General features: G+C 34.4%; 6 protein-coding genes across 9 annotated transcripts in view; 3 read left to right on the top strand and 3 right to left on the bottom strand.

The window, feature by feature from the left end:
• Positions 1–5972, top strand: part of LOC132188179 (Transmembrane amino acid transporter family protein) — an 11256-nt gene extending 5284 nt beyond the window's left edge. Inside the window, exons 6-13 of one of the 2 annotated variants that reach the window (XM_059602583.2) lie at positions 1027–1207; positions 1750–1969; positions 2351–2486; positions 4111–4134; positions 4921–5062; positions 5332–5375; positions 5475–5537; positions 5668–5972. In XM_059602583.2, coding sequence (XP_059458566.1) covers positions 1027–1207; positions 1750–1969; positions 2351–2486; positions 4111–4134; positions 4921–5062; positions 5332–5375; positions 5475–5537; positions 5668–5766 — 909 coding nt within the window. In that variant the 3' untranslated portion in view covers positions 5767–5972. Of the gene's footprint in view, positions 1–1026; positions 1208–1749; positions 1970–2350; positions 2487–4110; positions 4190–4648; positions 5063–5331; positions 5376–5474; positions 5538–5667 lie in introns of those variants that run through there. The other variant, XM_059602584.2, reaches the window with a different exon arrangement.
• A 2910-nt stretch (positions 5973–8882) lies between these two features.
• On the bottom strand, positions 8883–11015 carry LOC132186472 (uncharacterized). Its single transcript, XM_059600451.2, has one exon. The coding sequence runs from the start codon at positions 11013–11015 to the stop codon at positions 8883–8885; it is 2133 nt and encodes a 710-aa protein (XP_059456434.2).
• A 3595-nt stretch (positions 11016–14610) lies between these two features.
• On the top strand, positions 14611–17419 carry WCRKC2 (WCRKC thioredoxin 2). The gene is made up of 5 exons (XM_059602589.2): positions 14611–15126; positions 15811–15885; positions 16480–16546; positions 17156–17173; positions 17258–17419. The coding sequence occupies exons 1-5, from the start codon at positions 14777–14779 to the stop codon at positions 17360–17362; spliced, it is 615 nt and encodes a 204-aa protein (XP_059458572.1). The 5' UTR covers positions 14611–14776; the 3' UTR covers positions 17363–17419.
• A 2113-nt stretch (positions 17420–19532) lies between these two features.
• PUM4 (pumilio 4) lies at positions 19533–47454 on the top strand. 3 transcript variants are annotated; one of them, XM_059600811.1, is made up of 12 exons: positions 19537–19722; positions 20014–20062; positions 20417–21092; positions 21319–22180; positions 22288–22798; positions 22895–23036; positions 23126–23233; positions 23650–23862; positions 23948–24058; positions 24920–25114; positions 25494–25668; positions 25777–26260. In XM_059600811.1, the coding sequence occupies exons 3-12, from the start codon at positions 20427–20429 to the stop codon at positions 25812–25814; spliced, it is 3021 nt and encodes a 1006-aa protein (XP_059456794.1). In that variant the 5' UTR covers positions 19537–19722; positions 20014–20062; positions 20417–20426; the 3' UTR covers positions 25815–26260. The 3 variants fall into 3 exon arrangements, with proteins under 3 accessions (XP_088373999.1, XP_059456798.1, XP_059456794.1); XM_088517873.1 differs by lacking the exons at positions 25494–25668; positions 25777–26260 and adding an exon at positions 47055–47454 and having other exon boundaries at positions 19533–19722; XM_059600815.2 differs by lacking the exon at positions 25777–26260 and having other exon boundaries at positions 19534–19722; positions 25239–25584.
• Positions 29354–34740, bottom strand: LOC132187561 (putative receptor-like protein kinase At3g47110). Its single transcript, XM_059601909.2, has 3 exons — positions 31956–34740; positions 31288–31715; positions 29354–29551 (listed from the first exon to the last, which is right to left on the bottom strand). The coding sequence occupies exons 1-2, from the start codon at positions 34651–34653 to the stop codon at positions 31297–31299; spliced, it is 3117 nt and encodes a 1038-aa protein (XP_059457892.2). The 5' UTR covers positions 34654–34740; the 3' UTR covers positions 29354–29551; positions 31288–31296.
• An 8181-nt stretch (positions 47455–55635) lies between the features above and the next one.
• LOC132188053 (LRR receptor-like serine/threonine-protein kinase EFR) lies at positions 55636–59082 on the bottom strand. Its single transcript, XM_088517130.1, has 2 exons — positions 56376–59082; positions 55636–56092 (listed from the first exon to the last, which is right to left on the bottom strand). The coding sequence occupies exons 1-2, from the start codon at positions 59080–59082 to the stop codon at positions 55674–55676; spliced, it is 3126 nt and encodes a 1041-aa protein (XP_088373256.1). The 3' UTR covers positions 55636–55673.
• Positions 59083–72089: the final 13007 nt, after the last annotated feature.

Here is a 72089-nt window from a genome sequence, read left to right as displayed (position 1 = left end):
TTCTTTCTTGTGATACCTTATCACCACAGCTCCCATTTGTCTACATGCAGCACATTATTGATGGCTGCTAATATTCTAGGTCTCATTTGATTTTACATCCGAGTCTCTTCACAGACTATCTTATAGTTCTCTTCGCTCTGCTGAGTCCTATAAGTTAGCTAAACAACAGCTAATGGAACTTAACTTTTGGTGGATATCAGTATCACTGCTGTTGCTACAGCATTTGTATAAGAAATTAGCTTAATTTGATTATTTTTGTGCTAAGTTCATGTGAAATTTATTTTTGGATACAAGAGAAAGGAGTAGATATCAATCCTAATTCTGCCCTCATGCTAACATCTTGGAATTTTAGTGCAAAGTAGAGGAGAAAGAAGATTCCAAACCATATTAGTTTGAGCTTAAAATACATCAAGAGCCACCATCAAAGGGGTTTTGCACAAAAATATTTTTCTGAAAATCCTGTTTGACCATAATTAACCCCTTCCATGTGCAAAACAGCTGATTGCTTTATGAAATTACAATCCTTTTCAATTGAAATAGCTATAAATGATCAGAAAGACGGTAATTGGAGTAATCCTTTATGGAGTCAAGGCCTAAAATGACGTAACCAAATGATTGCTTAACCAATAACAGATTTTCCATGATAGGATTATTGACTTTGAATTTTTGGTCTTATGCTCTTTATGCTACATTGAGTACTGAGTTAATAATCTTTTAGGCTCTTCTTTTCAATGTTTACACTTTGGCCAAATAATATCACATCTAATGCTCGTATCCCTGTTACAACCATTATAACCTCATCCTATGCTGTGAGTCTCATGTGATATGGAGGATGTTTCCACTTCCAGTACCAGAACTGCTTAAACTAACATAAAACATTGATGCTTTCTCAAATCAGGATTAGGTGGGAAAAACATTTAAGAATACATAACTTTTTCCTGAATCATGCGGTTAATATCCTTCTTATTCTCTACTCCTGTACATCTATTTCATTTTGGCAACACATTGAAAATTTCTCCCATGCAGGCTTGTTGCATTGAATATATAATTTTGGAGAGTGACAACTTGTCTTCACTATTTCCAAATGCGCACCTAAGTTTGGGTTCATTCGACTTAAATTCACACATTCTGTTTGCATTGATGACAACCCTTGCTGTTCTTCCTACTGTTTGGCTTCGAGACCTCAGTGTTCTTAGTTATATATCTGGTAGGTAATTCATGCTTTTTGCAAGTCAGGTATAACTACTTTGTGTATCTTTTTCATCATTTTGTAAATCAAGTTGCAATTTGTTTAGTTATTCTTGGCTTATGTGGCTATTGGCAGCATAGTACTAAACTCGCTGATCCATGCACAGTGCACTGTAGGTCTGTAATTGGGTGTTCAGGGAACAAAGAAAGAGGGGAACCATGCTTTGCATTACAATTAACGGAATGTTACAATAATCATGACTGAAGTTATCTGCACTGGGCAGGCTGCAATTTTACACTAGTTAGTTGAATTTTTTCCTCTATTTTACCAAAGGGCATGTTATGAAAATCTAAAATTGAAGTGCAGATGACAAAACTTGTATAGTTAGTGGCTGCTGACAAACAGCTCAATGGTTAATTTGCATCAACACTGTTTCTTTTTTAATTTTATTCTCTTTTCCTATATAAGTCGTTGGTATGCGTTTTAATGCAAAAAGGTATCCTAAATTCCAAATTTATGGTTCTCTTGAAATTCTTGTATAATGCTTTCTCTTCTTCCAGCTGGTGGAGTCGTTGCATCAGTCCTGGTAGTCCTAAGCTTGTTTTGGGCTGGTCTGGTCAATGAAGTTGGCTTCCAAAGCAAAGAGACAACACTGAACCTTGGAACTCTTCCGGTTGCCATTGGTCTCTATGGTTACTGCTACTCAGGACATGCAGTTTTCCCGAATATCTATACTTCAATGGCAAGACGAAACCAATACCCTGCAGTCCTCTTAACATGGTAAAAACTCAAGATTCTTTACTATTCTACCCCTAAGACTCAAAGTTTTCTAATTTCATCAGCCACTGGACCAAGGAATTCATGTGCCTTACTAGCACTTTCTACATCTTGCTTTTATTTTAAAATTTTAAAAATATTTTGATCAAGTCTTGTGGGACCTACAATGTTATGAGAATATTTTAATTGAGTGAACTGTCATATTAATTATCACTAAATAAGAAAAACATTTCACTTGGATAATCCTAGGTGAAGCACAGAGGTGCATCCTGCTGCTACATTTTGTCTTGCTACTTATTATGTACCCTATCTTTCTCTTATAGAAAACCCCGTTATTTTAGCCATCCTTAGTTTTATCCACACCTGATTCTGTTGTCTATGCAGCTTTGGTATTTGTACTTTGATGTTTGCTGGGGTTGCTGTTATGGGTTACAAAATGTTTGGAGAATCAACACTGTCGCAGTTCACTCTTAACATGCCCCAGGATTTGGTTGCGACGAAGGTCGCTGTGTGGACTACGGTATGCGTATTAAATTTTCATTATCAAATATCTTAATGAGTTTGCTTTGTTTCTTTTTATCATGCATACATCAGGTTTCATCACCTAGTATTTTTTGAGTGGTAACAGGGGTGTCTTTATTATTGTTTTTAGGGTTAAATACACTTAAGCCCCCAGAACTATCAGTCATTTTCGAAAAAGCACTACAAACTGATATGTGTGACACTTGAATACATTAAACTACCTTTTTGTGGCAAAAAGTACCCTCCATTAGCATTGAATGTTAGAATGGATGAAAAAAAAATCAAAATTTGGCCAAAATATGCCGCAAATACCCTCACTTTGACCATTGAAAAACCAAATTTACCCTTTATAATTATTAATCAATAAAAAAGACTAGTATTTATAAATTTTTTTAAAAAAAAAAGAAAAAAGAAATGAGTGGTTCGGCAATCCCCTACTTCTTGATTTTTTGTGGGCAATCCACCCTCATCACGAACCACCCCCAGAGGTGTTAGGGGCCACCCCCAGAGTGGTTGTGGGTAGCCTGCGAGCCACCACCATGGAATGGGGTGGCCGATCCTCCCCACACACTGTTGGGTGGTTTGGCCAACCATTGGGTTGTGCTTTTTTTTTCTTTTTTTTCTTTTTTTTTTTTTTTTTTTTTTAATTTCGTCTTTTTACTATTTAGGTTTTATGAAAATATGTGTATTATAGGAAGGCTGACAGAACTACTTTTAACAGTTAATGCTAATGGAGGGCTTATTGGCCACAAAATGATAGTTTGATGTATTCTAGTATCACACTTGTCCATTTGTGAGACTTTTTTAAAAATAGTTTGTAATTCAGAGGACTTAAGCGTATTTAATACTTGTTTTTATTAGGATAAACTACATGTACAATGTACCCCTCTCTACCATATTTTTTGTAATGTCCCCCAGTTTACCATTGGGGTTGCAATGTTCCCTTTCCACGACCAAAAATGCCTTTCATAACATAAAAAAAAAATAATAATAATAATAATAATAAAAAAAAAAATTAAAAAAAAAACAAAAAAAAAAAACAGAAAAAGTAAGTCATTTTGTATCTTATGGAGGGTATTTATGTCATTTTGGGTCGCATAAGGGGGATATTGCAAGCCAAATGATAGATTGGGAAAGACATTGCAAAAATTAAAACATTGGAGGGGATATTGCCAAAAAGATGTTAGTTAGGGAGGGGTAAATGTAGTTAACCCTTTTTATTAAGTACACATCGTTTAGTACAACAGAACGTCACTTTAGCAGCATTGTTCCACAGAGCCATTTAAGTTTTTATAAAAGGTTTCTGGTGCTACTGTAGACCTAGGAGAATCATTTTTAAACTTGCAGTAGCTAATTCTAGTTCTTTCAACTGGCAAGTCACGTTGTTCTTCTTGGTTAGTGAACGTTTTAGCTCAGTATGGTATAGGCCTAAATCTTTGATTGTATAAGGTTTCATGCTACCATAATTACACATTCACCAGGTTGTTTTTGGGCTTAATTGTTTGTCCTTGCCCACTTCAAACTTTTAGTGTACAGAGTAATTTCTGCATGTTATGATTCTTGTCTTCAACCATTTAACTTGCAAACTAGTGGCTAAAATTATTTTTGTTGTTCCTTTGCAGGTAGTTAACCCTTTAACCAAATATCCTTTTTCTGATATATGTTGCTAATGCTCAAACTGTCCAGCATGTGTATTTGTTGGTAAGTAGTCTAGCATATCCTTAAAACTCTTCTTAGAAAACAGGGGTAGCCCTTTTCTCTGTCAACAATCTGTTTGGAACAAGAGTTTCAAGAAACTTGTACTTTGATATTCTTTCACTATGGTAAAAAATTAGGAGGGACGGGAAAATATTGGCTAAAGATGAAAAATCCTGCTGATTTCAAATTGAACGTCCAAATCTTTAATTCACTGATACTATATGCATCGCAAGATGTATTGAGGTCACCATTTTTGCCCTAAGCATAATGGACTAGTGTGTTTCTTTATTAGCATTATGCCTCTCTTTTTCAGCTGAAAAGTTCATAAAACTGTGAGTAGACATATGTCCTAAGCCTCATTTTCCTTTCCAGAAACAAACTACAGAAATGACATTAATTTCGGCTCTTTTTAAGATTTGTTAGATATCCATCAAAATTGAGTGACCTATTATATTTTCGTAGCATTTGAAGTTTCAATTCATCATTCCAAGGAGGGCTGTGAAAGAACTTTGACGAAATCACTAAGACATATAACACAAAACAGAAAAGCACCAATCCATTTGATTGGAAATCCAGAGTTCCAAAGTGGTACTCTTTTATCTTCTTTACTTGCTTCTCTTTACGAATAACAACTTCAAGTAAGGCAACATGGACCTTAATTATCTGAAATACTTTAGCGTCTATACTACTCAAGATAAAGAAAGAATGGTTTCTCCTTAATTAGAACCACATATGCGTTAACTATGACGCCCGTTGCGATGAGCTTGGAGGAGTTTATACCAGCAAACCACAGCAAGTCCCATATATATTGTGTCTTCATTAGAACAGCACTGGTGGTGTCTACCTTGCTTGTGGGTCTCGCCATCCCCTTCTTCGGTAAGTCTCTCTCTAAAACTTCTTTATCTATTTGTTTACATTCAAAGAGAATTGTCTTCCATCCTTTATTTGTCTGTTGGCAACTACACAGAAATGAAGAAACAGGTAAAGAAGCAATAAGTTATTGGCCTACTAAATTCTCAGACATCTTTTTTCAAGTGTAGATTCATTTCTGTTGTATTATATGAAACTTGCATGTTCTACTGCTAAACATTCTGCATAATTTCCCAGTGCTACATTATCATTATATTTTCTTTATCTTATTTCAGGTCTGGTAATGTCATTGATTGGATCTTTGCTCACAATGCTTGTAGTAAGTTTTCTTCTACCAATTAAATTTGTCTGCCCTTTCTAGCTGTAGTGACATTGCAGTAAATTGTGTTAATTATATTAAAACTTGTTTCTGTGGCAGACTTTGATACTTCCTTGTGCTTGTTTCCTGAGCATCTTGAGGGGGAAAATAACCCGTTTTCAGGTACATATATATTCTCACTATACTATACGAATTTCAAAGCGTTTCTAGGCATTACTGACATCTTGCGTATTATATTTTTCGTCTTCTTACTCCTTTTTTGTTTTTTCTTCTCTTTTTTTGTTCTTTTCAGGCAGTACTTTGCAGTATAATTATTACTGTAGGTGTCATATCATCTGCCTTTGGAACATATTCAGCCCTCTCGAAAATTGTTGAGAACTTGAGCCATTGAAGATTTTGAGACAGTTTGATTATGTACTCTAGATTTATATGATCTTATCCATCCTCCATTTCCAATTTTGGGTTTTGTGTCACTCTTTAGCTTCCCTTTGGTGTTCCTATATTTCTCAGTGATATTTTTTGTATTGGTACTGAAAAATTGAGTATAATTCACCCTATGCCTCTTTGTTTTTTCACAAAAAGAATTCTTGTCATCAAGGTCCCTATTTTTTTTTTTCTTTTCTTTTCTTTTTCTGAGCAAATAATACCACAAAATGAAAACAAGAACAACTAAACAGGAAGAAAAGAGAAAAAGAGCTAATTGGGGGATAGGGTTATGTTACAGTGCTGTTATGTTGCACTGTAATGAAATGAGCAAGAAAAGAAAGAAAAGAAGAAAAGACAGAGAAAGAAAGAATGATTCTTATTGAAAAAGCCACTTCGAGGGTAGCCCAACCTCCTAGCACATTCGAGAGTGCAATTCTCCCAGTTCAAGAATGAACTTTACAACTCCAAAAGCTGACTTTACAAAATGAAGAGAAAACTACTTATAATTCTCTTACAAGCTAACAACCTCCTAACTGTATTACAACTTCCTCCTAACCACTAACAGACTTAACTACTACTCCTCTCTGGAAGCTACTGCACGTGGAATATCTTCACACATCTGCCAGCTGTGCACATCATCATCCAGCTCAACACATCATCTTCTTGTATCTGCCACTCAGCATCATCTTCACAGCTAGTGACAATACTCTCCCGTTTCAAAACACCTTGCCCACAAGGTGTGGATAAGCCCTTTTCAAAGCTTGAAATTCCTCCCAAGTGGCATCCTCAGGAGATTGCCCTGCCCACCTGATGAGAACTTCAGTGATTGCATGATTGTCTTTAGCTCTAGACCTTCGGCCCAACACAGCCACTGGTTCAGGCTGAATAATTCCATCTTCATTCACAGGAGGTAGTGTAGGAATAGCAATATTGCGGCTCCCTAACTTAGGCTTGAGCTGTGAAACATGAAATACGGGATGTATCTTAGCATTGGAAGGCAAACTCAGTTCATAAGCTACTTCCCCCACTTTCTTAATCACTGAGAAGGGCCCATAAAATCTAGGAGATAATTTCAAAGCCCTTCGAGTACTCAAGGAGCCCTGTCTATAAGGCTGCAACCTGAGATACACCTGCTGTCCAATGTCTAAAGTTCTCTCTGATCTCCTTAAATCAGCATATTTCTTCATTCTCTGTTGAGCATGCTGAAGATTATGCTGCAATAGGGCTAGAATTTCCTCTCTAGACTTCAAAATCTGATCCACAGCTGCCACTTGAGTAGTTCCTGGCACATAGGTTAGCAACCTAGGAGGTAGTCGCCCATACACAGCCTCGAAGGGTGTCATCTTGATGGAGGCTTGCCAACAAGTGTTATACCAATATTCTGCCCAAGGTAACCAAGTTATCCACTGCTTAGGCCTATCTTGAACAAAGCACCTCAGATAATTTTCCAGACTCTTATTCACAATCTCAGTCTGTCCATCTGTTTGTGGATGATAACTTGTACTCATTTTGAGTGTGGTTCCTTGCATTCTAAACAGCTCCTTCCAAAACACACTTGTAAAAGTGGGATCCCTATCAGAGACAATAGAAGTGGGCATACCATGGAGCTTAACAATGTGATTCACAAACAATTGAGCAACTTTAGATGCAGTATAAGGATGAGCTAAAGAAGTGAAATGAGCATACTTAGACAACCTGTCCACCACTACCAAAACTACAGAATGTCCATTGGAGAGGGGCAAACCTTCCACAAAATCCATGGAAATATCAGACCAAATCTGAAGTGGAATTGGAAGTGGCTGTAACAACCCAGCAGGAGAGGTGTTCTCATGCTTATTCTTCTGACAAACCTCACACTCCCTAATGAATTGTTTAAGGTCTTTTTTCATTCCCTTCCAAAAGAAATCTCTTTTGGCTCGCTGCATTGTTCTCTCAAAACCAGAGTGGCCTGCAATAGGATCACTATGAACAAAAGATAAGACTTGAGCTTTAATGACTGGATCCTCCCCAATACAGAGTCTGTTTTTATAAAACATCAAACCCTCTCTATAAGCATACTTATCAGCATTCAACTTATTAGTCAACCAGTTAGTAACAAGCTTCTGCATAAGTGAATCATCTTTATAATGATTTTTCAGCCGTGCCACCCAATCTGAAGTAGGTATTGATAAAAGAGCAATGGAGACCCCTTCTGTCCATCCTTCTCTCCTAGAGAGGGCATCTGCCACTCTATTTTCAGTGCCCTTTTTAAATTCTACTGTAAAATCATACCCAAGCAACTTGGTTATCCACTTCTGTTGGAAAGGAGTTCCAACCTTCTGTTCGAGCAAGAATTTCAGACTTTGTTGATCTGTTCTGACTACAAAGCTTTGTCCCAACAAGTAAGGCCTCCACTTCTGAATTGCAGTCACCAAAGCCAGCAGCTCCTTCTCATAAGTGGACATAAGAAGAGCTCTCCCCTTTAATGCTCTGCTCAAATAAGCAATGGGCTTATTGTGCTGCATCAAAACTGCTCCTATCCCTACTCCACTTGCATCACATTCTATAACAAAGGGTTGAGCAAAGTTGGGCAATGCTAAAACAGGAGCATGAGTTACTGCAGTCTTTAAGCTTTGAAAAGCCTCCTTGGCAACCTCATTCCAAGTAAATGCATTCTTTTTCAACATGGCTGTTAATGGAGCCGCAATAGATCCATATCCCTTGATAAACCTTCTATAGTAACCTGTCAAACCCAAAAAGCCTCTCAAAGCTTTGATGTTAGTTGGAAATGGCCACTCAACCATAGCTTGAATTTTCCCTGGATCAGCTGTTACCCCATCTGCTGAGACAATATGGCCTAAATAATCCACCCTTGCACATCCAAATCTACACTTTGACATCTTGGCAAATAACTTGTGTCTCCTCAAAATGTCTAAGGCCATGTGTAAGTGTTGTCTGTGTGTGTTTTCATCCTTGCTAAAGATGAGAATGTCATCAAAAAATACCAAGATAAACTTCCGGAGATAAGGTTGGAAAATATGATTCATTAGGCTTTGGAAGGTAGAAGGAGCATTAGTTAAACCAAAGGGCATAACCAAAAACTCATAATGACCCTCGTGTCCTAAAAGCAGTCTTAGGAATATCCTTTTCCACTACTCTGATCTGGTGATAACCAGAAATCAAATCCAATTTGGAAAAAATTGTAGATCCAAACAGCTCATCCAACAATTCATCTACAACAGGAATTGGAAAACTATCTTTAATAGTTACCTTGTTGAGAGCTCGATAATCCATGCACATCCTCCATGTTCCATCAGCTTTCCTCACCAAAATTACTGGAGCAGAGAAGGGACTGGTGCTATGTCGAATTACACCAGATTGCAGCAAGCCTTTAACAATCTTCTCAATCTCCTCCTTTTGAAAAAATGGATACCTGTAAGGCCTAACTGAAACAGGTTTCTCCCCTTCTTTCAAGTTAATAGCATGGTCATGTGATCTAGATGGTGGAAGCTCAGTAGGAACTTGAAAAACATCCTTAAATTCTGCAAGAATATCACTGAACAAACCCTCTTCCACCTTCTGAACTTGCTGCTCTTCCTGTTTTTCAGCATTGATAAGCTGTAGCATAATTCCTTTGCTATTTTTCTTCAACCACTTATTGGACTTCCCATCCTCAAAAGTTAAGGGAGGGCCTTGCTGCAAACCCTTCAAACAACACTTCACTTCACCCAACTGAAACTCCATAGTTAAATGGCCAAAGTCCCATAAAATTGGACCTAACAATCTCAACCACTGTATGCCTAAAACCACATCACACCCTGCTAATGGTAGAATATACAAATCTACCCTAAAGTTTGTCCCTTGAATTTTAAGACACAAGTCTGAACTTTTCCCTGGACTTCTTACTGTTTGACCATTAGCCACTTTCACCATAATAGCATCCCTATTGGAGCTCACAATTCCTAGCCTCTCAGCTAACTGGGAATCCACAAAATTGTGAGTACTCCCTGAATCAATAAGAATAATCACCTGCTGCCCTTTCAAAACTCCCATAATTCTCATTGTATTGGGATTTGGAGTTCCTGTAATAGCATTGAGAGATATCTCAGGGTCTGCATCCAGAAAAAATTTCCCTGGATCCTCCTCCTCTTGGCCAGAAGTAGTCATCTCCATAACCCTTTTCAGCCCTTCCACTTCTTCAATTAAGAATAGTTTAGGCACAGCACACACATGACCTCTACTCCATTTATCATCACATGAGTAACATAAGCCCTTTTTCCTCCTCTCATCCATTTGGGTAGGAGAAATTTTCTGAACTGGAACTATAGCCTTAGGAGTATCATTAATAAACCCTTTGGTCTGATTGGTACCTCCAAAACCCCCCTGATTTTGCCTTGGTGCATTATAAAACTGCACCCTATTCCCAACTGAATTTCCACCCTTATTGGCTGCATAACTACTCTCATTTCCTACTCCTTGATTTCTCCAAACAGGTTTCCCTGACCTACTGTTAGTTGCAAGACATTCCTCTTGAATTCGTGCCAAAGCATAAGCATCATTCAAGGTCTTGGGATTAAACATTCTCACAGGTAATCGAATGTCATCTCTCAAACCCCCTAAGAACATACTCAGTTTGTGAGAATCAATCAACAATAAGACTCTATTTGCCAATATTTCAAACTGAGTTTTATATTCCTCTAAAGAGCCAACTTGTTTCAGTTTAGATAGGGTCTCCATAGGATCATCATATGCCCCCTTACCGAATCTAACTTGAATAGCAATCAAAAAATCATTCCAACTAGACAGATTATTAGTATTTCTTAAGGCTTGAAACCATGATAAGGCCTTACCTTCCATGTGGAATGCAGTAATTCTCAATTTCTGCCTTTCTTGAATGTCGTAAAATTCAAAGAATTGCTCGGCTCTATAACACCATGAATCTGGGTCGTCACCATTGAAAGTTGGGAATTCCAACCTAATAGCCTTAGTGTGAATCTCATCAAGACTCTTTCCCCACCGTTGAGCAACCCTACAACCTGAATCTGTAGCATCCTCCTCCCCATTCTGGTGAATAGGCTGCTTCTCTTTGGCCAAAATTGATGTCATCATTCCCATCAACTTATTCAATGTCGTTTTCATCTCAGGGATATCCTTCATATCCTTTCTTAGCTCCAAAACCTCAGTTTGGACTTCTTTTAACTGCCGGCCCTGCTCCCAGAGTGTATCCTCTGCCATTGTAAAACTAATTCTCACGTAACGAAAGAAAAGAAAGGAAAAGAAAATATACGAACCAACTGGATCAAGGGCTCTGATACCACTTGTTACAGTGCTGTTATGTTGCACTGTAATGAAATGAGCAAGAAAAGAAAGAAAAGAAGAAAAGACAGAGAAAGAAAGAATGATTCTTATTGAAAAAGCCACTTCGAGGGTAGCCCAACCTCCTAGCACATTCGAGAGTGCAATTCTCCCAGTTCAAGAATGAACTTTACAACTCCAAAAGCTGACTTTACAAAATGAAGAGAAAACTACTTATAATTCTCTTACAAGCTAACAACCTCCTAACTGTATTACAACTTCCTCCTAACCACTAACAGACTTAACTACTACTCCTCTCTGGAAGCTACTGCACGTGGAATATCTTCACACATCTGCCAGCTGTGCACATCATCATCCAGCTCAACACATCATCTTCTTGTATCTGCCACTCAGCATCATCTTCACAGCTAGTGACAGGTTACAAGGAAGAAGATTCAAATGGAGAATGTTTTCACTTTAACTAGTAGAAGCATCCATGTAGCAAGATGATACAACTAAGAACATTCACATCGGTTTCTTTAAATTTTAATCTAAATTTTATCTAACATGCTACTTTTCTAGTCAAAAAGAAAGATTGTGGTTTTTAGTGAGAGTTAACAACTGTCTAGTTTTGCTTGAAGCATTCACAATAGTTTATGTAAATATATATGCAAAATGGATAGCTAAAACTCACTTTATCTAATTTAGCTAACCACTTTTCAATATTTTTCAATATTTTCATACTTCCATACAATAGATTATCTAAATTTCTTCTATTTTAAGTTATTTTTAAATTATTTTATTCATTTAATTAAAAACCCATGAAAGAGATATATATTAAAAAACTCATGCAAAAGGTAGGAAGAATTTTGGAAAAAGAGAGCAGGAGAGATATATTAAAAAAGTCATATCCATGTGTGAATTCACACGTGTCCAAAAAAATGTATTTTACATAAAATTTAAATAATATAATGTTGAGGTATTTTACAAATTTCATTATCTATTTTAATTAAAAGGGGTTTAGATATATACGGATCTGCCGACTTAAGGCTTTGCTTGTTAGTTGAGATAGCTAGAATACCATGGCTTGATTAGAGATTAAAAGTAGCTATTTTATAGCTAATCAAAGGATCAAAAGAAAGCAGCTACTTTTGATCTCTAATCAAGCAAAAATAGACAACTTGATTGGAGATTCCCCTTTAACCCTTTCCCCGTTTGATATATATATTTTTATTTTTTGAAAAAAGGTTAAGCAACAATGGAAATCAAGAGAGAATTCAAGTTATTTTTTAGGCAAAATCCACTTAATCCTTTCAAACTATCACTCCAATGACAATCTATTCCCAAACTATCAATTGCGACAATTTACTTCAAAAACTACCAAAACAATGACAATGCACCTCCAAATTTAACAAAATTACCCTTACTAAAATAAAAACAAAAATACTAAAATTTAATTTAATTTTTTCAAAATTTTAAGGGTATTTTTGTCTTACTAAAAATTCTATAGGGATAATTTTGTAATTTTGTTAGCATTTGGGGGTACATTGTCATTGTTTTGGTAGTTTGGGGAATAAATTGTCGTGATTAATAGTTTGTGGGGTAGATTATCATTGGAGTTGTAGTTTGAGAAGGTTAAATGAATTTTACCCTTATTTTTTCAATAGAGATAATTCTCACCGTTTATTTTTTTACAAAGAATCTCTATGCCAAACTCTTAATTATTAATTTAAAATAAATAATTAAAATTTTATGATTTTAAAAATATTATTAAAAAAATATATTTATTCTATACTATAAATATAGTAAAGATGCATGTATCAAAATTTCAATAATTTAATACGTTAAAATGTATGGCATGGTCGTTGATCTCAAAAGGTAGAAAAAGAAAAAGAAAAGGAAAAATTACAGTTTACCCCCCCAAAGTTGTCAGCGATTTGCAATTCCGCCTCCAAAGTTTCAATTTTTGCAATCCACCCCCCTAAAGTTTCAATTTTTTTCAATTCAGGCATTCCGTCAGTCAAAGCCGCTTTGACTGACGGAACAGTGATCACGTGCAAGTCACGTGATCACTGTTGGTTGTTTTTTTCCCAAAATGCCCCCATCCCTACCTCCTCTTCTCCGCCTACCTCGTCTTCTCCATGCCAAACCGATCGATCTGCTATTGGTCAACAAGAAATGAGAATGAGTGAGAAGGGTCTTGCAGGAAGAGGCAAAGCAAGTCTTGGGAAGAAGGCGTTTTTGTTTCTATGTTCCCCTGTTCATTTGAACGAATGATTCTTGGATTCTCCGGCAAAGGTCATTCTCCGGCAATGACAGAGAAAATTGATCCCTCTCCGGCAACGACAGAGAAGATTAATTTATCGGAATTGATGGTTGATTTATGTTAATAGATGTTAGAATCATATGTTTGATCATTCACATTGTACTGGGTTGTGATAAATTTGAGAATTTTTTTGAATTACGGTTGTTTATGCATGAAATGTAAGGACTTCGGTTCTTGGATAGTTGGATTTAATTGTTTCAATTGTTTCAATTTGGTAGTTCCATTGTCGTTTCCAAGGTGTTTCGGGATTGAATCTGGCCAAAATCCCAACAGTTTTGTGAGATTTGGGCCATTTGGCCAAGGAAAGATCTGAACATGACGAGGTCTTATTGCATTACTGTTTTTTTTTTTTGAAAATAAAAATTCAAACATATCTATCTCAATCTTGTGGCAATTTCCTCTTCAAATCACATCAAGATGAACTTTGAAGGAGTAGGGAAGGCTACTCTGGGAATTCGGATTATGGTGGGGTCATAAGAGATGGCAATGGTGCTGTCATGTGGAATTGAACAGGTCTCCTCTAGGAATCAAAGATGCAACCTTTGCAAAAGCAGAAACTCTCCTGCACGGCCATAGTTTTGTCCAAACTATTGATTCTTTTTCAAGTCATCATATCATCCTTTTGGAGGCAACGGCGAGAGAGAGGGGCAACAACAGTGTGGAGGCAACCCATGACATAAATTATTAAGAAACCAGATGGGTATGCTTCAAATCTTAAGAAAAACAATACCTGATGGAAAAGCAGGCAGATTCCGAAAATATTGGACGAATTTGTGAAGGAAATGCATGTGAGGAAATGGAAGAGATTTGGAGGACTGAACGAATGGACGTTTTTGTTTTTTCTGCAGTCCTCCAGCGCACCAGAACATGGAGGGAGAAGCATGGGAGATTTGTAATGGAAGAGATTCGGAGGTGGTTGACAGCAAAACGTGGAAAATAATATTCGGGGGGCATTTTCGGTACTAAAACGCCTTAAGTGATCACGTGCATCTCACGTGATCACTGTTCCGTCAGTCAAAGCGGTTTTGACTGACGGAATGGCTGAATTGAAAAAAATTGAAACTTTAAGGGGGTGGATTGCAAAAATTGAAACTTTGGAGGCGGAATTGCAAATCGCTGACAACTTTGGAGGGGTAAACTGTAATTTTCCCAAAAGAAAAACACAAAAGCTAGCAAACAAAAAGAGAAAAATATCGCCGTATAAGCATTTTGAAGGCAAAACAGATTCAACGCCAATGAAACGCAATTCCATTCCGGTGGCCGCAAACGCCGCGAGACTAATCAGCATTTGGGACCCGCCACTCTTTCTTAACGCTGTTTCTATTTTACTTTCCAAACAGCTTTCTCTCTCTAAGACTCTCTCTCTGTGTCCGACATGTCCGAGGTTCTTGTGCGGCTCCGACCCAGTCCCAAACCCCTGATAGCGGGGACCTCGCGTGACCCGTCACGTGACTTCCGGAGACCAACTGATGGAAATCTCGTGGTTTCAGGCTCAGGCGCCAGAGCATTTTCTCTGTCCAGGAAAGCGCTGGTTTTTCCCGGGAAAATTTGTGTGGTCGGAGGGAAGTCTTCATCGAAGCTAAGCGCTTCGACCCAAGAGGGGTCGTTGCAGGGGATCGATGACTCGCCCGTGTCCGTGGAGCTCCATCCCGTTTGCAGCGAGACCCAGTTCGATCGGGTGCTCGCGGAGGCTCAGCAGCTCGAGGAACTGGTCATCTTCGTTTGGTATGGGGTTTTGGTTTTGTGTTTGAAATTTTGGGGGATTTTTTTATTCCATTCTGGTGGGTTTCCTGTATTGGGTTGATTGGTTGGGGAGAAAAAAAATGTGGGAAAAGGAAAAGGAAAAGGAATGTGTCAACTTTTACTCTTGTGGTGTTTTTTCGTTTAAAATGCTTAGTTTGATTGCTAAGATAATGTTGGGAAGGTGAAAGAAACATGAAGTTTGGATCCGTTTCAGGTTTGTTAGTCATTTTTTGGGTATAAAAGATTTGAATTTTTGTTTTATTTTATTTTGAACAGTTTCTAAGTAACCAAACTGGCTATTTGGATTCGAATTAGAAGTCTATTTTGTTGCAATTAGCAGGTTGCCATTTCTCTTCTTAAGAATGTTCTGTACTTCTGAGCTGTTATGGGGAAATATTAGAGTTATTTGTTATAATGGCTTCTGAAAATGAAGGGATTAATTTTGTGGAATATAAGCCTAATGCCACTGCAACTTCTTTTTTGTTATTCTCGGTTTTGGTTGTAAAAAAAATTGATATTGCATAACAACTCCACTTTACTTATAAATTAAATAACTGATTTTTAGCATCACAGTTCGTTTTTGTTCATATGGGATGCGTTTCCTTTTTACATCGGAATCATTTCATTGAAATGGGGTTTTTAAAGTGAGGGTATATGAACTTGTAGGATGGCAGGCTGGTGCAGAAAATGTATATATTTGAAACCCAAACTGGAAAAGTTGGCTGCAGATTACTATCCAAGGTTAGGTTGACTTTATCTTCTGACAATCTAACACAATTAAGTTGACATCGACAGTGGGAGAACGGAAACATTAAAACAAAACAATAGGAGTTGTTATTCCCTCGTATAAATATTTTGTTTGAGTTGGCGCAGTGTATTCATAGTAGCTTCACTGCTAACATCATTAACTATTTTGCATCAATTCCAAGTTGCATCATTACAGTTTCATTTTGCCGAACTAATAGAATCCATTCATGAAAGCTTTAGAATCCACAACTTACTTAGCCTTTCTAATGAGACTCCAAACTCTAAAAGATGCTTTCCTTGAGGATATTCTCAGCCATTGAAGTTTTTTCTGTCCTTTGTTTGCTGGAACAATCAAAATTTTTATTCCACTTTGGGTGGTTTGGTTGCATCGATTGTAATGGATAAATTTCTATTATCATGATATCAAACATGTGCTGCAAAAGTGACATTGAGAAGAGGAACAGCTGACTAAATAACCTAATTCGCAATAACTTTTCTATTGCATGATTAGGGCATGGGGCACTTTTCTATAGAGTGGCTTAGATACTCCATTAGTAAGAACTAACTTTGAGATATGATTTATTGTAGATTACGGTTCTACCGCATTGATGTTAATACAGTTCCACACAAGCTTGTCACTCGTGCTGGAGTCACTGTAAGTTTCTCTTGACACTCCTAATTTTTGGGTTTCATTAGTTTGGCATGGTGCATAACTATATAAGATTCAAAGGATTGTCTGACAGGGAATATCTATCTGAGTGATACATGGTTCTTTCATGATGGGTGATCTACATTATTCATATATTTGTGTTGTCACCTAGTTTATAGCAGTAGATGTAGTTTTATGAGTTTATAGTGTACAGAGACAGAAAAAGAAAAGTAGTATTTTCTTTTATTTTTGTTTTTGAATTTTTTTAGGGTAGGGAGTGTTGAGGATTGTGGAAAATATGTCAAGGACCGGTGGCTTTTGAACTCTGTCAGTTCTTCCCTCGCACTATCCAACTTTAAAGCAAACATGGCAAAACTTTGTTATTATCTTACTGAAGAATTGGCAACTTGGATGCCATATGAATATGCTTGGCCCTTCCGCTTTCTTCTTTTCTTTTTCCTTTGTGTACATGTCTAAATGGAGGATGGAGGCACTTTTTGATTTTATCAATCCCATTGTTCTGTATTGTTTCTGCCATACATGCATGCAGACTGTTGACCTAATCATATTTCCTTTTCCATGCATGTGTTTTGGGCTTTGAAAAAATATGTGTAGAAGATGCCTACTATACAGGTAAAAGTTCTATTGCAATCGAATTTCTTTGAGGAACTTGGTATGTTCTTTCTTTCGTAGTAATGAAGAATGATTATGTTACAGCTGTGGAAGGATAGCAAGAAACAAGCTGAGGTCATTGGTAGCCACAAAGCGTATTTAGTAATCAATGAAGTCCGTCAAATGATTGAGAATGAGGATGCCATGTAAGTCATGGTAGTACAGCAGGCACATCTTTTTCTTCCCCCAACCCCGCCACCCCCCCGCCACCCCCCCCTTCCCTTCTTTCCCATTTGTAATCTTTATATTTTATATAAGTGTTATTCTTTTTCTGTCAAAATTTCTTTGGGGAAAAAATATATTGAAAATAAAATTGAGTCTTGTGTTTGCCATTGCATTGCTCTATGTAAAGTGTATTCAACAAGAGGTGTTTTTGATGTTACACAATCTGTAAATGTCACAATTTAATTATTAGGAACATAAGCTATTGAACTGAAACCATTACTCTTTTGAATCTTGAGGGGGTCAAGAATAGCCCTATTCTGGGTCAATGGCTCTTGGTATCTACTCAATATAAGAACACCAAGATGCTCATTTCTTGTCCTTGGCCTTTTTAACATAGAAGCAAGGCCTCAATGAATTGAAGGTGGAGGCAATTCAAACTGCTGGGTCTGCTGGTGGCTATGAGAAAGTGTGAAAGGGAAGAGCAAATTGGTTCCATCTAATTGATGATAAGAAAAAATGTGAAGCTACACAGTTTGCCTGCATTATGGCCAGGGCACATGCAATGTGTGTATGCAACTGTCAGAACTGAAACAATAGACTGCTCAGCACAAAAATCAACAAACTCTCCCAATGCTTCCAAACTGGCAAAACCTTTTCGGCCGTGGCTGGGGTTTTAGGTTTACTAGTGATTTCAATAGCGCGTCCCATATAGGTTCTCTCACAATGTGCTGTTCAAATTGGTCGGTTGAGTCTAGTTGAAAAAAACTCTCTCACAACTTGGCCTTCTATTTTCCGAGAATGCTGATCTTCGATGACAAGTTCAAGAGTTGACAGTGAACCATTAGTGCTTAATTTAGGTGGGTCTTATAGGATAAACTTTGCCACCAATAAAAAAAATGGCTCATAATTAGTTGCCAGTGAACCATTAGAGACTATTATTATTGCTGAAGTTGTTACTGTTGTCACCGCTGATGCTATGCGTCCAAAAGTACACGTGAGATTTACATGTATTTTTAATAGAGTACGTGATTTTAATATAAATTTTTAAGTACATGTGAGAATTACATACATTTTGTACGCATATTAGTTTAATATATTGAATTGGAAAAAAAAAAAAAAAAATTCCTCCAACTAAATTTAAAGAAAACTTTTGTCCTCAACAAAAATTTTATAGAGTAAGATCTGTTATAAGGGTGCATTTAAGATTGCGATTTCGTAAGAATAATCTATTTTTTTTTAAAAGATATCGCAAAACGTAAGGTGTTTGGCATTGTGATTTAAAAAACACTTAATCTAAAATAAGAAAAAAAATCTGCGATTTTTATAAGCAGGTTATGGCACGATGTCACATAACAAATATTTGATAAAAAAAATATTTTTTAACATGTTTTACAAAACGCTTTTACGATTTTAAAAAGTAACAATTTTAAAAATATAATTTTTTAAATTGCACTTATTGAAATCAAAATGCCAAACAGACCTAAAATAGAAAAAAAAAAAAAGAAAAAAAAAATACTCCTACAATTTATTGCTTCTCGAGTGATATTTTGCCTCTGGGGTTTAACATTTTCAGACTTTTCTTGTCACCCCCCAAAAAAAAAAAAAAAACTTTTCGAAAAGTCTCTAATTATTTTTCTTATTTTAAAAGAAACTAACAAGGGAGAATTTTTCTTTGCAAGCTGTTATTACTGTTGGTGTGCCCTATCATTTATGCTCAGCAAGTTTGTATTAATCATAACAACATTTGAGCTATATTTCCTTTATTGGCTAATGATAGGATTAAAAAAAATTAGGTCAAAAAAGTTTAATATCCACTCATTTTTTACCCATTTTAAATTAGATAAAAACAATTCACTTTTACGTCTTTTTTTCACGTCAATATTAACCTTGTATATATACAGTTAAATATAATCATTTTAAATCTTAACCATAGAATAAATATTATTCATTTTATTTAAAACGGAGAGGATCGTATAAGTTTACTCACATATATAATTATAAAATATAATTTCCAATATTGAGCAAATTTTATTTTTTTAAGACACCGACCTTGGTACAAAAATAGAAAGATAATTACAAAAAATCAGTTGAAACATACCAAAAACACAATCCCAAACAGAAAACCACTTAACAAAATTTGCCGTGCCGCCCATGCACGTACAAAGCCCGCGCCCATCACCGTCGATTCCCAATCAGACGCCCCACAATCATCTCTCGCTCTAACTTTTTCTCTCTATGAAAAAACCGACCGTTTTGGAGAATCTCAGGCCCACGCGACTACATTGATATATCTCGAATGTTGTCTCTCTGTGCAATTGTTGTAAATTCTCCGCGGATTTTCGATTGTAAGCTCAGCTTCCATTGGCCCTTAATGATTACTTTCCTTTTTAAAACAAATAACAAAAAAAAAGACAAAGCAAATGGGAGCCACGCGTTGATTTTGGGTTTTTCAATTCCACTCCGAAGAGCAGGAGTGCGTCACCGTTTGATTCTTTCTGGGTTTTTCGCATGATTAGGATTCTATTTGTGGAAGTTGTATACCAAGATAATCTAAATTGTTTGGACTTGCATGCCTATATTTGCTATGAATTGTGGGTTTTAATTTTTATTTTTTTTTGGTGGGGATTTGCTTTCAGGAAGATCGATTGTGGGCTTGTTCGTATTGATGTGAAGGTTCGGGTTAAGGTGTGGAATTATTTATTTATTTTTCTGTTTTTGGGTAATTGAATTTTGATGATTAATTATGACCTCTTTGGTGGCCGAGAAACTGGAAATGAAAATAATTTTGTTCTTAATTTCATATAATGTTGTTTCAACCCACAAAAGTAAACACCCAAATTTTGCGTAAATAAAAATTTAGCTGATTTTCGTTGGAATTTCAATTTTTGGAGACTATAGATAGCAACCCAAATTTTTGTCAGAAATTAAATAGGTTTGGGGTTTGGGTGAGAATTTTAGATTTTGAAAGCTTAACTTTCCGTAATTTTTGCACTTTGCTGAATTTTGTTAGTTCTAATTTTTTTTTCCTGGGTAAATTAGAGTTTAAGGGATGGCAACTCGGAGTAACATAGATATGCTATCAAGCCTAGATGATGGGCTGCAAGGAATTGATGGGAATTTAGAAGATAGTTTCCAGAGTGAGCTTGAATTGATTCTGCATGAACAGCGCAATCAGCACTTTATCAAGCGAGAAAGAGATCTGAATATATATAGGAGTGGCAGTGCTCCACCGACAGTTGAGGGATCAGTGAATGCTGTTGGTAGTCTTTATAGGAACCCTGATTTTATAGAGATTGATGGCATTAGTAATAACAATGGGGGTTTGTCAGAGGATGAGATTCGTTTGCATCCTGCTTATCTTTCGTATTATTATTCTCATGAGAATGTTAATCCAAGACTACCCCCACCGTTGATGTCAAAAGAGGATTGGAGGGTTGCACAAAGGTTTCAGATTGGTGGATCCTCGTTGGGGGGGATTGGGGACCAGAGGAAGAAGTTGGTCAATGATGGTGATAGTTCATCATTGTTTTCAATGCAGCCAGGGCTTTCCGTTCAACAGGCAGAGAATGATTTGATGGAATTGAGGAATGCCAGTGGAAGGAATCTCTATCGGCCGACTTCATCTCAATGGCTTGGTAGAGGCTCGGATGGTTTGATTGGATTGTCGAGCACTAGGCTTGGTGCAAGGAGGAAGAGTTTTGCTGACATTGTTCAGGTAATTGACAATTATCCTAGCTGTTTTTTGTTTCTTTAGATTTTCGATCCCATGGCTTTAATTATGCACACTTTTTGATATATCTACAAAACACTGGCTTTGCCTCATCAAAGTAATTTGATTGAATAGAGCATGTGTTACTATGGTGAAACGCTGGCTGTCATGTTTCTTGTTCTTCTATGTCAACATTTTGTTTTGATGATAACTGAAATTAGTATGTCTGCAGGAAGGACTTGATCAACCTAATTCCTTATCTAGCAACCTGTCACATCAAGGAAGTCGTAATGCTTTTGGTGATACTGTGGATGCTAAATCCGTGCCTGATCTCCATGCCTCAGGGTTATGGAATGGAGCGGAGTCCATAGAGGGCTTGCATTCTGGAGCTGCTCCACTGAGCCTAGTTGGAGTTCAGAATAGTACAACAGTTTCTCATACTTTTGCATCTGCTGTGGGTTCATCTCTATCAAGGAGCACAACCCCTGAACCACAACTAGTTGGGAGGACAGCTGGTTCTGGTCTTCCCCCAGTAGGGAGCAGCAGAGTTTCATCTATCGAGAAGAAGAATGTTGTTGGCTCGGCTGTTCAAAATGGTCACTCTTTTGGTGTGACTGAACTTGCTGATATTGCAGTTAATTTATCTGGCTTAAACCTGACAACAGCTAAACATGCAGATGAAGATAGTCATTTGCAGTCTCTGCTTCAGCTTGATATTGGTAATCAACCTGATTTTGTGTTCAACGTGCCCAATGGTCATAAGCAGAGTCTGCAGCAGAATTTCACTGACCAGTCCAGTGCTGGAAAGCATTCTATGACTACCAACTACAGCGATTTGGCAAGGAAAAATGGGGTTGTAACAATCCTTAATGCTTCTAAGATAACTTCCAATGGGCAAGTTAACCTTCCCAAAAGAACTTCTTCTTCTGCCAGTCTTTACTCAGAAATTAATTCTTCAGGATTTGGAAATTCCGAAGGATCAAACTTTCATCAAAGTACAAGTATTCCAATTATGGACTTTTCTAGCCACGTCACCGGTGCTTATCCTGTAAATGAAAAGTTCAATCCTGCGATGACTAACCATCTTGATGCAGGTCCATTTCTCTTGTTTCTTCTTGAAGTTTTTCATGCAACATTTTCTAGCACCCTAAAGTTTAATTAGCTTAGTTAGCATTGACAGCTTAATTCTCTTATATTTCAGCTCTATCTATGGACCCTGGTTTTATTCAATACTTCCGAAGTTCTGATTATGCAACACATGCTGTGGCTAGTCCAAGTCCTTCTCAGGGTAGGAATTATTTTGGCACTTCACATGGAGACTTGGAGGGAGTTCAGAAAGCATACCTTGAGGCATTGCTTGCTCAAAAGAATCAACAATATGAGCTGCCTCATCTAGGTAAATCTGGTGGTTTTAATCATGGGTATTATGGAAATCCATCATATGGTTTTGGCATGCCATATCCAGGAAACGCAATGGCAGATTCCATACTTCCTTCTATTGGATCTGGAACTCCAGTGTTTCATAATGATCGAATCTCAAACTTTACTTCTATGATGAGAAGCTCAATGGGAGGATCCATTGGGTCATGGCACTCGGATATTAGCAGTAGTATGGAAGGAAGATTTGCGTCAACCTTATTAGATGAGTTCAAGAACAACAAAACCAGGTCTTTTGAACTTCCAGACATTGTTGGTAATGTGGTTGAATTCAGGTATGCATGTAATATACAATTTTTAGGTGTTTATTCTACTTGATCATATAGCCTCATCTGAAGCACTGAGTTGATTTTCTCCTGTCCGCAATACAGTACGGATCAGTATGGAAGTCGCTTTATTCAGCAGAAATTAGAAACTGCCACAGTGGAAGAAAAGACCAAAATTTTTTCTGAGATCATTGCTCATGCTCGTATCTTGATGACGGATGTCTTTGGGAATTATGTCATACAGAAAGTATATGCTTTGTCTATCCAAAATACTCAATAATGTCTTATTCTACTCTTCAAAGTTCTGAATCAAATAGTGGTGCTTGAATTTTGCAGTTTTTTGAGCATGGTACAGAAAGTCAAAGAAAGGAGTTAGCCAGTCAACTGACTGGCCATGTTTTGCCCCTAAGTCTCCAAATGTATGGTTGCAGAGTGATTCAGAAGGTACTTTTTTTGTGTACCTTACATCTTCATTTTCTTCCATATTTATACACGTACAACACATCCTTCCATGGTTTCTTGCTTCATTTCTTTATCTGCTTGAAGTTTTCATAATTTTGTTGCAACGTGTAAGTTACCTATTTGATGCATTTGATCAACTGTTGGTGCTAGTGCTTTTGCTCTTTTTGATGCATATTTTGCTTCCATTTACATTCTTATGACATAAGGACATGAATGAATGTTACAAGTGCTTTTAAACCTTGTGCTTATGCGTGCAGTTATTCAATTTATGAGATAAAAAAATAAAAAAGTATATATTAATCATCATGGCTTTAAGAATTGTTTGGCATGGTCCAAAATGAAGCCTGATGTATTAATGATTATGAGAATGCCTTTAACACTATATACCTTTATGACAGGCCTTGGAGGTGGTTGAGGTGGATCAGCAAACCCAAATGGTGGCAGAGCTTGATTGTTCAGTCATGAAATGTGTTCGTGATCAAAATGGTAATCATGTTATTCAGAAATGCATAGAGTGTGTCCCTCAAGATCGAATTCAGTTTATTATCTCATCCTTCTATGGGCAAGTGGTGGCACTTTCCACCCACCCTTATGGCTGCCGTGTTATTCAGGTTAGAAAATTTTATATAAATTTTTGTTTAATTTTTGTGACAATGATATATGACACTTGTTGATTTATTTCTTTTGTTGCTGCAGAGGGTCCTGGAACATTGTGATGATGCCAATACTCAACAAATTATTATGGATGAAATCATGCATTCTGTTTGTATTCTGGCACAAGATCAATATGGGAATTATGTTATTCAGGTATTCACTTTTCATTTTAGACCTGATTCCATCATTTTTTTTATTTGAGTGAGGTCCCTGTTATCTATCAAGAAAAAAACTTGATGTGCTTTCGCTATTCCTGGCTAGTACTTTGCCAACTCCGTTCCTTTTCCTAAACCAAAGGTTTATTGTTTATGGGTTTCAACCATTATGTTGTAATACAATTGGTAATGTTCTCGACTTTTGTCTTTCAAAATGGAAATATTAATGCATCAGTTGCAGATAGTGTCAGAAAAAGCAATTGTGTTCCCACTGCCACAAATTTTATCTAGCTTCAGTTGGCATAGGGCATATAGTTTCACTTTTTTCAACTATGCAATTTTGGAATTTAATTTACTCAAGGGGCATCTGGGTTTGAGTAAGCTTATTTCATGCCCCATCACTTTTCTCTTCAAGGAATGCGATCATTATATTAAGCATTATCTTCAAGGAATGTGATCATTATATTAAGCATTATCTTCAAGGAGTATTTTGTTTCCCTTGGAATTCTAATGTTTTATTAAACATGAATACATTAATTTAATCTACTGAACTGTTACCATGGATATTTTTATGTGCTGATAATTTCTTGGAGTTACCTTTTGTTTTTGGATTATTCTGGCATATTTATACGACACTGGCTTCCGGAGTGTGTGAACCTAACTTTTTAAATCAATCTTTATGGAAGAAATAATTCTTAGTTTTTCATTACCTTCTCTTTTTTGGTATTTGGTTTCTTATCTGGCTTTTGCACATTTGAGTGCTGTGACTTGCTTTATCATAAAATTCTTTGCTACAATAATACACCATTATCGATCCATTAGTCATGTGCCCCTGATATTGATAATTTTGTTTTGATAGCACGTCCTTGAACATGGTAAACCACACGAACGGGCTGCTATTATTAGCAAGCTTGCAGGACAGATTGTAAAGATGAGTCAGCAGAAGTTTGCTTCTAATGTGGTGGAGAAGTGCTTAACTTTTGGTGGTCCTGAGGAGCGTCAACTTTTGGTGAATGAGATGCTTGGTTCCACTGATGAAAATGAACCCTTACAGGTCTTTGCTCCCCTTCCATTTCTAAAGTGGTCAAGTTTTGATGAAAATGAACCCTTACATCAAAACTTTCATTGTTTATACTATTTCTGTAGTTGAACAAAACTTAAAATTTTCTGCTTTTCAGGTATATATATGATTACATTGAAGATCAAGACGTCCTTATATTGGAGAATCATAAAAATAACATGCTGCTTAAATTTCTTTGTTTGTAATCTCTATGCTTTCTAGTATAAAGCAAAAGCAAGTAAATTGCAATTGGCTCCTGCATGCTTCATGCAGGGTGAATAAAGGGTCTAATATAAAGTTTCCGTTTCTGTATTCCTTTTATAAAGGGTCTACTGATTGAGTGCTGATTGCATGATCAAATGCAAAACTGCAGGCAATGATGAAGGATCCATTTGGAAACTATGTTGTACAAAAGGTTCTTGAGACCTGCGATGACCAGAGCCTCGAGTTGATTCTTTCTCGCATCAAGGTTCATTTGAATGCCTTGAAGAAGTACACATACGGTAAACATATAGTTTCTCGAGTTGAGAAGCTGATCACAGCTGGAGGTGAGGAACCTTAACCTTTTTCCTTGAGAAATCTCAGATTTCTTCTGTCAACCAGCCAGTTTAGTAAATATTAAGACTGTTAATAAGTTTTAACCTTTTCATTTGCAGAAAGGCGCATAGGGTTCTCGGTCTCCTTCTCTTCTTAAGGTATCACAATTTAGAACAAGACGTTTTTCCTCAACCGTCACCACCACCACCACCACCGAACACTTTGTACAGCTAACATGGATTTGATCAAGCTATTATCTGGAGCCCTTATATTCTAGGAGACTATAGTAGTAGTTTGTAAGTAAACACAAAAAATAGCCGGCCCACTGGAATAAGAAAATTTTCCTACAATATTAACTGCAAAGACTCCAAACTCCAAAGAGGCGCCATCTTAGGAAGCCGAGATCAAAGAGAAGGCACAATATAATTTCCTAGCCTTTTCGAGATTACTTGTATAAGCTTCATAGTTTGTATAGCAAAATTAGTTGTAAATGGTAAATCACAATGTCAAGAGAGAGGATATTAGTCCATATTAGGTTTGAGTCTTTGTTACATACATATGTCAATTTTCTTGAGATAAATAATTTTGCTTTCTTTTGGCTGTTGTGTTGTTTCTTATGATCATTTAACTTCTAGTTCTTAGTTGATATTTTATTATAAAGCTCCATTGAAATATTTTCATCCTAGAGTAAGGGAGGGAAAAAGGCCCTATTGAAAGATGGACGACGTTTTTCTCCAAATTAAGATGAAAATATTCTTCAAATCCAAACTATTAAATTGGTACATGTTTAAAATGCTTATAAAAAATAAAAAAGCATGTGAGAATTTATATGCATTTTGAACATGTCAGTTTAATATGCTATGTTAGAAGAATTTCTTTCAACTCAATTAGGAGGGAAATATATTTAAATAAACTAATCCAATGATAATTACTCAAAATGAAATATGCGAGATCAAATACTGCAATGGGCTGGAGTGGATTGGGCCTCAGCCTCACAATTTTTGATAATTAGGGGCGGATATAGCAAAACCCGAGGCCAGAGCCCAGACTAATTTGGGCTTTCTGGCCCATGACCAGCGCTACCTGCAATTTGAAAATGAAAATAATTGATGCAACCAACCACAACTAGCTAGCGTTAGGGTTCAGTAAAGTCTATGCAATTGAAGAATATGAAAAGATAAGGCTGGGCGAAGCACAAAACAAACACTACCCACCACTGGGCTCTCTAAACCTGCTTCCGCACCTGGGTTTTTACTTGAAGAAGCGCCTCTGAAGCCCATTTGTTCAAAGCCCACTTAAAACTGGGCTTGAGATGAAACATGCATTTCATATGCTGGAGAGTGGAGAGATGGTCTTTTAGCTTTTTAACCGCAGCATATATGGGCTTTCTCCTTCAAAAATGGGCTTTGACTTTGAGTAAAGGATACTAACCCTCTAGCCTAATAGAATTAAAACCCACATAAGCATGTTTTTTTTTTTTTTTTTTTTTTTTTTTGAATTAGAATTGGTAACTTTTATTGACTTAAAGTCGAGCCTTGCTCAGAGTGGACAATTTCCAGGATACATAAAGGAAAATTATCAAGCCAGAATATTTCCTGATCTATTGCTAATGCCAGTTTGGCAAGACTATGAGCAACCTTGTTACCATCACGTGGAGTATGGCAAGCCCTCCATTCCAAACAGCGCCCCAGTAGATTTTTTGCATCTTGTAGAATCTGTCCATAATTACCAAGCCAGCCGCCTTCCATATTAAGAACACTTACGACTTCCAGCGCATCCCCCTCTAGGATAACCTGTCTCAGGTTCAACCTACGTGCAACGTCGGCTGCAGACCAAGCTGCTAAAGCTTCGGCTGTTCCAGGGTCTGTGAGTATAGGCTTGGAAGCACACAACGCAGCTAGCATCATGCCATCGGAGTTGCGTACAGCCACCCCAATTCCCACCCGTCTGTGTTTCTCATCAATGGAAGCATCCCAATTGATCTTTATAACATCTGCCGGCGGTTTCTGCCATCTCTGATTTACTTGCCTGCGCAGTGGTACGTGAGCCCTGTGTCTTCCAGCCTCTGTTTTCTCAAAAGCAGAGATTTGTTCCCGTGCCCTTCGAATCACTTCAGCTGGAGCTAATAGCGGCTTCCCAAAGACAAAGGCATTGCGCCTGAGCCAAATCTGCCGCGCCACAGTGACAAAGAATTGCATCTCCTCCTTGCTCAGCTGAATCAATAATTGCTCGAAGACCCCTGCAAACGTTGCATCACAAATAGAGCTCTTCTGTAGTTGCCGAGTACTTTCCATCCAGACATCCTTGGCCGAGCCACAGTTCCAGAGAATGTGGCCCAACGTTTCGGGTTCCAGTTCACATATGGGGCATAGTGGATCTCTAGAGATATTTCTCCTATGTAGGTTCTCTCTGGTTGCCAGCGCATTGCTGCAGGCTTTCCACAAAAAGGATTTCACTACCGGGGGTCCCCTGATCCTCCAGACTTGCTTCCAAAATTCTGTAAGTGAATGCATAATCGAGCTTTCCCCCTTACTCTCATCTTCCAAAGACTTACAAATATAGTACGCACTTCGGACTGTAAAGAGACCATTCTTTGTTCCCAGCCAAACCAACTGATCCGGCAGTCCTCCAGGGCTAGGAATTATGCTGCAGATTCTGTCAATCTCCTCTGCAGAAAATAGTTCATGTAGCAACTCAGAATTCCACCATTTAGTGTGAGGGTCAATAAGATCACATGCATGTTTTTTTTTTTTGTGTTGGGTAAACCACACGATTTTTTTTTTTTTTGGGAGTAGGAGAGTTGGTTTAGATTAGATTTTACATAATACTTACTATTTTTTGCTAATTTTAAATTACATGGCAACATATAACCGTTAGATGTTTTGAAATCTAATCTAAACCATAAAATAGTTCATCTCCATTTCACCTAAAATGGAGAGAATCCTATTTCGGGCGGGACAACAATTTAAGAATTCTTAATAGCATTTACTTCATGTAATAAATGCTAAAGGTTATTCCCTCTTAGGACCTTACTTAGGTGAGACCAAAAACTTGTCATGACCCTTCATAAAATTGAATAATTATTAATAATAGGCCTTACATGCAAATAAATTTTGAATTTTCTTGAAGCAAAATGCAGTTTTTCGCTTGATGAGGGTTGTTCTTTTGGATACCTTTGAGACCCTCTATGGCTAACATAGCATGAACTACTCGTATTTGCAGAGAACAACGCTAAAGACTACATATTTGGTGGTGGGGTGAAACTTGAAAGTGTTTATACAGAGACAACAATGCTATTAGTTTTATCATTAGAAAAAAAAAAAAAATGCTATTAGTTTTATCAGTTTCTTATATAACCCCAACAGATTTACGAGTATACAGCTGCTATAGATTCCACCGCATATCTCACTCGGTCAAAGAAAAGTTCAAGGTTAGCACTCAAAACAATCCTGATGTGGTGGAAGTTACCTCCAACCTAATTTATTAAATTAATATATGTTTTTAGAGCATGTGTTTATATATATATATATATCAAAATGCAGATAATTTTATAATTACTGGAAAGTATAAGTAGTGCAAAGGCAATAATCTTTAAAAATATTTGACGTTGCTCTGTACCAACACAACACTATAAAACATAGAAGAAGAAAAAAAAAATAGAAAAGCTGCTTCAACTACCTTCATAAATATTGTCAATATAAGCAACATAATGTTCTAAAAACATAACTATATTTTGAAAGCATTATTAAACATAAAAAATAAAACATAAGATAAGATAAGCATCCAAACATTTGCTCAATACATCATGGATAATTAATACTCCACTAGAGCAGCCGTCTGTCCAAATAGCCATTCAAGACTCATCCTCATCATCATTGTCGGCATGATTGTTACCTGCCCAATCATAATGTGTTCAATTCTATAATAGGAAGAAAAAAAATGACAGGAGCATCAATTATAACAACAACAAAAAATATCATGAAAAATAGATATATATGTAATATGGATTTTGAATTTTGGGTTGTGTAAATCATGACATACCAAAGTATGTGTACTCCATACCCAATTCATCCATATAATAAGTTGCTTTCCCACAAACAATTTTCATAATTTGTATCCTCCATCCACCACCCAACAAGCAAATTAGCTACCCAATAATTAACCCAATTCACACCAAACTAAAGATGATCATAGACCAAAGATTGCAATTCAAAAACCAGCTAATGACTCGAGTTATTATACACCAATGATAACCAAAGAGAGCTGGTCGTAGCTAATAAGATCATGACAGTTAGGCTGGGACTATTCATTGTTGGTAATGCTATTCTACAAGTTAGACAACAGAAGCTTTTAATGCTGTGAATTCAAAACTCAGGACCACCATGGTAATATATGACAAGCAATTTTCAAGCCACATGACTCTTTAGTAATTTTATTTATTTATAGAAAAAGAGCAAGCTGAAGAGACCAATTGTAGTTGTCCTACTTGGGCATGACCATAGTAGCACTTACCAACTAAGAGCCACACTAGAGAGGCTTAAACGGTGGAAACTAGATGTGCTCCTTTAAGTCTGACTAGAGCTATAACCTGATCTAGCACCACTAGAGTATTAATGAAAACTAAGGTGATTTACAATAATCAAACATATAGATTCTCAAAAATTTAGAATTTTCAGTAATTTGACTCATAAGGCATGATGTCTGCTAACAAATAAGTAAGTTTTTTTTTTTTTTTTTTTTTTTTTAAATAAAATTATGTTTGTTCTGATGAGTCTAATAGTAACCTAGCCATTGGATGTCACGATATAATATGTATGTGCCCTTCCATATCTTTTTAGTCTTTTTCCATTAAGAAATTTGACTAATTCTAAACCAAGTCTAAAGTTTTACCACAATCTCCCTTGTGTCAAGATGATTTGGAAACCAATTTGCCACACCACACGGGTTGTCTACCCAAAGCTATCAAAATACACTAATATCCTAGCCTTTTATTTTATGTTTGTTTTGAAAAACCACCAATAAATATTTCACATTTACGACACTTTTGTTTTAATCAAGCTAATTTACGAGATTTAATAGCGTCCATAAAAAGCATCGAAAAATACCTCTTATATCGGCATTTATTTTGGCAATTAAGAAAAAAATTTACTCTGGTAAAAGCCCTATTTCTAGTGGTGCAATCAATTTTGACAAATTAAAGTCCAATCATGAAAGTTCCCAAATTTAGTTTATTCAAACCTTAACTTTTAAATTTTTTTAATTCACAACCATCCAATATCCAAAATAACTAAAGTTGAAATTACAAATGGATAGAACACCTCAAGAAACATACTTTTATTTGGTCAATGGAAGAAAAACAAGGAAAGAAGCCAATATTATGTAAAAGAAAAACCGCTCAACATGTAAAAGAAAAACCATGAAATCCAATAGTGAATCCACTAATCTATACATTATTACCACTAGGAAAAAATGAAATCAGCAATACCAACAAAACTAAAGTAGGGAGATCATTTGTTAATGTAAGAGAATGTAAGATGCAATGAGCTTGTTATTGGCATTAATAGGTACCATTAGATGCCTCATCCATTTGCTTAACCAAACTATAATTATCTCTAAATTACCGATATTACCTGTTGATATTATGGTATAATTGTAATTTGACCACTTCCATGTCTTCTAGTTTCAAGAAGTTTCTTCTTGATCAAAAGAAGCTTAGTTCCCACATCTTTAATGTTCATCCGTTCTCTTGGATCTTCAACACAACAAGCAACTCCAGTCCCAAATATCAAAATTAAGCAATCATGGATTTCACTTCTTCTAGTGCTGCTGTTATTATGAGAATCATTCATGCTTATATCTTCTTCGATTCCTTGAAAAAGAATTGGATCTGCAATCTCGACTACTTGTTCAGGCAAAGCTTCTTGGACAAATGAATGTAGATTTAGAGTGCCTTGGAACATGACATTTGTGGGTCTTTTTCCGGTAAACATTTCTAAAAGGAGGATTCCATAGCTATATACATCGCCACAAGAAGAGACCTCATTTCCCATACCATACTCTGAAATTATATATATAATAAAATGATTAATTGTAATGTGACTGTATAATTAACACTATATACTAAGAAAACAATTATGTTATGATACTCTCTATTCGATGACACCAGCAAATAAAATTGTATAGTGCCAAGATTTTACGAATAAAAGGCATACTAAAATTGTCTTATCCTCTTCAAACTTAGAAATGTTATTAAAAAAAAAAAAAGAATTAATTGAGGAATGATAAAGAGTGTCTTTACCTGGAGGAGTGTAACCAATTGTTCCTCTAACGCCAATGGAGCTTGACTGGTTGGTTGAAGAGTTATGGTTGGCTTCAGAAGAGAATCTTGCTAACCCGAAGTCTCCAACATGTCCAACCATTTCATCATCGAGAAGGACATTGCTCGGCTTGAGGTCACAGTGAAAGATTGGTGTATGGCAATGGTAATGGAGATATTCCAATGCGCTAGCAACATCAATGGCAATATTCAATCTCTGATAAAGACTCAGATTTCTCTCTTCCTGATGCGCCTCATCTTCTTTAGCAGTTGGATGCAACCAATCCCCAAGGCTCCCATTGATCATGAATTCATAAACTAATGCCTTGAAATCATTACCCTGATAATCAACACTTGAACAAACTGTAAGTATCTTTACAAGATTCCGATGCCTGATGCTTTTTAGGGACTCGCACTCGACGAGAAAGCTTTTGGAAGCTCCACGACGCAGAAGGTTGAGCACCTTGATAGCGATTGTCGTTTTTCCCTCATCAATGATTCCTTTATACACGGATCCAAAACTACCCGCACCGAGCAAATTAGCAGAGGAGAACCCATCAGTGGCTTTTAGGAGACTTTGGTAAGACAAATTCAAAAGCAAATTTCCTGAAGAATTTGAAGTAGTTTCTTTTCTTTTCTTTCTTAACCAACAGACAAAGAGAAAAGAAAGCATAGAAATTACTCCTAGAAGCCCGCAAACTATGGACATAATTAATTTCATGGATAAGGTCAATTTTGTCTTCTTGGACTCTTTGATGTTACATTTCGGCAATTGCATTTCAGGAATTCCCCCACACAATTGACTATTCCCCACAACTGAAGTTGCACTTGAGTTCTTGAAAATACAATTTGTTGGCACTAGTCCCTCAAAATTGTTGTAAGATAAATTCAAAAGATGCAACAAGTTGAAACCCAAAAAAAAATCTGGAATTGTTCCTGACAAGTTGTTCCAAGAAAGGTCTAATTCATATAGTCCTCTCAAAGAACCAAAACTTGATGGAATGGTCCCTTGGAAAAAGTTTCCTCGCATAACCAGCAACTCCAACATAACACAACTGCCCAGACTCTTTGGAATTTCACCGGATAACATGTTTTCTGAAATATCAAATTCACCTAGATTTCTCTGATTTCCAACTTCCATGGGAAGGGGACCCGTGAAATGGTTTCTAGACAAAGAGAGACTGATTGACGAGGTTGAAAGACTAAAGATTTCTGGAGGTATGGTGCCACTGAGATTGTTATTAGAAAGATCTAATATATTCAAAGATTGGCAATTTCCTAGGCTTGAAGGTATGCTTCCGTGAAGATCATTATCATGTAGATCTAATTGGAGTAACATACTCAAATTTCCAAGAGAATGCGGGATGTTTCCTGAGAGACTGTTATTGTCAAGAAACATCACTTTTAGTGTCTTAAGCTTTCCAATATCTAGTGGAATGTTACCTGACAATTTGTTATTCCACATTGCGAGCCACTCTAAGTTGATGAGATTCACGATCCCACTTGGAATCGTTCCAACTATATTATTGTTATCTACTGCCAATACTCTAAGAGTAGATGAGAAGTTACTGATGCATTCAGGTAAGACTCCACCAAAATTGTTTGCCCTTATGTCCAATATCTCTAAGCTGGTAGCATTGGTCAAAGAGCACAGAAAACTCAAGTCATCAGCTCCCCCACTTCCTAGGTGGTTTTCATGAGTGCCCAACCATTGAAGCCTATGCAACTTTTCCAAAGAAGACATGTTTCCACTAAATTTGTTGTGTCCAAGTTGAATTAGTTCCATATTTGTGGCATTGGATATAGAAGGAGGAATGGAGCCAGTAAATTGGTTCCTGAAAACGGCAATGTCTTGGAGATTAGGAAGAGTTATCCCCAAGTCCCACGGAAGACTCCCTTGGATTTTATTATATTCCACATGAAGAACTCTAATAGAAGAGAGATTGAAGATTGATGGAGGGATGGTACCAGAAAATTGATTTTCACCAATTACAATAATTGTAAGATTCATAAGTTGGCCAAGAGCACTAGGAATACTCCCACCTAGATTATTTGAGTGCAAATCAAGTTTTTCAAGTGAAGATAAGTTGCCAAGAAATGGAGCGATACTTCCTGTTAGTTTGTTCATGGCTACAGAAAATACTTGGAGCTTTGACAAGGAGCCAAGCTCAATAGGAATTTGCCCGACCAGATTGTTATAACTAAGAATGAAAACCTTGAGGTTAGAGCAACGGGATACATTGGTTGGAATTCTCCCACCAAATGAATTATTGAACAACCACAGTACCTGCAATCGACGCAAACGGCCAATTTCTGGAGGGATTTCATGGGTGAAGCTATTATTTGAGAGATCCAAAATCCTTAGAAAGCTCAAATTTCCAATGAAAGGAGATAAAGATCCCACCAGTTTCTGAGATGGTAGGCGCAACTCCATGACCCTCGGGGGGTAGCGACCACATGTAACACCACGCCACTGGCAGAAGTGAGTGGTGTCATTCCATGAGCTCAAAACCATGAAAGGGTCTTCGACTATTTGGGCCTTGAATTGAAGCAAAGATGGTCGGTCTGTCTCATTCCCGCCAATGCCATTGGTGGTGGAACAAAAGCAAAAGACAGAAGCGATAGTAAGGATGCAAAAAGCTGAGGAAGAGAGAGCGGAAGTTAAAGGGGGAAGCCCCATGTTTGTTGGTTTTGGAGGTACGTAAAACACTCAACTCAAAATTGTGCCACCAAATACGCAGGAAATTTGTTGGATTGCATTGTGAGGGAAGAGCTTCTTTCTCCTTTTATCTTTTCTTTTTCCTCTTTTATCTTTTCCTTTTCATTTTTTTCTATATGGGCCAACTTCTCTTCATTTTATAATCTTACTTTGCCATGGATATGGATATGCGTCGCAGAAAGCAGGCCAAGGCTTCATTATTACATAAAGAAATTATAAAGAATGTTATAGAAAACTAAAGAAAGAGTAGAGATATTTGGCAGACCCTGATAGTCCCATGGTCCTGCCAAGTCTGACGTGGCCTTGGGCCACATCTGACTTAAAAAAAGAAAAAAGAAAAGAAAAAAAAAATTCATGCGTTAATCCTTACCCCTATACCCATTTTCTCATTTCCCCCAATTTTCTTCCCAAACACATATTCCCCGCCCCAAAAAATTCCCCGTGTGACAGCCACCACCACCACCGTTGGCCTTCCTTACCATGCAACGACCGGTTCTACCATGCCGGAGACCCTCACCGACCTAGTCTTCTTGTCTATTACGTTTTTTTCGTTCTCAATTTTTTCATGGGTTCTCAAATTTTTCATGGGTTATTCTCTGTTTCAAATGGGTATTTTCTTTGTGGAAAGGAAGCTCCCTATCATATTACCATTATCATATTTGAATTAATTGTGGGTTTGCTGAAGAAGAAAAGAAGTGGGTTCAATTTCCTTTACTCCTACCTTTGCTGAATGCTGAAGAAGAAAAGAAGTGGGTTTAATTCATCCAAAAAAAGTGGGTTTAGTTCGTGGCAATATATGAGAATTGATGAGCTTCAGTCATCAGCGGTGCTCGGCGTCATGGTCTTTGCTGCCGGCCGTCGGTGAGGGGAGAGGGAAGAGAGATTAAATGGGGGAAGAGACAGAGATGAAAGGGGGGAGAAGAGAACAATGAAATAGGGGGAGAGAGAACACTGTACAGTTTTCTAACCTAAAAAATTTATTTATTTATTTACTTTTTAAGGCAAACGTGGCCCATGGCCACTTCAGACTTGGCGGACCCTGGGACTACCAGGGTCTGGCGTATAGCAGAACGAAGCATTGAACTTCCAATTGATCATTTTGGAGATCAAACTCTAATTATTACGTAAAGAAATTAATATTTTTATTGTTTGAATTGTTATACATCTACATAATTTTTTTTTAAAAAAAAAAAAAAATTTTTTTGGTGACTCTTCTCAAAATTTGATATCTATCATATTAGTAATAGGATTTCCTTTTAGTTAAGATGTTTTTATTGCAAAATGAAATATGCTAAAAAAATTTGTAAAAATAAAGTTATGCAAGTTTATATAAACTTATTCATGTCGGGTCGAGTTTATACGAAAATGTCTCGTTTAATATTCGAACATATTATTGTGTTCACGAATAATTTATTTATTATTTGAATTGATACCAAATCGAATTTAATCGAGTCAAGCCAAACCGAATTCAAAAAGGCTAAATTCATCTTATACCCCTAATGCTAAATAATGATTTTTCGTACCGATTGATTGGGATATGGGTCAGGTTCCATTGTGAGGGTGAAAGCCTCTCCTCCTTCCCTCCCTCCCTCCGTCCACCCCCACACGGCACAAAAGGTCAATTGCATTTTTGAGCTTTTTTATAATTTTTGAACTATTATTTGTCCCTAAATATGAGGGATTTAGAGCATTTACCGGAGATGCTCTAAGGTGCAATTAATGTAGCAAGGTAAATAACTGATCATAAAGCCCATCATTTTTGAGCGCTCATAAGCTTATCTACGAATTGTTTGAGGAGTATAAGGCCAAGTCAAAATGCATTTTTGAGGTCGATCATCTTGTTCAATTTTTATTTTTATTTTTAATTTTTAATAAAACAATTAAAGATCACAAAACCAAAATCTTTGAAAATATATGAATACTAAAGTACTAAGCAATCTATTTTAAACTTTACCAATAGACCACAAACAACACTTAGGGCAGGTTTGAGTGTGCGTTTGATGAGTCTAAAAGTACGTTTAACACTTAAAAAATCAATTTGAAAAAATGTACCCGTTTGGTAAAAAAAATTAAAAGCGCTTTTAAGGATCCAAAAAGCTTAAAAATGGCCAAAACACACTTTTGAAAAAAGTTTAAAAATTAAGATTTTGCAAAAAAAAATGTTTTTTTAGCTTAAAAGCTCTATTTCTCAAACGCAATCTCAAACAGGCTCTTACAGATGACGAATATATAAGTATCTTGAGGTAGATATACCAATTAAAATAGAAAAATGTTAGGAGTTTTTCTAGTGTTCTTTTTGTGTTCTTCTATTCCTGTGTAGATATTATTTTAAAAAAATCAAGTGAGAACTAAGGGACATTTTCTTTTTTGTTTTTTAAAAAAATAATATCCACATAGAGCCAGGAGGACACTAGGAAAGCACGAGGAGAACACTTAACATTCTCCTTAAAAATATAAAAGGTAATTACCTTTTTCCTCGTTAAGTAGTTCAAAAGTAAAGTATTTGCACGACTAACTCCCAGATAGATGGGGTAATATTACTATATTAGGGTGATAATTGTGGTATACCAATCTACTTAGCTTTTCATGTCTGAAAGTTTGAGATCGGTTCCTAGCAGTTCATGCTTTCTAACAAAAGATTAGATTAGTAATTTTTAGTAGAAAATTTATACAAATTTTCAGTGGGATCTACGTTTTCATGATACATTTTTCTAAGACTCATTATTCTGAAAGGGAAAGGTGAAATAATCTGTCATCATTTCCAATAGGTTAAAAAAAAAAAAAAAATGCAATACGCATGATCCACTCACTCGTTAGTTATTTCAACACAAACCAATAATGTTAAAATATATTCCGAATAATCTCTGATTTTATGTTGTTGATTTATATTCTTTAGTATATGTTGATTTATGTTTCATTGTAGTAGTCAATTTAGGTTTATTTGTATAAGTTGATTTATATAATTATAATAGAGACCTATGTATTGTAAACAAGTTAAGTTAATGAGTACAATATAGGCCTAGAAGCTATTCAAGCCAGTAGATGTAAGTGTACCTAACATCAAACTACCCATAAATTTTTTGATTTATTTTTTTATTTTTTTATCTTGTTTCCACTATTATTTTCATAATTTAGTTTTCTTCACAAAATTCAACGTAAGATCAGAACTTCGTCTTATTTCAACAAATAAGAATTCTAGTAAAGCAAGGTATTTAGAAAAAAAGTATTAAAAAAGACTTGGGTGCTAATTAGAAGAAGAAAGACTTGTTGGGAGGCCAAAAAGTATAAAGAAAGACTTAGTGAGTGGATAATTACAGTTTTGAGATTAAAATACAAAAAGCTATATTACTGACTTTTAATACTAACCTTAATGCTAACTTTGTAATAAATAATCATAGTGGAGGACGTCTTTCATATGTCAATAAAGTGGACAACTTCATGGTGGAGGACGTCTTTCATATGTCAAAAAAGTGGACGACTTCATAGTGGAGGACTTCTTTCATGTATCAATAAAGTGGAAGACGAATTCTTTCATATATCAATAAAGGAAAACGTGACCACAAGGTTTGCTACCTTCTTTCATATTATAACCAGAAATAAGAATATTCAAAGTTAAAGCTTTAAGAAAATGAACATCATTTAAAGTAAGAAAAATATTAGAAAAAACATTAAAATGGACAGGACCATTAAACAGAGAGGACTGAATCATACCAAGAATGCTAGTACAAAAATTAACAAATCTAGCATCACACAAACATAACAAAACAGAAGCATTGATACCAAGTCGAGTTAAAGGCTTGATTGCAACTTGAACAGAACCAATATGCAAAAATTTATAACCTTTAGCAAGAGAATCATTAATAAATTTTTTATTAAACAAGGCAATAGTTTGATTATTACCCGAAATAGCAAAGGTTTGTTCAACAATTTTGACAGAATATTCAGTTTTAAAAGAAGATTTCAACCATGAAGTAGTGTAAACATCTTTAGCAGAAAGCTTGGGGATATTCCATTTATCAAATTTAAAATCATTATCATCTTCAACAGAAAATTGTTCAAAATTAACCACGTTAGATGGTAAACTAGAATTAGAGCTAACAGAAGAATTAGATCTTCACATTTTGATACACAGACTACACACAATATCACTCGCTGGGCATCAGCTTACAAAATCTCATCCTAGGTACTCACTCACAAGGCAAACTTTCTAAGCATGTCCTTCCTAGACGTAAAACTATCCACACATACCTTTGGCCTAACCCACAGTTTCTTCTCCGCGCCCTAACATGCCAACCTAGGCTTTCAACGGGAACCTGGCAAACTGAAGTGACGAGGTGGTGGACTACCGTTCAACTAGGAACTCTACACAGAGAAAGGTTAACAGGGAGTAAAGACATAGAAAGATCAACAGCAAGACGAGCCATAGGGAGGTCAAGAGGGAGCAGGGTGTACATCAAGGCAGCAAATAGATTGCAACTCTTATGGTTTTGATACCAACTTTTATGGCTTTGATACTAACAACGGAGGGAGGGAGGAAGCGTTGTATGCAAAGTAATGCAGGGAGTAGGAGAAGGTGATAGTTTATGCAAAAGATAATTTAAATCAAAGCAGGTTTTATATATATATATATATCATTTCATTCAAATCTATTAGTACTATTTAAAAAAACTTATGCTCCTAATTAACATACTAAAAACATATGACAATTTTAAAGAATGAGATAGAAGATCGGATGAAAACGCCAATCACTATATAAATATAAAATTGAAATATATTATGTTATTTAGTGACAATTTCAAAGGATCCTCTTCCCGTCAACAACTATTTGGATGAATTACCTTTGTAGATCTCGCTTATAGTTTATTATTTCTTATTACGCTTTATAAAAATGACATGTGTCTCTTGAACATGTAAGATGTACATATTTTTTAATAATATAGACAAAATTAAAATAAATTTTATTAAAAACTTATATGCATCTCATATATTATTAAAAAAAAAAAAGCACATATTTATAGACTATATTAAAGAAAATTTCTAAACTTTGTCGTTTCTATTTATCTATCGCATAGAGTAGTAAGTGTCATGGCTGACATAATAATTACCAAGAAAAGTCCCTCTCCAATTTACGAGGAATTGGTAATTAATAAAAATTTGTAATTATCGTAGCAACAAAAATAAGTGTTAAAAGGGAGGGAGGGAACATTTTAAGCATAGTGCTGCCGCCCTCTTCTTAGCCTTACTCTATAAAGGAATCTGACCATACTATCACCATGTCCAACCGTAGATCTCCGATTGTCCCATTGCTCTCTTCTCTACAAAGCTCCCCCATCTCCCACCTTGTCTTTCTATTACTCTATCTCGGCTTCAAAAACAGAAAAAAAGAAAAAAAAAACATCATCGGCAAAGAGCAAAATCTGTAACTTGAGAATCGAGAAGGAGAGTGAGAGACTGAGACTTGAGAGAGAGAGCAAGTAGACAGTGAGAGAGGCAGTAGGGCAGAGGCACGGTTTAAGACCTTTCAAAGTGCCTCTGCCTTGGCCCTTATTGGGTTATCTTTAGGAAAACACAAAAAAAAAAAAAAAAAAAAAGGGTCTAGCGAGTCTACCCGCCAGACCCAGATATTGTGCGGGTCTGACGAGTCGACCCACCAGACCCACACAGTAATCATGTCTGGCGGGTCAATCCGCCGTCAGACACGAAATTATTGGGTCTTAATCAAGTAGACTCAATTACGACCCTAACCCGATAAACTCAAACTTAATACCTATTTTTTCGTATTGTGTTCATGTCGAGTTCGCGAGTTGTGCCAAAATTGCTGACCCTATTTTCGTCCTCACATTTTCCCTCTAGAAATACCTTTTACTATTATAATTGTTATAATTATTATTGTTATAAGAAATCACATGACTTTTCCGAAAGCAATGCCTTTTTGTAAAACTTATATTCATTAGAAATAAATACCTTTGACTCTTATAATTATTATAAATTTTTTTTTAATGAAAGAGAAAATATATTCAATCAATCAACTCGTTTTACAGGAATAAATTTTTTTTTTTTTTTTAAAAAAAAGCGACTCATTTTACACGCATTTTCAACAAATACAGCTCAAACACATGACACTATAATTGAAACTCTATGCACAGTACATATTTATTGAAACTCTCTACTTCCTATTACAGTCCATGAAGAAACTTATAATTACATGAAAAATTAAATAAAAAGGCAAAATAAAAATTTACCAGTTATTTAGTATTAGACATTTATATTCACCACTAAAAAAGAATTGATAGAAATATATTATGTTTTTAATTCTTTATCATGTTTACATTACAAAAGACTCTTATTTATAAGATAATTGAGATACGTGTAAAGATAAAGATAAATATCTCACTTTCCATAGAATTTTATGCACAATCTAATTTATATTCTAACAGTAAACATAAGGATTAACAAAATAAATAACCACCAAACATTTATCTATTAAATAAATTGTAATAAAAATATAAGTATTAATAGGAAAAGATTATTATTTTTAATTGATTAAGGAAATGGTTAGAAAGGAAAAATTTTTCCACTCTTGATTTTAAATGAAGAAATAGTAGTGATCCTAAAACCAAAAAAAGGGGCAGCTTGCTAACAACAGATACAGAACAAACTAAAATAATGCAAAAATAATTATAAAGAGTACGAAATAAGATCCATTCAAGGGACCGCACAAGACGGTTACAGAAGCAAAATCAACACAGATTAAAGCGAACCTATCTGAACCTCTACTTAAAAGTTCAAGTATAATATAAAGTTGAAATTTAATTTTCATGAAAGTCCAAATATTGATCAAATAAAAATCTAGATTTTGAAAAAAAAATTGTTTCAAAGCCATAATGTTTGTTGGATTTAAGAAGAGAGTTCACTTGAGCGAAAAATAAAAATAAAAACTAAAAAAAATAATTAAAAAAAAAGTCCTTGGGAAAGATAGTTCCATCCCCTAAAAGTCCTCAATATACATCAACCTAATAAAAATGTCTCAATATGTTTTAACATAATGTATAACAATATATCTTTCTTGAACAACAAATGTGTCAGTTAACTAAAGTATTATCTGATACATTTATTTAATTTCAAAACTAAAGTACTAAAGTATTATCTGATAAAACTAAAGTATTATTTTCAAGTGTGTGTGCATAACATGGTAATAATTAAGTTAGCCTTTTCTTAATACATTAACATTTGTAAAAACATTTTTGTGCATATAAGTAAAAGTTTTCATCATCCCAACATCAATTAACACCATCATTAGGCTTTGCCATATTCTTTCATCTACTTTAACAAATGGGTTGCTCTATTAGCCTTCGTTTCTTGAAAGTGCGTCCTTAACAAAGATACACGCTATAGTCTAATTCTAAAAGGCTACATATCAAGAAATTCAATCGCACCAAGTTATATGCTCCAAGAAACACATCAACCTTTAATTAAGATCCTTCCATACTCCACAATATTTTATTTCTTGGATTTATTTATTTATTTGTTAATTTTCAGATTGATAATAATTTATTTCAACAAAAATTTTATGCACCATTCAAAATTATTTTCAACAATGAATTCTTCTGAAAACTCTGCCTCAAACATGAAATATCATTAATAGTATATATCCTTTCTTTTTCTAATAGGCCTGACCCAGGAAGTCTTCCCTTAAGTGTGAGCTGTAAAAAAGGATTACGTGTTGAATAATGGAGTTTGTAAAGTGATCTCAACGGATCAATCCATAACCTTTTTTCTACCAACTTTTTGACGAGGAGTAAACGCCCCACTATCAATTTAACCTTATGCACGTGAAAGTTTAGTGAATTCTTGGTGAGATACGATAGGTACTCAACCAAATCCTAAGGAAATTTTTTTTCTTTTCACATTGTTTTCTCTTCTTTATTTTTTATTTTTTTTTTATTTTTTAATGTTTTTAAGATATTTCCATTTGTAATTGCAAGATATTTCCATTTGTAATTGCTGACCAACTGGCATTTGCTGCTTAAAAAATTTCTCCGGACAGTTGGACATGGCATTAATCTACCTAACATCCACTTTGAGAAAGTTGATCAAATTAATGATTTTGCCAAAAGCATTGCCTTTTTTTTATTATTATTAAAACTTATTTTCATTTGTTTCTTAGTCTTTACGTCCTAGCTTTTGACCTCTACAAATACCTTTTACTATTATATTTGTTATAAGAAATCACATGAAAGATCATTAATAGATATTCTTCTTTCTCTAATAGGATTAATTCCCTTAATTGTGAGCTGTAAAGAAGGATTACGTGTTGAATAATGGAGTTTGTAAAGTGATCTCAACGGATCAATCCATAACCTTTTTTCTACAAACTTTTTGACGAGGAGTAAACGCCCCACTATCAATTTAACCTTATGCACGTGAAAGTTTAGTGAATTCTTGGTGAGATACGATTGGTACTCAACCAAATCATTAGGATTTTTTTTTTCTTTTCACATTGTTTTCTCTTCTTTATTTTTTATTTTTTTTATTTTTTAATGTTTTTAAGATATATATTTCCATTTGTAATTGCTGACCAACTGGCATTTGCTGCTTAAAAAATTTCTCCGGACCATTGGACATGGCATTAATCTACCTAACATCCACTTTTAGAAAGTTAATCAAATTAATGACTTTGCCAAAAGCATTGCCTTTTTTTATTATTATTAAAACTTATTTTCTTTTGTTTCTTAGTCTTTACGTCATAGCTTTTGACCTCTACAAATACCTTTTACTATTGTATTTGTTATAATAATTATTGTTATAAGAAATCACGATGACTTTCCCAAAAGCAATGCCTTCTTTTTTGTAAAACCTATGTTCATTTGTTCCATTTGCAATTGCTGACCAGCTTGCATTTGCTGCTTAAAAGATTTCTACGGACCATTGGACACGCCATTAATCTAACTTTGAGAAAGTTGATCAAATTAATGATTTTGTCAAAAGCATTGCCTTTTTTTTTTATTATTATTATTAAAACTTATTTTCATTTGTTTCTTAGTCTTTACGTCCTAGCTTTTGACTTCTACAAATACCTTTTACTATTATATTTGTTATAATTATTATTGTTATAAGAAATCACGATGACTTTCCCAAAAGCAATGCCTTCTTTTTTGTGAAACATATGTTTGTTTATTTCCTGGTCTTTACGGTCCTAGCTGTTTTCCTTTAGAAAAAAATACCTTTGACTCTTATAATTGTTATTATTATTTTTTTTTAATGCATGAGAAAATATAGAGAAAAATGGAGACAAAAATTTATTATAATATAGACAAAAAAATTTTAATGCATGACTCTTATACTTGTATTCTTGGTTTTGCAGTATGTAGATTCTATGTTTGCATTTAAATAAACCAATCAAGACTCCCATGCGTAAAGAAATACCATGAAATAGGCATTGCCAACCAAAGTGAAAAAATAAGATCATTTCGAGAAACCGAGAAGAAATCTCATCATAACATGCAATGCAACAGATCGAAGGGAAAAATGCAATGAGATTATTGACCTTGATACTTTTAATAGCTACATCAAACTTTAACTGTTACTAATATTACCTGCTAATATTATGGTATATGTTTTAGTTCATTTGCCTCCATGCGTTCCAATTCCAAGAAGCTTTTATATGATCAAATGAAACTCAATTGTAGTAACGTCTTTGATGTCTATCTATTTTTTTGGTTGTTCAATAAAACAAGCAATTCCAACCCCAAAAATAAAAAATCAAGCAGTCCTGGATTATGTTTCTTCTACTGTTGTTTTTATTATGAAAATCTTTCAAGGTTGGCTCTTCTTCTCTTTTCGTAAAAAGAATTGGATCCAAAATCTCGATCACTCAGCCATTAAAAGTTTTTTGGACAAAGGAATGTAGACGGATTAGAGTGCCTTGGAACATGTCTAATAGCAGGATTCGATAACTATACACATCATCACGACACTTCATTTTTCATACCATACTCTGCGTGCAACGTGTCGGGGAAAAGCAAAAATCAATAATCTCACATTCCTTTGTCCCAATAGAGATTTGGGTAGGGCGTTAGAGTTTTTTTGATCCTTCTCGCCTCTCGTTGCATGGTTTGTAAATTATTATGTTTGCGGAACTTTGCGTACTTTAACCATGTTTTTTTGTGGTACCAATTCTTTTGATGGCCTGAATTATCTATTTGACTCGTAATTACTCAAAATAAAATATGCAAGAAGATCAAATACTGCAATGGGTTGGAGTGGGTTGGGCCTCAACCTCACCTTATTTAAATAATTAGGGACGGGCATCATCAAACCCGTGGCCATAGCCCATACTAAGTTGGGCTTGCTGGCCCATGACCAGCGACAAAAATAATTGATGCAACCAACCCCAATTAGCATTACGGTTTAGTCAAGTCTATGCAATTAAAGAATAAGAGATAGGTAAGGCTGGGCCAAGCACAAAACAAACACTACCCACCACTGGGCTCCCTAAACCCGCTTCAGCACCTGGGTCCTTACTTGAAGAAGAGGCCTCCCAAGCCCATTTGTTTAAAGCCCACTTAAAACTGGACTTTAGATGAAACAAGCGTTTCATATGCTGGAGAGGATCGTCTTTTTGCTTTTTAACCGCAGCATTGACTTTCTCCTTCAAAAATGGGGTTTGACTTTGACTAGGGGATATTAACACGAGATGGGCCTCTGAACCCTCCAACCCAATAGAATTGGTTGTTTTTTTTGGATATCTTTGAGACCCTCTATGGCAAACACAATATGACCTACTGGTATTTGCATAGGACAATGCTAAAGACTTCGTATCAGGTGATGGGTGAAACTTGAAAGTGCTTATACATGGACAACAATGCTATTAGTTTTAAATTTATCAGTTTCTTATATAATCCCGGCAGAATTTTGAGTATAATTACAGATGGCTGCCATAAATTCCACTGCATGTCTCGTTTAGTCAAAGAAAAGCTCAAAGTTAGCAGTCAAAACAGGCTCGATGCAGATGAAGTTTTCCTTCAACCTAATTTATTAAACTAATATATGCTTTTAGAGCATGTGATTTTCATGTACATTTTTTATCACATACTTTAACGAAATATGTCAATTTAATAGATTGGATCGTAGATATTGCATTACTCCGTTACACGTTTGCTCCATTCATTCAAAAAAACAACAAAACAAAAAAATAAAAATGAGGGTTTTTTGAGTGAGGCCATGTTCTTAAAGTATAAAGTAAAAGACAAGTATGTTGCCCTGTGCAATTGCTTCAACACTTTAGAAGGAAAGAAAAAGTAAAACTTTCACAGATAGTACTGAAAAAACGTACGTAAAGTGAGAATAACCATTATTGTGGTTGCCAGTTGATTTTCATGGATATCGATTGAAATTTAACTTCCACCTAAAATTTTAACTATGTACCCCATGGAGATTGATTACATTTTACTTTCTTCTGGAACATTATTTTACCTGCCACAATTAAGAACTAGATATGGTGGAATTAATGAAAAAAAATAAAAAACTTTTATAAGGACTTCAAAAAATACATTAGATTTTCTTTAGAAATTATCTTAAATACATTAATTATTACTTAAATTACTGGCAATTTCAACAGGAAGTTACTTGAATGTTCTCGTAATTGTTATCTTCAACAGGAAGTTATCTCATAATTGTTACATAAACAAAGTTGGCTACTACTTTGTCAACTTCGTTCTTTTTCTTGAACCAGAGGTCGTTAATTATTATGGGTTTCAACCATTATGTTGTAATACAACTGGTAATTTTGTCTTTTGAAATGGAAAATGCATCATTTGCAGAGAGTGTAAGAAAAAGCAATTTTGTGCTTAAGTTGACATAGGGCATATTTATACGACACTGGCTTCCAGAGTGTATGAATCTAGCTTTTTAATTCATCTTTATGGAAGAAATAATTCTTAATTTTCGTTACGTATTCTTTTTTGATATTTGGTTTCTTATCTGGCTTTTGCACATTTGAGTGATGTGACTTGCTTTATCATTAAATTCTTTGCTACAATAATACACCATTGTTTATACTATTTCTGTAGTTGTACAAAACCTAGAATTTTCTGCTTTTCTGGTATATATATGATGACATCGAAGATCAAGACGTCCTTATATTGGAGAATCATAAAAATAACATACTGCTTAAATTTCCTTGTTTGTGATATCTATGCTTTATAGTATAAAGAAAGAGCAAGTAAATTGCAATTGGCTCCTGCATGCTTCTTGTTTGGTGAATAAAGGGTCTAATATGTATAAAGTTTCTGTTTCTGTATTCCTTTTATAAAGGGTCTACTGATTGAGTGCTGATTGCATGATCAAATGCAAAACTGCAGGCAATGGTGAAGGATCCATTTGGAAACTATGTTGTACAAAAGGTTCTTGAGACCTGCGATGACCCCCAGAGCCTCGAGTTGATTCTTTCTCGCATCAAGGTTCATTTGAATGCCTTGAAGAAGTATACATACGGTAAACATATAGTTTCTCGAGTTGAGAAGTTCATCACAGCTGGAGGTGAGAAACCTTAACCTTTTCCCTGAGAAATCTCAGATTTCTTCTGTCATCTAGCCAGTTCAATAAATATCAAGACTATTAATAAGGCACATAGGGTTCTCGGTCTTCTTCTCTTCTTGAGGTATCACAATTTAGAACAAGACGTTTTTCCTCCACCACCACCGAACACTTTGTACAGCTAACATGGATTTGATCAAGCTATTATCTGGAGTCCTTATATTCTAGGAGCTAGACTATAGTAGTAGTTTGTAAGTAAACACAAAAAATAGGAATAAGAAAATTTTCCGACAATATTGACCGCAGAGACTCCAAACTCCAAAGAGGCGCCATCTTAGGAAGTCGAGATCAAAGAGACGGCACAATATAATTGCCTAGCCATTTTCGAGATTACTTGTATAAAGCTTCATAGTTCGTATAGCAAAATTAGTTGTAAATGGTAAATCGCAATGTCAAGAGAGAGGTTTGAGTCTTTGTTACATACATATGTTAATATATAAATTGCAATTTTCTTCAGATAAATAATTTTGCTTTCTTTTGGCTGTCGTGTTGTTTCTTGTGATCATAATTGATAAGATCATTTAACTTGTAGTTCCTAGTTGATATTTTATAATAAAGTGCAATTGAAAGATGGGCGAAGTTTTTCTCCAAATTTTGATGAAAAAAATTCTTCAAACCCAAATTAATAAATTGGCACATGTTTAAAATGCATATAAAAAATAAAAAATGCATGTGAGAGTTTATATGCATTTTGGACAAATTAGTTTAATATGCTAGGGTTAGAAGAATTTCTTTCAAACCCAATTAGGCTTGGAAAGATAATTAAATAAACTAATGAGGAAGCCGCATAAAATCCAATAACAATTACTCAAAATGAAATATGCAAGAAGGTCAAATACTTTAATGGGCTGGAGTGGGTTGGGCCTCGGCCTCACCATTTTTAATAATTAGGGACGGGCATAATCATACCCGAGGCCAGAGCCCAGGCTAAGCTGGGCTTGCTGGCCCATGACCAGTGCTAGCTGCAATTTGAAAGTGAAAATAATTGATGCAAGCAACCCCAACTAGCTATTCAAGTCTATGCAATTGAAGAATAAGTAAAAGGTAAGGCTAGGTGCAGCACAAAACAAACACTACCCACCACTGGGCCCTCTAAACCCGCTTCCGCACCCGGGTTTTTACTTGAAGAAGAGGCATCTCAAGCCCTTTTGCTCAACTTGAGATATTTACCAACTCTTTTTTGAGTGTTAAAGCCAGAAATTTATGATGAATTTGCATAGGTAAATAATTACTTATAAAATTATTTCCTATTAGAAAATCACAGTGCATATTTGGGAAACGAAGTATCTTTGGGATAACAAATTTGTTATTGCTCTTCCAAATTGCAACATTCTTTACTTTATATTCTATCTTTGTTTCTTTCCCATCTATTCCTTTGAATGCGATGGGGGCTCTTCATTAGCATCCATTTTTCGAAGGAAGTGCATTCCACCTGCAACTACAGATTGTAGCTCCAGTATCTGTAAGGACACTAAGGCTATATGGCTTATATCCTAAGAAATTAAAGTTTCCTAAGACATACATATATCTTTTCTTTCCTTCACTAGGAGAAAAAATTATTTCTTCATTTCCTGTTTGAAAATGATAGATTTTTTAACTTTTACCTCTTCCTTTTTATTTTTGAGGTGAGTTGTTCCGCTCCTTTATTAGAACTACTGCTTTCCGCTCCTTCATCATTCTTAGGAGTATTAAAGCTTAGCTTTGCAAATTTTTCTCATTCATCTTTTTCTTGATGAGGAAAATCTTTTATCCACTTATGAACCCTATTATCTAAAACATATAGATTTTTTTCTTTTTCGGAGGCTTGAAGGTCTCTTTATTTTGATCTTTTGTTGGATCACTTAGAAGCCACTGTCGTGGGACTTCTAAATCTTTCCAGTCTATTAGTCTAGGACTAATTTCTGTGTCAAAAGCTTTAGGTTCAAATATTTCAACAAAATTTTTGTCTAACTACTTTGTAGATGTCTGGGGTAGTCTTGTTAATTCATGGATTGTTTTCCCGTGAATTGATAGATCATGAGAGCTTTCTTTCATGTCTATTCCTTTGGTTTTTATTCTTATCCTAACTGTGTCTTCCAGATTAGGATCATTGATAGAGATAAAATAATTTGGCTTAATGTTAAACCATACTACTCCATTGACAAGATTTGATTGAACTCCACCAATTATTGCTTTAAGAGGGTCGTTAAACCTTTTGTCTAAGACCACGGCTAAGACAGGAGTATCTATTCCTTGTCTAAAAAGTGCCGTAATTTCCATTTGAATTAGGCCTATATGGATATATCTAATTTAAGGATATTTCTTTTTTCATAAAAACCCAAACTCCTCTTGATATAGCCTCCATCACTTTTTCCTAGACGCTAAGAGGTCTATTTATAGGGTTTTAGAAGTCATTAACATACTAGTAAACCTAAAAAATTCGTAGGGTTTTAGTCTTATTACAAGTGAGACTTGGAAAACCCAAATATAGAAGGAAAGGGAGTCTGGCCGCCTCTGATGTGTCACCAGAGCACGGGTGCGCTCGATCGCAACCCGTGTGCACTCAATCACAACCCGTGTGCGCCTGATCGCACGTCAGTGATCGAGACTCTTCTGGTGTGTGCACGATCGCATTTGGCTGCACTCGCTGCTTGTCTTCTCTGGTAGTGCACTCGATCGCAGGTTCCTTGCGCTCGATCGCACTGCCAGGAACTCCAACTTTTCCTAAATTCTCTCTTTGAGCCCAAATCTTTCAGATTTACTTCATTCTCTTCTAAAAGCCTACAAAAGCATGGAAAATATATGAAAGAACTAAAATAGCACAAATTAGCCATACTTAAGGAATTAATACATATAAATTTAAGGGCTAAAATATGAATATTTTGGCACTTAACATACCCTCAAACTTACATATTACTAGTCCCTTAGCAATACAAAACTAAAAATAAAACAAAAAGATAAATCCATCTTTCATGGGATGTACGATTGCATTTAGCATATGCAACAAGCCTTTTAAACCCCTAGGAATTCCCTAGAGGACGAGTGAAGTCTTGTGAGGGTTTTCCAGGAATGTTACCCACAAACATCATGCAAGAGTTTATGTTATCCAAAAATTAAGGTATCACTCAAAATCATGATTTTCACTCATTAGCAAGCTTAAAAAGATAAACTCCATCTTCACAATAAATTGGAATTTTAAAATTTAATCACTTACAAAAGGCATGTTAAGGCATCACAAGTTTGAAAACAGTGTAAAGTGAACTAGTACAAAAATATGAAGCTTCCAATTATTTCCAATGTGCAATGTCTCAATATCTCAAAGTACATTGAAATTCCTATTAGAATGAACAACAATGACATATATATATATATATATATATATATATATATATATATTCGTCAGGTTGTGCAATGTTTGGTTCCCTTAAGCTTTCTAATTGACCTATGTAATGAGTGTTAAGTCAATGACCTCAAAACCAGATGGTTTTAGGGCATTAGGTGTAGAGACACCCCTAGGACTTACTAATTCGAGTCAAAAAGGGTACGAAACCAAACTAACCATGACATTATCCAAATCAAAATTCTTCATCTTTTGACGTGAACACTCAATGCTCTGAGGCAAAAGGTCCAGTTACTTAGTGAAAAGCTTATCAATGATCATTTTTTTTTTATCACACACACACACACACACACACACATATATATATATATGCCAAAGTATCCATCTAATAAATCATCCAGTTTCACCCAAGACATAAAAACACACACATCAAATTTCATGTCATACCCCACAAATTATATGCTAATGTGCTTGTGTAAGATCAGATCAAACATATGAATTCTCAATTGTCCTTAGCAAGTAACCAAACTGAAAAACTCAATTATCAGATCATGTGTTCAAAATTTTAAGCTCACCAATGAAATCAAATTACAATTTTTAAGATCAACCAAAATTTTAAGACAAACATGAACATGCATAATTTTATTTTATTTTTTTCTTTTCACAAACTAAAAAAATAAAAATAAAATAAAACTAGGACAAAGTGTGTGTAAAGTGTCTCCCATACCCCCAAACTTAAATTACACATTGTCCCCAATGTGTCTATAACATGGAAAGAATTTACCCGGGATATGGACGAAATTGTCTAGAATAGCATGGCTCATAGCACACCCCCAAACTTAAACTGAAGCATACTTGTCTCTGCAAAATAAAACACCACAAAAAAAAAAAAAAAAACTAACTAACTAACTAAAGACAAACAGACAAAAAAATTGAAAAATAAATAGAAAAATAATAGGATAAACTATGGGGTGTCTCCCATTAGCGCTAAGTTTAACGTCTTCAGTCAAACTGTACAGCAGCTTCAGTACTGTTGGATGGAGGTGCGCTCAATCGCACTGCTGCATGGTAGCTCAAAGTTGTGGAAAAAAAAAACAGAGAAAAATTAAAACCACAAAATAATAATAATAATAATAATAAAAACTAACAGACTTTAAAAACAGAAACATAAAACAAAAGGCAAAATAAAATAAAACAGAAAATAAAAAAAATAAACAAAATAGAAATAAAATGAAAAATAAAAGCAAAATTGAAATTAGCAGCTTCAGTACTACTGTCTGGCTGTTCACTCGATCGCAGTGCACCTGCGCTCGATCGCACAACTGCGCTCGATCTCTCTGGAATGGGTGCTCGAGCGTACTGTCGCAAAAGATAAGCATATAGGGCTCACAGGTAGTAGTGCGCTTGATCGCAGTGATACTGCGCTCGATCGAACTGCCGCAAATTAAATCAAATTTGCAGACAGAAACAGAAACGAAAAACAAAACATAAAAATTAAACAAAAATAAACAGCAACATAAAACAAACAAAATAAAAAAAGAATAAACGAAATAGAAAAAAGAAAGCAAAATAAATAATAAATAATAAATAAAAGAAACTAAATTAAACTAAAGGAAAAAAAAAAAAAAAAAAAAATTTCTAGACATAATTTAACACAATCCCCGGCAACGGTGCCAAAAACTTGTTGTGCCAAATACCCACCTAAATTAATAGGCAAATACTTGGTACGTTTTACTCGCAAGTGCACAAGATCAAACGATAGAATAGCAGGCAAATACGAGATCATTCCCACGAGGATTGGTAAATTATGTTTAGAAGTAATTTCCTATTTAATTAATAAAATTCAATTGTTACAGTTGAATTTAATATAAAGAAATAAAATAAAAGATAAACTAAAACTAAAAAGGATTAGGGGTTTTGATATCCACCACTAATCAGACTAATTAAGATAACAATATGTCAATGCGCCAATTATACCGGTATATCTAATGTTTGCCAACCTAAGGGTATGAGTGTCTACTCCTTAAGCTATTGATTTCCCTAAGCAACGAATTAAGCATAGGTGTCTACTCTAATTCTTTTCTTTCTTAAAGGATTTAGCATGGGTGTCTACTAAGTTGTTCTTTAAGAAAGCATATATTTGTGAAAATTGACAAACACATGAGGCTTAGGGCATGAGTGTCTACTCCCGGTTCCCCATGTTGAGTAACCCAAGAACCCGGTGTGAATTTTTTTTGTTGCTTTTATTAAACCCAGGACTCGATCATCCAAATTGATTTAATTAACTAGTCCATACCACATGCATATGTTGGCCAGACAAACACATATGAAGAAGTCAAGATAACAGGCATTAATCAAGTTAAATACACCAAAATATAATTGTAGCAAAGGCGCCAATATTGCAATCCTAAAAAGACATGATTAGGGCTTTAATCTAGCCTTAATTAAAATATAAACTACATATCAAAAATAAAAGGATGGAAGAGAAGAAAAATCAAAACTCCTCTTGATATAGCCTTCAGTTCCTTTCCAGAGCTTATACCTCTTTGTCCACCACTTTTTCCTAGAGGCTAAGAGGTATATTTATAGGCTTTTAGAAGTCCTTGACATACTAGTACACCTAGAAAATTCTTAAGGTTTTAGTCCTATTACAAGTGGGACTTGAAAAACCCTAATATGGAAGGAAAGGGAGTCTGGCCGCCTTTGATGTGTCACCAGCGCACGGATGGGCTCGATCGCACGTCTGAGATCGAGACTCTTCTAGTGTGCACACGATCGCACATGGCTGCACTCGCTGCTTGTCTTCTCTGGTAGTGCGCTCGATCGCACTGCCAGGAACTCCAACTTTTCCCAAATTTTCTCTTTGAGCCCAAATCTTCCAGATTTACTTCATTTTCTTCTAAAAGCCTACAAAAGCATGAAAAATACATAAAAGAATTAAAATAGCACAAATTAGCCATACTTAAGGAATTAACACATATAAGTTTAAGGGCTAAAATATGAATATTTTGGCACTTAATAATGACGGGGAGTAAAATGATTATGCTGATTGTACTCTTTTTCCTTCGCTAAAGTTTTTCCCACTGAGTTTTCTTTTGCAAGGTTTTAATGTGGCAATCCTAAAGCATACGAAGGCACACAAGAATATTGTACTATTTTTCCTTCGCCACAGGTTTTTTTCCCACTGGGTTTTCCTTGGCAAGGTTTTAATGAGGCATATTCTTAGTGTATAGTCATCCAAGGGGGAGTGTTAGGAATGCATTCATGCATTTGGTGGATGACCATTTAGTTCCACCTCTTGGAATTCTACACATTCATGTCATCTTTTAGAATTCCTAGAACATTCATGTAATACATTGATGTAGCCTTTTAATTCATGTGCTACCCTTTCATATTCTTCAACCTCCCATTATGATTCCATGTCTATAAAATGGAGTATTGAGTAGTATGTGAAATACACAATAATAGAGAATACTCATACATAGTTCCTGAAGAACTAGTTTCACATATTGCAATCTTTTTATCTTGTCTTATTATTTTCTTTGATTTTAAAACAAAGATAATTTTATAATTACTCACAAATATAAATAGTGCAAAGGCAATCATATTTTTAACTTATTAAAATTTTTTTTGTCTACATTTAAAATCTAATCATTCATTCGTTCAACAAAATAGTACTATAAAACATAGAAGAAGAAAAAAAAAAGCTACTTCAACTACCTTCATAAATATTGCCAATATAAGCTGCATAATGTTCCAAAAACATAACCATATTTTGAAAACACAATAAAACATAAAAATAAAACAAAAGATAAGCATCCAAACATTTGCTCAATACATTAAGTCCAAATATCCATGAGAATACTCCACTACAGCAACCATCTGTCCAAATAACCATCAAGACTCATCCTCACCCTCATTGTCGGCATGATTGTTACCTGCCCAATCATAATGACACGAGCATCAATTATAACAACAACAACAAAAAATATAGACTAAGAAAAATAGCTCAAGTAGGAATTGAGCAATAGCTTAACCCAACACCATTAGATCAACAATGAAAACTAAGGTGATTTACAATAATCAGACATGGAGATTCTCAAAGATTTGAAATCTTTAGTAATTTGACTTGTAAGGCGTGATGCCTCTTAACAAATAAGTAGTTTTTTTTTTAAAAAAAAAAATTTTTTATTGTTTATAAAAAAATTTATGTTTGTTCTAATGAGTCTCATAGTAACCAATTGAATTGGATGTCACAATATAATATGTGCCCTTTCATATCTTTTTAGTCTTTTTCCATTAAGAAATTTGACTAATTCTAAATTAAGTCTAAAACTTTACCACAATCTCCCTTTTGTCAAGATGATTTGGAAACCAATTTGCTACACCACACGGGTTGTTTACCCAAAGCTACCATAATACACTAATATCCTAACCTTTTATTTTTATGTTTGTTTGACAAAGCACCAATAAATATTTCACATTTACGATGCTTTTGTTTTAACGAAGCTAATTTACAAGATTTACTAGCGTCCATAAAAAGCATTGAAAAATACCTCTTCTATCAGCGTTTATTTTGGCTGCTAGGAAAAAAATTTACACCGGTAAAAGCCCTATTTCTAGTAGTGCAATCAATTTTGACAAAGCCCAATCATGAAAGTTCCCAAATTTAGTTTATTCAAACCTTAACTTTAATTTTTTTTTTTTTTTTTAATTCACAACCATCCAACCCAAAATAACTAAAGTTGAGATTAGAAATGGATAGAACACCTCAAGAACATGGAAAGAAGCTAATATTATGTAAAAGAAAAACTGCTCAACATGTAAAAGAAAAAACCATGAAAATCCAATAGTGAGTCCACTAATCGATCTATACATTACCACTAGGCAAAAATGAAATCAGCAATACCAACAAAAATCAAGAAGGGAGATCGTTTATTAATGTAAGAGAATAGAAGATGTGATGAGCTTATTATTGGCATTAATTCGTACCATTAGAGATGCCTCATCCATTTTCTTAACCAAACAATAATTATCTCTAAATTACCGATATTACCTGTTGATATTATGGTCTACTTGTAATTCGACCACTTCCATGTCTTCTAGTTTCAAGAAGTTTCTTCTTGATCAGAAGAAGCTTAGTTCCCACATCTTTAATGCTCATCCGATCTCTGGGCTCTTCAACAGAACAAGCAACTCCAATCCCAAATATCAAAATCAAACATTCATGGATTTCACTTCTTCTACTGTTGCTGTTATTACGAGACTCATTCATGCTTATATCTTCTTCGATTCCTTGAAAAAGAATAGGATCCGTAATCTCGACCACTCGTTCAGGCAAAGCTTGTTGGACAAAGGAATGTAGATTTAGAGTGTCTTGGAATATATCATCTGTTGGTCTTTTTCCAGTAAACATTTCTAATAAGAGGATCCCAAAACTATATACATCGCCATAGGATGAGACCTCATTTCCCATACCATACTCTGAAATTCAACATATATATATATATATATATATATATATATATATATATATATATATTAATGATTAATTGTAATATGACTATATAATTAACACCTATATACTAAGAAAGCAATTATGCCATGATACTCTTTATACGATAAAACCCGGAAATAAAATTGTACAATACCAAGTTTTTTTATGAATAAAAATCATAATAAAACTGTCTTATCCTGATCTTCAAACTTAGAAATGTTATTAAAAGAAAAAGGAATATAACTAAGGAATGATAAATAGTGTTTTCACCTGGAGGAGTATAACCAACAGTTCCTCTTATGCCAATAGAGCTTGATTGGTTGGTTGAAGAGTTATGGTTAGCTTCGGGAGAGAATCTTGCTAACCCAAAGTCTCCGACATGACCAATCATTTTGTCGTCGAGAAGAACATTGCTCGGCTTCAGGTCACAGTGGAGGATTGGTGTTTGACAATGACAGTGGAGATATTCCAATGCGCTCACAACATCAATGGTGATATTAAGTCTTTGATAAAGATTCAAATTCCTCTGCTCTTGGTGCGCCTCATCTTCTTTAGTAGTTGGATGCAACCAATCCTCAAGGCTCCCATTGAACATGAATTCATAAACTAGAGCCTTAAAATCATTACCTTGATAATCAATACCTGAACAAACTGTAAGTATCTTTACAAGATTCCGATGCCTGATGTTTCTCAAGGCCTCACACTCAGCAAGAAAGCTCTTGGAAGCTCCACGATGCAGAAGGTTGATCACCTTAATAGCAATTGTCATTTTGCCCTCATCGATGATTGCTTTATACACGGATCCAAAACTACCCACACCAAGCAAATTAGTAGAGGAGAACCCATTAGTGGCTTTTAGGAGACTTTGGTAAGACAAATTCAAAAGCAAATTTCCTGAAGAACTTGAAGTAGTTTCTTTTCTTTTCTTTCTTAACCAACAGACATACAAAAAAGAAAGCATAGAAATTACTCCTAGAAGCCCGCAAACCATGGAGATAATTAATTTCATGGATAAGGTCAATTTTGTCTTCTTCGACTCTTTGAAGTTACATTTCGGCAACTGCATCTCAGGTATTCCTCCGCATAGCTGACTATTTCCGACAATTGAAGTTGCACTTGAGTTCTTGAAAATGCCGTTTTTTGGCACTAGTCCCTCAAAATTGTTGTAAGATAAATTCAAAAAATCCAACAAGTTGAAACCTAGAAAAAAATCTGGAATTGTTCCTGACAAGTTGTTCTGAGAAAGGTCTAATTTCCGTAGTCCTCTCAAAGAACCAAAACTTGATGGAATGGTCCCTTGGAAAAAGTTTCCTCGCATACCCAGAGTCTCCAACATAATACAACTACCAAGACTCTTTGGAATTTCACCAGATAACATGTTTTCTGAAATATCAAATTGACCTAGATTTTTCAAATTTCCAACTTCCATGGAAAGAGGACCCGTGAACCGGTTTCTATATAAATAGAGACTGATTGACAATGATGATAGACTAAAGATTTCTGGAGGTATGGTACCACTGAGATTGTTATTAGAAAGATCTAATACATTCAAAGATTGGCAATTTGCTAGACCTGAAGGTATGCTTCCGTGAAGATCATTATCACTTAAAGATAATATGAGTAACATACTCAAATTTTCAAGAGAGTGTGGGATGTTTCCTGAGAGATTGTTTGTTTCAAGAGACATCACATGTAGTCTCTTAATCTTTCCAATATCCAGGGGAATATTACCTGACAATCTGTTATTCCAAATTTCGAAATCCTCTAAGTTGATAAGATTCACGATCCCACTTGGAATTGTTCCAACTATATTGTTGTTATTTAGTACCAAGAATCTAAGAGTAGATGAGAAGTTACTGATGCATTCAGGTAAGGCTCCACCAAAATTGTTAGTGCTTATAGTCAATATCTCTAAGCTGGTAGCATTGGTCAAAGAGCATAGAAAACTCAAGTCATTAGCTCCCCCATCTCCTAGGTGGTTATGGGAAGCACTCAACCATTGAAGCTTATGCAACTTTTCCAAAGAAGGAATGTTTCCACTAAATTTGTTTAGTACAACTTCAATAATTTCCAGATTTGAGACATTGGATATTGAAGGAGGAATGGAACCAGTAAATTGGTTAACGGCAATGCCAAGGTATTGGAGATTCGGAAGAGTTATCCCCAAGTCCCACGGAAGACTCCCATGGATTTGATTAATTGCAACATCAAGATTTCTAATAGAAGAGAGATTGAAGATTGATGGAGGGATGGTACCAGATAACTGATTTTCACCAAGTGCAATAGTTGTAAGATTCATAAGTTGGCCTAGAGCACTAGGAATACTCCCACCCAGATTATTTGAGGTTAAATAAAGTTCTTCAAGAGTCGATAAATTGCCAAGAGATGGAGGGATACTTCCTGTTAGTTTGTTTTTGCTTACATAAAAATATTGGAGCTTTGACAAGGAGCCAAGCTCAACAGGAATTTGCCCAACCAACATGTTAGAAACAAGACCGAAAACATTGAGGTTAGAGCAACGAGATACATTGGCAGGAATTCTCCCACCAAATGAATTATTGGACAACTCTAGTACCTGCAATCTACGCAAACGACCTATTTGTGGAGGGATTTCGTGACTGAAGCTATTGTTTGAGAGATTTAGAAGCCTTAGAAAGCTCAAGTTTCCAATGGAAGGAGATATAGACCCCTTGAGTTTCTGAGATGGAAGGCACAACTCCGTGACCCTCCGGTGGCGGTGACCGCATGTAACACCACCCCACTGGCAGAAGTGGGTGGTGTCGTTCCATGAGCTGAAAACCCCGAAAGGGTCGTCGACTATTTGCGCCCTGAATTGAAGCAAGGATAGTCGGTCTGTCTCATTCCCGCCATTGCCATTAGTAATGGTGGCAGAACAAAAGCAAAAGAGCAAAGCGATTGTAAGGATTATGCAAAAAGCTGAGGAAGAGAGTGCGGGAGTAAAGGGCGGAAGCCCCATGGTTGTTGGTTTTGGAGGTAAGACACTCTTGTCAAAATTGTGCAACTTAATACAAATATATAGGAAATTCTGGACAATGATTTTCGCACTGATTGATTTACATGGCCACGGGGCCCAAATTTGTTGGGTTGCATTGTGAGGGTTAAGCTTCTTTCTCCTTTTTATCTTTTCCTTTTTTTCATTTTTCTCTACTTTCGTCGGGGGTATATATATATATGGGCCAACTTCCCTTCATTTTATGATCTGCCATGGTGACATGGATAAGACCAGTAGTTGTTAGTTGTTAGTTGATATTTTTATTGATTGGATTGTCATACATGCTACACCATCTACATAATTTTATAGAAAGTATTGCAGCTTATTCTAAGAAAATAATTATTATAAAATAATATCTAAAATAAGAAAATTTCAATAAAGAATCATTTTTATAAACACTTGACACAAATAGGGTCATTCTTACTCTCTAATAAAAAATAGACACAAAAGTATATTTGCTATTGCTAATTAATTAATCCACAGACTATCAACTTTGAGAAAGTTGATCAAATTAATGACTTTCCAAAAGGTATTGCCTTTATTATTATTATTTAAACCTATTTAATTTCATTTGTTTCTTTAGTCTTTACGGTCCTAGCTTTTGTCCTTTAGAATACCTTTTACAATTATAATTATTATTATAAGATATCATGTTTCACGATGACTTTTCCAAAAGTACTGCCTTTTTTTAAAAAAAAAAAAAAAAAAAAAAAAAAAAAAAAAAAAAACCTATGTTCACATTTTCATTCGAAGAAATCACATTTTATTCAAAGAAATCACATTTTATTTAAATCAACATTTTGTACTAACAATTATTATTATTATTATTATTATTATTAGTATCTCTTTGAGCATAAATGAGAAAAGACTCATTTATAAAATCTATTATAAGTGGTGTTTTAAATTTCAAAGGATTTTGTAAAATAGTTTCATATAAAATAATGTAAGTGATCCATGTCATTTTGATTATTTTATGAAAGTCCCTTAACGATCATATCGTTCACATTATTGAAGGCTTTCTTCCAAATTAATACCACTAAATATTTGGGCTCCAAATGCAATTCCATTTATCATTTCCTTCTTTTCGCTGCATTAACCATTGGGAGAGATTGATCATTTAGACAACAAATGGAACAATCTCTAGAGAGTGGTAAACAATCATACTCAACACCAATACCTAATGTTACATCTAATTACAACCCTAATTGCCTCACCCAATATTTAATAAACCAATTCGGGAAAAAAAAAAAAAATTAATAAACCAACTAGTCTTGCAGTCAATGTTTCCAGAATTCCATTAATTGCATATTTCCGGAATTTGTCTTTCAACTATTTTTTTTTTTTTTTAATTTTTTACTGTTAACATCTACTTCAAGTCAAGTTAATTAAAAATATAGGGAAAAATATAAAAAAGCCTCCAAAACTACTAGCCATTTGCAATATAGCCGCCTAATAAAAAAACTCCTCAAACTACTAGCCATTTCGATACATTTTGGTAGTTTTGGGGCTACTTTAGTACCTTTTGAACATTGTGGGGTTATATTGCAAACGACCGGTAGTTTTGAGGGCTTTTTTATATTTTTTTCCAAAAATATATGTCGGGTGAAGTAAAATTCTTTTTAGACCTTTTGAGGTGTTTAGAGAGTTTATTATTATTTGGTACTTTTACATAACCGTTAGCTAGTTAAACTAGAAAAAATGAGTTTTTTAGCTAAATTATAGCTAAAGAATAGAGAGTTCATTTAGAATACTCTTAATAGGTGAGATCAAATACATGAAATATTTAAAAATGACCCATAAGTGATATATTTAATTGAAATAGTGAGTGAACAATTTGTTATTTATTTATGCACATCAAAGCTTAGTGGATTATTGGTACTCAATCAAATGATAAGGAAATTTTTTCCACATTGTTTTCTCTTCTTTATTTATTTTTCTTTTTTAAATGTTTTTAAGCTACTTCCATTTGCAATTGCTGGTTAAAGGATCTCTCCGACCATTGGATATGGCATTAATCTACCTAACATCAACTTTGAGAAAGTTGATCAAATTAACGACTTTTTCAAAAGCATTGCCTTTTTTTATTTAATTATTATTATTATTAAAACCAATTTTCATTTGATTCTTAGTCTTTACGTCCTACCAGATCCGGATCCCTTGGAATTCAAGGGCATGAAATTTTGCATCTAGACTGGCCACTACCAAAAGCTAAAAGAATAAAAGGATTAAAAAAAAAAAAAAAAAAAAAAAAAAAAAAAAGTTCGCCCTTGGCCCTTGGGGTGGCTCGGCCACCCCCAAGGCACCCCAAGGGCCAAGGGACAACTATCTTTTTCTTTTTCTTTTTTCTTAAAATGGGTTTGGCCCTTGGGGGTAAACAATCCGCCCCCGAGAGCCATGGGGGTGGCCAAACCACCCCCAAGGGCCTGTTGGGGGCCACTAAGGGCCAACTTTTTTTTTTTTTTTTATTTACTTTTGGGGATGGTCGAACCACCCCCAAGGGACCAAGGGTGGCCAAAGCCACCCCTAATGTTTAAACAGTGGTGGCTTACCAAATGTTTTTAAGTTTTTAATTAATTTTTTATTAATTTTATTTTGATTTTTTTAAAATAAAAGTAACATTTTATTATTATATTTTTAGTGGCTTGTTCTAGACCATTAGATCTTGATCCAACGGTCTAGATGCAAAATTTCAGGCCCTTGAATTCAGGAATTCAAGGGGATCAGGATCCCTTTTGACCTCTAGTAATGCCTTTTACTATTATAATTGTTATAATTATTGTTAGGGTAAAGTCCACTTAACCCCCTCAAACTATCACCCCAATAACAATCTACTCCTTAAACTATCAATTGCGATAATTTACCTCCCAAACTACTAAAACAATGACAATATACGCCCCAATGTTAGCAAAATGATGAAATTACCCCTATAAAATTTTCAATAAGACAAAAATACCCTTAAAATTTTGAAAATAAATAAATAAATTTTAGTATTTTTGTTTTTCTTTTAGTAAGGGTAATTTTGTCATTTTGTTAAAATTAGGGGTAAACTATCATTGTTTTGGTAGTTTGGAGGGTAAATTGTAGCAATTGATAGTTTGAGAGGTAGATTGCCATTGGGGTAATAGTTTAAGGGGGTTAAGTGGACTTTACCCTTATTATTAGTATAAGAAATCACAATGACTTTCCCCAAAGCAATGCCTTTTTTGTAAAACCTATGTTCATTTGTTTCTTGGTCTTTACGGTCCTAGCTTATTTTGTATTTAGAAATAAATACCTTTGACTCTTATAATTGTTATAATTTTTTTTATTTTTTTTAATGAAAGAAAAAAGAAAAAAATATAATTTAACCCCCAAACTACTGGCCATTTTTCATTTTAGCTCCATAATGTTAAAAAAGTAATAAAGGAGCCCTCCAAACTACCAACCAGTTGCAATTTGGCCACTTCGTTAACAATTACCGTCAAGTAGGATGAAAAATTCAATACGACATTGTTTTGGCAAGGTTAAGTTACTAAAATGCCCTTTTAAAAAAAAAAATCAATTTAAAAAAGGCCACCCCAAACGACGTCGTTTGACAAACCTTAAAAAAAATAAAATTAAAAAATTAAAAAATTAAAAATTAATTAATTAAAAAAAGGGACTGTGGGGTGGCCGCCCAACCACCCCCATGGTCTGGGGGTGGCTCCCCGGCCACCCCTATGGCCTATGGGGTGAGCGGCCACCAGGCCAAGCCACCCCACTCTCGTCACTTTGAGTGGGTTCTTGCTATGTAGTTGATTTTGCTACAGATTTTGTTGATTTGATCCATGAATGCCTCTATTTAGGAAATCTCTATTTAGTTGTCTGGCTCTCTTTGAGTTTCGGTGGCCATGGATTTGGTCATTAGACAATCACTTGCTGGGTTGTCTTTGAGTTTCGGTGGCCGTGGATTTTCAGTAGGTGTTTGTTTGTTGATGAAGTTCTATGTTTGTTGGATTGAGAAATATTTAATTAAAGTAGAGAGCTTGATGTTTTGTGTTTGTAAAAGGTAATTACTTAAAATAACAAATAAATTTTTTAAAAATTAATTTTTTAATTTTTGTTTAGGGTTTGCCAAACGATGTCGTTTTGGGGGCCTTTTTTAAATTGATTTTGTTTTAGCTCAAAAAGGCATTTTAGTAACTTAACATTACCAAAACGACGTAGTATTGACTTTTTCATCCTATTTTATGGTAATAACTAAGAGAGTGGCCAAATTGCAACTGATTAGTTGTTTATGAGGCTACTTTATCACTTTTTGAACTTTAGGAGGCTAAAATAAAATTGATTGATAGTTTGGGGGGCTAAATTATATTTTTTCCAAAAAAAAATATATTCAATCAAGCAACTCGTTTTACATACAGGAATAGGAAAAACAAAGGGAAAAATATAAAAAAGCCCCCCAAACTACCAGCCGTTTTCGATTTAGCCCCTAAATGTTTCAAAAGTGATAAAGTAGCCCCCCAAACTACTAAACTATTGCATTTTGGCCACTCCGGTAGTCAAAACCGTCAGTTTGGACGGAAACTGCAAAACGACGTCGTTTTGTTGGGGGGCTACTTTATCACTTCCTAAACATTAGGGGCTAAAATGAAAATAGTTGGTAGTTTGGGGGGCCTTTTTATATTTTTTCCCAAATTTTTTTTTTTCATAAAAGGGCATTGTAGTAACTTACCCATAACAAAACGACGTCGTTTTACAGTTTCCGTCCAAACTGACGGTTTTAACTAACGGAGTGGCCAAAATACAATAGTTTGGTAGTTTGGGAGGCTGCTTTATCACTTTTGGAACATTAGAGGGCTAAATCGAAAACGGTTGGTAGTTTGGGGGGGTTTTTTATATTTTTCCCAAAAACAAAAAAAAAAGGCAACTCGTTTTATAGGACTAAACTCTCTACTTTCTATTACAGTCCGTGAATAAACTTATAATTAAATGAAAAATTAAATAGAAAGGCAAAATAAAGAGAAAAATGGAAATAAAAATTTATGTGTAGTTTGGTGTTAGACATTTTATATTCGAGGCATGATAAATGCATAACTTTTTTGCAAAACTTTAGCCCAACTTTTCTTCTATGTAGTCATTTTAAAAAAAAAAACAAAATAAACAATAAAAAAAATATTCTGAAGCAATAACATTATATGTGATCTTTTTTTTATTTGGTATTTTTTTAAAAAAAAAATTGTATTTTTCTTCATAATAATGACAATTTTTTTTTTTTTTTTTTTAAAAAAAAGACAATTTTTATGAAGAAATACCATTCTTTTTTTTTTTAAAAAAAAATACGAAATAAAAAAAGGACCACATACGATGTTATTGCTTCATAATATTTTTTTTTATTTTGTTTTTTAAAAAAATAAAAAATAAGATAAAAGTTGGGCCAAAGTTGTGCTAAAAATTATGTCTTTATCATTTCTCTTTATATTCACCACTAAAAAAAAAGAGGTGTGATACAATCACAACTTAAATCCAACTTTGACCCAACTTTTAGACTAAATTTCTCTTTCTCTCTCTAGTTTAAGGCTCTCCTCCACATGCAGGTTTTTTTTTTTTTTTTTTTTTTTTTTTAACTTAAGAGAAAGTTATGTCAAAGTTGGGTTTAAATTGTGCCTTTATCATTTTCCAAAAAAGAATCGATAGGAATACATTATGTTTTAATTCTTTGAGGTGTGGTACAACTACAACTTAAACTTAACTTTGGCCCAACTTCTAGACTAAATTTCTCTCTCTCTAGTTTATGGCTCTCTCTCCTCAACAGGCAGTTTTTTTTTTTTTTTTTTTTTTTTTTTTACTTAAGAAAAAAGTTGGGCCAAAGTTGAGTTTAAGTTGTGCTTTTATCATTTTTCTAATTCTTTACGATGTTTACATTACAAAATACTCTTATTTATAAGATAATTGAGATAAATGTAATGATAAAACTTTCCATAGAATTTTATGCACAATCTAATTTATATTCTAACAATAAAGATAAGCATTCATGAAATAAATAACCACCAAACATTTATCTAATACATTAATTGTATTAAAAATACTAGTATTAATAGGAAAATATTTTTTTTTAACGAGGTATGATACCGCCACAACTCAAAAAACTAACTTTGGTCCAACTTTTAGACAAAATTTCTCTTTCTCTCTCTAGTTTAAGGCTCTCTCTCTCCTACACAAGCAGTTTTTTTTAAAAAAAAAAAAAAAAAAAAAAAACTTAAGAGAAAGTTGGGCCAAAGTTGGGTTTAAGTTGTGCCTTTATCATTTTCTTTTTTTAATTGATTAAGGAAATGGTTATAAAGGAAAATCTTTCCCACTTTTAATATGAAAGGAAGAAATAATGGTGATCCTAAAACCAAAAAAGGGGTGGCTTTCTAACAACAAACCAGAACAAACTAAAACAATGTAAAAATAATTATAAATAATCGGAAAAAGATCAAATGAGTGACATGATCCTTTCAAGGGATCACACAAGACAGTTACAAAAGTAAAATAAACACATATTAAAGCGAACCTATTTGAACCTCTACTTGAAAGTTCAAGTATAATATAAAGTTGAAATTTAATTGCAGTAGACCATAAAAGTCCAAATATTGATCAAATCAAAATCTAGATTTTGAAAAATTTGTTTCAAAGCCATAAATTTTATTGGATTTAAGAGAGTTCACTTGAGCCAAAAAGAAAAAAAAATAATAAATAAAAAAATAAAAAAATCCTAGAAAGATAATTCCATCCCCTAAATGTCCTCAATATACATCAAACTAATAAAAATGTCTCAATATATTTTAACATAATGTATAACAATATATCTTTCTTGAACAACAAATGTATCATATAACTAAAGTATGCTTTTCAAGTGTGTGCATAACATGGTAATAATCAACTTAGCCGTTTCATAATACATTAACATTTGTAAAAAACATTTTTATGCATATAACTAAAAGTTTTCATCATCCCCAGCATCATTAAACACCATCCTTAGGCCACGCCGTATTTTCTCGTCCACTTACACAAATGGGTTGTTTTATTAACCTTCATTTCTTAAAAAAGGGTTCTTAGAAGTTTCATGTCAAGAGATTCGATTGCACTAAATTATGTACTTTGAGAGGCACATATCAACCTTTAAGATCTTTTCATACTCCACAATATTTTATCTATTGTATTTTATTTATTTATTTTATTAATTCTCAAATCGATAATATTTTATTTCAATTTATGCACCATTGTTTTAAAAAAACTCTGCCACCGATATGAAAGACTATTAATTAATTGTATCCAATGGGACTGACCATTTTTTCTAGAAAGTCTCCCCTTAAGTGTGAGCTGTAAAAAAAGATGACGCGCTGAATGGAGTTTGTAAAGTGATCTAAACGGATCATTTCATAAGCTTTTTTCTGCAAACATTTTGACGAGGAGTAAACGCCCCACTCAAACTGGAGTTCTTTTAGGGATTATTTGTTTAATTTAAAATAAAATAAAATAAAATAAGAAAACTCTTAAACTACATAAAGATCTCAAAACCAAAATCTTTTAAAATAGATGAAGACTAAATAATGTGCAATTTTCATATAATATAGATTAAACTATTATTTTAATTCTTTAAGTTTTCTTATATCAATTTAACCTTTTTAATTATTAAATCGTGCGACGTTACTTTTTTCCTTTTATTCACAACTGAGCTTCTTGTACTTGTATTCCTGGTATTGCAGCATGTAGATTTTATGTTTGCATTTAAATAAATCAATCAAGGCTCCCATGCGTAAGGACGGATCCAGGAAGTTTTATAGGGTGGGGACCGTGGGGTCAAAGCAAATTTTTTATTTTTTATTATTATTTGGTCATTAGGAATTGTTTTGTTTTTGCATCAGGTAATGAATTGGTATTTTTTGTATTTTTTTATTCTTTTTCTAATCATAGGTACTTTTTTCTATTTTTTCTTCTTTTTCTAGTCACTGGTACTCAAAAAGTGCGACCTGCGTTGAGTTATTTTGCAGCTCATTGATCGACATCATATTCCGATATGTGACGATGCAATCCAAAATTAAACTACAATAAACTAATATCAAATTCATTGCCATGAACTTCCTGAAGTCTTTTAGGAGAGTTTTCAGAAATTGGGCTATCAAAAGTTGGCGATGATGTATCACCAACATTGACATTTAAACTTTGTGTATTTTTTCTTTTAAAAAAAGTCAAGTATTGTATTTGACTTTCCTATCATCTACAAATAAATTTACATTATCATTTTGAAGTCTTTAGAAAATAATACTCATATTCACATACAATAATCAATATGATTCTAATATAACATATTAGAACCTAAACCTCATAGGCATCAATTTCCATTAAACTAATGAAAGTCTAGGGTTAATTAACACTTTAAATGTAATTAACCCATACAATTAGCAATCCTAGTGTTTACATACCAAAAGCCATAATTTAATTCATACTATACAAATTAGGGTTTATGTCCATACTATGAACAATAGTGAAATTGAAGCTTTCAACCCATTAATCTAAAAACCCAGAGCTTAAATCATGCATAGAAATCTACTACACACAAAAGCCCCAAGTTAATTTTAAGAATTTAGCTTCTTACTAAAATTCTCCCAAATTCGGACCTAATAAAAAATTCTCCAAATCAATATGATTTCAAACTTGAAATTCAATGGGTAGAACACAAACTCAAAGAGAAAGTAGAGATTTCAACAATATAGCAAAATCCCCAAAATCCCATGCATGAACCCTAATTTTCCGACCCAACCCAAATTCTCACAAATCCTCACAATTTTTAGCTTATAATCCCACAAGTATAATGAAATTTACATGAAAAATGGTAAGGATTTTACCTATGTCCGAAAATCTCGGCCACTCGGCCAGTAAAGGTTTTTTGGACAAATTAAGGAATGTAGATTCAAAGTGTCTTGGAACATGTCTAATAGCAGGATTCCATAACTATACACATCACCACAGCACCTCATTTTTCATACCATACTCTGCATAAGACGTGTCAGGAAAAGCAAAAATAAAAAATTGACACAAAAGTCTACCGCAGACAAATTTTTAGAATTATCGGAGCATAGTTTTATAAATTACCAACGCTTGTAAGCGCCAATAAATCCATCATCTACACCAAAGCCAGCAGCCGGTAGGATATATATATATATATATATATATATATATAACAACGTTAAAATAGTGACATTTTGTAAACACCAACACCATTTTGTAAGCGCTAGTCATTTTTTAATGTTTACTAAATGCCAAAAATGTGCCAGCGGATTATAATTAGATGCCAACAAATTGTTTGACTTCTCTAAAAATTCATAATTTATCGTCGTTTTCTAAACACTACAAATTTATTGATGCTTACAAAACGTTGATAATTTTATAATTATTGGCAAATATAAATAGTGCAACGGCAATAATATTTTTATCTTATTAAAAATAGTTTTGTCTGCATTTTAAATTTGACGTTTGCTCTATACATTTAAAATCTAATCATTCATTCGTTGAACAAAACATGATAAAATATAGAAGAAGAAGAAAAAGCTGCTTCAACTACCTTCATAAATATTGTCAATATATGCAACATAATTTTCTAAAAACATAACCATATTTTGAAAACACTATTAAACATAAAAATAAAATATAAGATGAGCACCCAAACATTTGCTCAATACATATCATGTCCAAATATCCATGAGAATACTCCACTAGAGCAGCCATCTATCCAAATTGTCATCCTCGTCTTCAGACTTACCCTCCTCCTCATTGTTGGCATGATTGTTATCTGCCCATTCATAATGTGTTCAATAATAGGGGAAAAGAATGACGAGAGCATCAATTACTTTCCCACAAATAATTTCCATAATTTAGTTTGTATCCTCCATCCACCGCCCAACAAATTAGATACCCAATAATTAACCCAATTCACTCCAAACTAAAGATGATCATAGACCAAAGAATGCAATTCAAAAACCAGCGAATGACTCGAGACATTATAGACCAATGACAACCAAAGATAGTTGGTACCTAATAAGATCATGACAATTAAGTTGGGAGTACTATTCATTGTTGGTAATGCTATTCTACAAGCTAGACCGCAGAAGCTTTTGATGCTGTGAATTCAAAACTCAGCACCACCATGGAAATGTATGAAAAGCAACAGTAATCTTCAGTAATTTTTTTTTTCTTTTCTTTTTCTTTTTCTATAGAAAAAGGGCAAGCTTGAGAGACCAAATGTTGTTGTTCTATCTAGGCGTGACCATTGTAGCACATATCCTTGAGAGACCAAATGTTGTTATTCTATCTAGGCGTGACCTTGAGAGATCAATATATTGGGAGCCACACAAAAGCGACCTAAATGGTGCGAATCGCTGGTACTCCTTCAAGTCCAACTTAAGTCATAGCCTGACTCAGTAAGACCAAAGTGTCAATGAAAAGTAAGGTAGTTTACAATAATCAGATATAGAAATTTCCAAAGATTGGGGCAAAACCAACCTAGAATTATACACATTTTAACTTGAAGTGGAATTTATCACAAGCTAACTTTTAATAAAACAAAACACAAGCAAGTTGACTAAAATTAATAAACCAACTCTTGCAGTTAATGTTTCCAGAATTCCATTAATATTGCATATTTCCGGAATTTGTGTCTTTCAACTAAAATATATGTTTTTTATTTTTATTTTTTACTGTTGGCAACTAGTTCAAGTCAAGTTAAATACGTACATGTTGGGTGAAGTAAAATTCTTTTTAGGCCTTTTAAGGTTTTTTTTTTCTTCTTCTTCTTATTATTTCTATATAACAACTAGTTTGATGCAGTGCGTAAGGTTAATGTCAAAAATTATCAATCCTATTTAGTGATTGATCTTGTTCCATTATGCATGTGAAAGCTTAGTGAATTCTTGGTGTGATGCGTCGATAAGATCATTACTCAACCAAATCGTAAGTAAATTTTTTTCCACCTTTTTTTGTCTTCTTTATTTTTTATTTTTTAATGTTTTTAAGATAGTTTCAGTTGCAATTGCTGACCAGCTGGCATTTGCTGCTTAAAAAAGATTTCTACGGACCATTGGACACGCCATTAATCTAACTTTGAGAAAGTTGATCAAATTAATGATTTTGCCAAAAGCATTGCCTTTTTTTTATTATTATTAAAACTTGTTTTCATTTGTTTCTTAGTCTTTACGTCCTTTCTTTTGACCTCTACAAATACCTTTTACTATTATATTTGTTATAATCATTATTGTTATAAGAAATCACGATGACTTTCCCAAAAACAATGCCTTTCTTTTTTTTTTTAAAAAAAAAAACATATGTTCATTTGTTTCCTGCTCTTTACGGTCCAAGCTTTTGTCCTTTTGGAAAAAAAAAAAAACCTTTGACTCTTATAATTGTTATATATTTTTTTTTTGAATGCATGAGAAAATATAAAGAAAATGGAGACAAAAATTTACAAGCGGTTCGATGTTAGACATTTATTTTCACCATTAAAAAAGAATGGATAAGAAAGATTCTTAGAGTTTGTTTGAGATTGCGTTAGAAAACTTAAAAAATACTTTTAGTACTTAAAAAGTTGTGCCAAACAAAAGGTGGCAAAAACACACTTTTGACAAAAGTTTAAAAATAAATAAAACATTTTTTGATTTAAAAGCTCTATTTATCAAACACAATCCCAAACATACTCTTATTTATAAGATAATTGAAATACTTGAAGATAAAAATAAATATCTTACTTTCCCATAGATTTTTCTGCGCAATATAATTTATATTCTAACAATAAACATAGGTATTAATGAAATAAATAACCACCAAAAATTTATCTATTACATTAATTGTAAGAAAAAAATATAAGTATTAATAGGAGAAGATTCATTTTTTTTAATTTAATAAGAAAATGGTTACAAGTGATGATCATTTCTACTCTTGATCTGAAATGGAGAAATAGTGGTGATCCTAAAACTAAAAAAAGGAGTGGCTCTTTAGCAACAGACCCAGAACAAACTAAAACAATACAAAATCTAATAGATCCACCATTGAATTTGTAAGCTCATGTAAGTTCTACAAAATTCAATGGTAGATTCACTTATTCACTATATGGAGATGAATGGGATAATAGTTTTTATCATTTCTCTAATTATAATCAATCTTTAAAGGTAATTATCTTATAAGGAATATATATACGTTTTACAAAACCATATCATATATTCAAACAATATGTCTCACGTATACATCTATCTATTTCTATACTAGAATCTCCTTATCAATTCTCCAATTACAACAAACTTTCATATTTTCTGCTGTCTTTCGAAATCTCCCCTTCCCCAAAATCGGAGCTGTTACTTCCATCTCCTCATTCTTTGACTGATTCTCATCATCACTTATTGAAAAAACTTAAGCTAATAGAAATGAATAAATTTAATCATTTAATTTATATTTTAACATTCTCTCATATGTAACAAGCTCCATCAGGCACTCTTCCGTTCTCCATTTTAAGGCTTGTCAAACCTCTACCCACAGTTGGAGAACAAAATTCTTTCTCTACTCCATTTTTATGTTTTTATATTTTCTTTCACACTTTCTTTCTCCCTCACCTTTATGGGTTTATAACTTTGTGGGGGTGCTTTTGAGAATAAAAAATGAATGAGAATATAATAAAATTATATTTAAATAAAATAGAGTAAAATTTAGAGAGTTTATTATTTAGTATTTTTGCATAGTCGCTAGTTAAACCAAAAAAAATGAGTTTTTTAGCTGAATTTTAGCTAAAAAATAGAGAGTTCATTGAAAATATTCTTAATGGGTGAGATCAAATAAATGGAATATTTAAAAATGACCCCACAAGTGGTATATTTAATTAAAATAGTAAGTGAACAACTTGTTATTTATTTTACGCACATCAAAGCTTAGTGGATTATTGGTGATCGAGATACGATAAGTGCTCAATCAAATCATTTCGAAATTTT

Source organism: Corylus avellana, chromosome 6 (assembly GCF_965113065.1).
Source record: "Corylus avellana chromosome 6, dhCorAvel1.hap1.2, whole genome shotgun sequence".
Lineage (NCBI taxonomy): Eukaryota > Viridiplantae > Streptophyta > Magnoliopsida > Fagales > Betulaceae > Corylus > Corylus avellana.
The sequence above is the reverse complement of the archived record's forward strand: the minus strand, read 5'-3'. Positions and strand labels throughout refer to the sequence as shown.

Coding starts and splice junctions, on each gene's coding strand:
- LOC132186472 (XM_059600451.2), bottom strand. CDS start 11,015: ATGGCAGAGGATACACTCTGGGAGCAGGGCCGGCAGTTAAAAGAAGTC.
- WCRKC2 (XM_059602589.2), top strand. CDS start 14,777: ATGTCCGAGGTTCTTGTGCGGCTCCGACCCAGTCCCAAACCCCTGATA. Junction 15,127..15,810: donor GAACTGGTCATCTTCGTTTG/GTATGGGGTTTT, acceptor ATGAACTTGTAG/GATGGCAGGCTGGTGCAGAA. Junction 15,886..16,479: donor GCTGCAGATTACTATCCAAG/GTTAGGTTGACT, acceptor GATTTATTGTAG/ATTACGGTTCTACCGCATTG.
- PUM4 (XM_059600811.1), top strand. CDS start 20,427: ATGGCAACTCGGAGTAACATAGATATGCTATCAAGCCTAGATGATGGG. Junction 21,093..21,318: donor GTTTTGCTGACATTGTTCAG/GTAATTGACAAT, acceptor GTATGTCTGCAG/GAAGGACTTGATCAACCTAA. Junction 22,181..22,287: donor GACTAACCATCTTGATGCAG/GTCCATTTCTCT, acceptor CTTATATTTCAG/CTCTATCTATGGACCCTGGT.
- LOC132187561 (XM_059601909.2), bottom strand. CDS start 34,653: ATGGGGCTTCCCCCTTTAACTTCCGCTCTCTCTTCCTCAGCTTTTTGC. Junction 31,716..31,955: donor AATTGGTTACACTCCTCCAG/GTAAAGACACTC, acceptor ATATAATTTCAG/AGTATGGTATGGGAAATGAG.
- LOC132188053 (XM_088517130.1), bottom strand. CDS start 59,082: ATGGGGCTTCCGCCCTTTACTCCCGCACTCTCTTCCTCAGCTTTTTGC. Junction 56,093..56,375: donor TGTTGGTTATACTCCTCCAG/GTGAAAACACTA, acceptor GTTGAATTTCAG/AGTATGGTATGGGAAATGAG.